Source organism: Pteropus medius, unplaced genomic scaffold, assembly GCF_902729225.1.
Source record: "Pteropus medius unplaced genomic scaffold, Ma_sr-lr_union100, whole genome shotgun sequence".
NCBI lineage: Eukaryota > Metazoa > Chordata > Mammalia > Chiroptera > Pteropodidae > Pteropus > Pteropus medius.
In genome coordinates, this window is record NW_024344378.1 from 37,847,219 (window position 1) to 37,919,307 (window position 72,089).

Consider the following 72,089-nt stretch of genomic DNA (forward strand, 5'->3'; position numbering starts at 1 on the left):
CTCCTGGGAAAATCAGCTTGACTATGTAATTCAATGTGAAATTCTATGGTTTGTTTTGGTGGCTCCATAAGTGTTAGAGAGAGCAAAAGTGTTTGGCTGGCCATTTCAAAGTATTTCCATAGCACTCATCCATACCAAATGAGTCGTTTTGGTCTATTTGATTTTTCTGTGGTCTTATAGATCTATTCATTATTTAATTTCCCTAGGTTTGATGGTTCATAAGGCAAGCACTATTTGACATGGTTTAAACCTTTGATTTATCTAAAGCATCTAAAGATCATCTTTAATTATAATGGCAACGTCTTTGTCTTTGTTGAAAGAGATTGATGTATGTGTGTGTTTTTTTCTTTATTTGGAAAATATCACAGCATCTGTACATGATAATAGGCTCTATAAGTTGGTAGGGTTTCTTTTTATTAGTAATTGTTTTTAAAATAATAAAAGGAATGCATACTTAAAATTTTAAACTTTCAAACTATAGAAAGCAGAAAATTTTTTTGAAAGAAGGAAAGGGTGGGAATGTCCATCATCACTGGAGACTTGGGCATCATTTCACACATTTACTAGCCATCCATAAAGGCATGAATAGCATTTGTAGAAAGAGTGATATGCTAACCTCATGGTTTGCTCTATTACTTTTACCTAACAAAATATCTAAGTGATTTTTCCTAACTGGCACTTACAGATCTACTTATTCTTTTTAACAGCTACATGGTAATGTGTATAGATGTCCCGTCATTTAATAATCACCCTATTGGTGCTACTATAGAAACTACTGTTGGTGGATACTATACTGCTCTGAACAGCCTTATACACACATTTTGCATACACTTATCTGTAGGATACATTCTTAGAAGTTGAATTGCTAGGTCAGATGATAAATGAATTTTTATCTGACTGATATTGCCAAATTGTTTTCAAAAAAAATATATAATAATTTATCTCCTAGCGACTAGCAATGATTAAGAATGTCTGCTTCCCTTGATCCCCTGTAATACAGCATTCTAATTTTTTTTTGAATCTTTGCCAACCTATTATTTCAAAAATGGTATCTTGTAGTTTCGTTTGCATTTGAAAAATGGTATTTCATTGTGGTTTGATTTGCATTTCTTTAACTATTCCTTTTGCAGTGAATCACATACTTATATCTTGTGCTCATTATTTCAAAGAGTGATTTTTGTTTTTGTTTTTCTAGTTTGGAAGAGCTGTTTGCTCAATAAGAAAACTAATGTTCTATTATATTTGTTGCAAAAATATTTACCAGTTTGTTCAACTTTTGAATTCATTTATGACATTTTTATGTTGTTAAAATTTTAATTTTACATGAAATTTATGAATCATGTATGGTTTCTAGTTTTATATTTTGTTTAGAAAACATTCTCCCCATTGCGATTATAAAAGCAAAGGTCTCTATTTTTTATTTTTAATATTTAATTCTTTGATCCATCTGAAAATATTTTAGACATAAGGGTTAAGGAAGGGGTCCAATTTGATATTTTAAAAATCTTAAACCACTCATAACTCTATTACTCTCCTTCATGATGTTCATATATCAAAATCCGTATGTAATTCAATCTATTGCTTGACCTTATTCTGTTCCATTTTTCTGCCTGACAGAATTGAATTCTCTTGGTTATTGTAGCTCTATGATATATTTAAATATGCTGAAAGTACTCTTGTTCTTTTCTTCCTTTTAATATTTTCCAGGTATTCTTTCATATTTATTTTATCATGAAATCTTCAGAATCAGCTTGAGTAGTAATTAAAGATAAAAATCTTATTGATCTCATTATGGAGATTGTGTTAAATTTATAGATAAATTTAGGAGAAATTGATACATTTAAAATATTGTCTTCTTACCATTCCCCAACAGAATGTATCTTTCTATTTGTTAAATTAGTCACTGATGTTCCTCAAAATCATTTGTTTTCTGAACATACCTGATCTCGGAAGCTAAGTAGGGTCGGATCTCGTTAGTACCTGGACGGGAGACCACCTTAGGTGGAGTACCAGGTGCTGTAGGAATAAAAAAGTCATTTGTTTTCTTCACATGGATCTTGTACATTTATTGTTTATTTCTACGTATTTTTTCGTTCTAGTTCATGTTGTATGAACACCTCTTCTTCAAATATATAGCTTGTATGATGTTTGCTCATATACAGAAAAGCCATTGATTTTTGCATAATTTTAGATTATTTTTAATAGTTTCTTAGGTTTTTATATGCTTTTCTTGGATGTTCAAGACTCATCTTCTATAAAGAAAAAATAAATTTGGCTCCTCCTTTCTAATATCTTTACCTCTCATTTCTCTTGCATGAATGCACTGACATCTTTAGAAAAAAAAAAAATTGGTGATATATTCATGATACTTTTGACCAGTCAGAAATTTTAAACCTTTACATAGGAAAAGCTCTCAATCTTTTCTTTCATAGCTTCTGAATTTCACGTCTTGATTTGAAAGATCTTTCCTGTTCCCCAAATGCTGAAGACACAGTCCATATTTTCTTCTAATATTTTAGAGTTTTCAGTTTTACATTTAGATCTATAATCCATCTGGAATTTATTTCTATATATTGCGTGAGATAAAAATCTAACATTATTTTTTCCAGATGGTTCACAAAATTTCCCAACATCATTTATAAAGTTGGTCAGTCTTTCCTCACTAGTTTGAAATGCCACTTTAGTCATACTCTAAATAAATCAGTTTTATTTTAAGCCAGAGCTTAAAAACTAAAGGAAATGAATTATAGTAGAGAACAAAGCCAAAAAAGTCAAGCAAAACACGGACATTGAGGTAAAGTTATAAACAAGCTATTTAATGAATATATAATAAAATACAAAGGTCATTCATAGGAAAATAGTATAAGTATGAGTAATTCAGAGAAAATATTCTTATAAAATATTCTATAAGAAAGATTCAGAGGATGAACATCTATAAAATATAAGGCCTTAGCAGTTGATTATTCAAACATTGTTTATAGTTACTCCCATTATATGGAAAGTTATCTGAAGCCTCAGAGCTATAAACTCCTTCAGCTGCCTAGTTTAACTCCAAAGTCTCTTTTTACGATTCAAGATTGTTTTTGTTGTTGTTGTTGTTTTCACTTAAATCTCTATGGCTCTGCAATATTTAAGCATCTCACTTTCCTGGCACTAGAGTAGAGTGAAAGTGGACAGAGACTTGGCCTCTTGCATTTCTTTCTCCCTTTGAACAAAGGAGTTGATTAAGAGTCATTGAGATTAAATGTGAAAGATAATAAGAGTCAATGTTGAACTCTGAAAACTGGGTGGAAATCCTAAAGCATGTGCACCTACAATGCATGCGTTCCCAGGGCTCTGAAAAGTTTCTATTAAATAACAAGTTAATAATGTTATAATAGTAAATTCTGATATTTCTTAGCCATACCTTTATGGTCTTTTAAGCCCTGAGGTGCTGATACATGTGAGCAGAACTATAACAGAGCCGATTGATAAATTTGTAAAACAATCTTCATTTTGGAAAATTAGAAAGGATGTTATTGCCAATGCAAAATTTTATTTTCATGTTATCTCTTCTAGCTTAAATAAAAATTAACGAAATAATCAAAGACAAAGACAGCTTACTAATCTTGCAATGTCAAGCCATGGCCTCTGAGACTCATCTAGTAAGGGTAAAGGAAATGCACAAGAGAGTTATGAGATGTGTTTTTACACAGCATCGTCAAAAGATGTATACTGTGTTTTGTCACAAGTGAAATGATATGTTTTTAGGAAGGACATTTGATCGAGCTTTAATCAAGCAGTTAAAAAAACAACAACAATAACAAATGAATCACTTTCTTCAGTGGTTGGGATTGGTATGTGTCTGTAGAGGATGGTACGGAGGTATGGCCTGCATCACATTATGCATATGATCTGAGTCAGTTATCTTATTACAAATAAAATGGAAGCAAGTCCCAGGATGCCAACATATGGGAGGTAACTACTGTTTTAGCCCCTTTATAGCAAACACTTGGATATTTTCAAACATTACAATGTTCAGCAATTTACAATAAAAACATATAATAACAGAATATATTTTTAACTTTTCATCAGGGGTCCTTGGGATACAACTTGGACTTAGGTTTTATTTTGAAATGAACTAAATGAATATAGATTTTCTTTCTACAATAAAAACAGTAAGTCCAAAAGAGTGGGAGTACTGGCAGTTAGATTAACAAATGCTGCCCTTAGTGGATTTTCCTGGAAAACATTGCAGAGTATGTATGTCTATTTTTGCCACCAGTAATTGCTGAGATGGTCCTGGGCACTCTTCGCCTTCCTGGCACTCTAAGTGAAGCTAGATTCTGGACTTTCTATTTCCCAGACCTTACAAGGAGTGCTAATTACGGAATACTTTAGTTAAACACTCGAAACTCATTCACAAAGCCAAGCCAAGTCTCAGATTTTAAAGCATTTAAAAATATCCTTGCAACAGCCGTACTACTTTATACTTATCTATTTTTAGAGGCCCAATGTTTGTTTTGCTAGAAGAAAAAATTAAAACATGAAAAGTATGCCATGAGCAAATCTGCAATAATAAGTAGCACATACATGTTGTGGAGGAAAACATTCACCATAAAACAGTCAACATAAAAACAGATTTTGCTGAGGCATTTTTTATAAATAGCAGTGATTATTTTGATTTCAATTGCTAAGCATTTTAAATAACAATGTGCTTAAAAGTTGTCAAGTTTTTTACTTTATATAAATACAATTTCCTGATCTTTCATAAAATTATTATGGAAAATTATAAATGTATTCCATTAGTTCCATGTATAATTTTACAATAATCATATTATTAAAATTAGAAACACAAGGAAAAAAGAGATAGAAATACATGCTGTCAAGAACTGAAGAAGCCATTAATTTGAAATTATTAATTTCTCTGTATAAAAACAGAATTCGCTTATGAAATTTTTTATCAAATATTTTGAACAGATATCATGTCACACAGATTTATAGATAAAATTATCTCAATTAGTTGTCAATAAGTCACACTCAATTTAAGGTCATACCCTGCCTTATCTTTAATGTCTCTTTGAATTCCTGAGCATAATAACAAGGAGTAACTGCTTTGAGCCCTAAAAGAACAGTTTTGGACTGTTTGCTTCATATAATTACTGTGATATAGCCAGGTAAATTTTCATACTATGTTTTTAAAAGCAAAAATCATTTTATAAGGTTCTGAGTCGTCTCCATCTGGAAAATATAGAGGTATATAAAGGGAAAGTATGACTATTTCAATACTGGGGAAATGAATCCTTAATGCAGGGAAGAAAAGCAAATTTCCTGATTTCCATGATACTGTGCCACAGCCTAACCCCCGTCACTAATCCAGGGCTGCTGGCTGTGTGTAGGGCTGATGCAAGTCTCTGGAGCCAACATCTTCCTTGAGACCAAAGGCCGTCTCCAGCAGTGGCAGTTCAGAGAAGCTACCACGACTGCTGACATACACTGTTATTCACTACTTCCATGCTTCCTTGCATCGACCCACATAATTCAACTTGGCGATATAGAAAACGGTGAAGTGGAGTTAAGAAAAATACTGACAAATACTGCAAATCACGCTCAGAGTGGAAATTGTGACTTTGCTAGTGTTACCAGTATTTCCTGCCTTGCAACCAGTAGATCTGTAACTGAAATGGCTTGCTGTGAATTTGGCAGGGCCCAAGCCAAAAGCAATAAAATTTCTATAAGAGCATATGCGCCGTGACGGAATACCACATCAGCCCAGAAAAATGATTTTTCTGGCAAGGCCTGTGTGGCAAGGGATAGGGCTCTCAATGCTATGGAAGCTAGGCAGAGATTCTCACTGCTTCTAGCCCACAGTGAGGCCATTTTAAAGGTGTGTTTCCCTTTATTTGTCCTGCATTCACTGAATGTACATTATTTTATGTAAGAGAGACATTGCAGAAAAGATCAGATGAGATAGTCTGACAATGGAGCCAAAGTTCAAAGCTTCTCTGTTTTCAGGTATCAGCCATGACAGTTCGTCTGCACTAAGTCTCTTAAGGGCATGTCATTGTAACCCTGTCCATAGCTTTCAAACAGTTCAAGACAAACAAATCACTTAGTGGTTGAACAACTATGACATTTGATACCATCACACAGAAGTTGTAGCAATAGCCACTAATCAAAGTCTTTTCCATTCAGTTAAAAAAAAAAAGAAAATTCCTCAGCTTTGGTTTGACAACCTAAAAATAAAGACTTTTTAAAGCAAGAAACAACATGCATTTATTTGAGATCAATTAGAATAGTTATTCAGAATTCACTGACTCCGGTGAAAGCCCCAATAGTGCTCTGATTAGGAGAAAAAAACAAAGGGTATTCATGACAAAGGGAAGGAGAACAATTACATCAATAGAAAGAAGGCATTTCTATTGGCACAGATGACATAACATAGTGATGTTAATTCTAGACAAGGTTTTTAATTTTTGGTTCAGTAGCCACCAGTCTGGTAGTCATAATGTCTGTTGTCTTGTTATCCTTCCAAACAGTTCTTTGGGATACAAGGTTGCTTTAGGCCCTGTCCAAAGGTTTTTTTTGCCCTGTCTGAACTTTCCAAATTTTGAAGCATGAGACGTGCAAGGCAGTTCCTCTGGCATGGTAGCTCCAGCTCCATTTTAGAGTGGTTCCATTGATATATTTTGACAGGTTTAAGATCACTTTTTATGTTGTTCCTTTAAAAATTATCATATGCCAATGTTAACAAAAAAGAGAGAGAGAAAGATTCTGTTTGTAAGAAGAACCGGAAAGTCAAATGTTCCAGTTGCATGCTGTTGTCAATAAATAACTATGGAGTGGGGTAAGAGTCGTTGGAAGCGACTGGTGAGGCCCTCAAAGGCATAGCTAGGCCCTCCTTAGAACCACTCTCCCTGTCCTCAGGTGAGACCCCACTCTCAGCTGGTTCAGCTGGGCAGCTGTGCTCTCTTTTCAGGCCTTCTGGCTGACTTCTCAAGGAGGCACGGACATCCAATGCCAACACAACCAAGCGATAAAGGTGCAACATCACCACGAGGAAATTCTTCACAGCAAAGAACACCAGCATCTGGTTGATCACTTTAAAATAGGTTATCAGTATAAGACGCACGACAAGGAAGGGACCATCTTGTATGAAGACACTGATTCCAATGTTCCACAGATCAGCACTGTATTGGCAAAAGAATAGGCTGAGGAACCCCCTTGCTGTCACAGACAAGGGGCACACGACATGCTGTACTGAAATCACAAAACAGACCAATTAACATATATCTCTGAAATGTTAAAAAGTAAGACAGAATGAAATGGGAACAATTTATCAACAACGGGTGCTGTGCTAGTTCACAACTGGGAGTGATTCTGTAATTTCATTCTGGCTCAACAGGTGAAACCATCCTGCCATTGATCATTTTATATTCAACATTGATAATCTGTTATATTCAACATTGATAATCTGTTATATTACCAATAAAACATACCCAAGAAAGCTAGCCCTCTAGTTTCTATCCATGTAGAAAATGCAGATCACCTTCTAGCCCTCGCACCCAGACAGCACGGTTAACTAGGTTGGAGAGAACAGAGAAGAAACCACCATGGGTTTGCAGTGCAGGGAGGCAGTGCAGCAGGCCACTCAGGGCCTCAAGTCAGGATCCCGGCTGCCTCTCCCGGCTTCCTAATTATCTAGCAAGGAGATGCTGGCCAAGTTACTTAACCTGCCTGGGCCTCAGTTTCCTTCTTGGAAAACTGGGATAACGATGATATCTTTGAGGAGAGGAGCTCCTCTTCACTGACTCTTTTTGTTTCTGTTAGAATAACAGCCCTGGCTCCTCTCCTTTCTCACTCTAGCTTTCCCTCGGGGTAATGAAAGACTTACCAGACTGCTAAGTTTGCAGTTGGAAAAGAGTATACATAATCCATATCTTTCTCTATCCTCTCTTTGAGATTTACCTATTTATTGGTTGACTCACTTGATCCTATGTGTAAATTGTGTTGTGAAAATTTAAGCACTTATGTTCAAATTCAAATTTAAGTCACATTAAACATTTTTCTAATGGTGGTGAAAAAAGCCCAAATAAATGTCATTTTATCTTGTCTAATTCCTTATGGATTTGTTTCACAGTTTACAAGAAAAACTGGATATAATTACTAATTTTCCAGTTGAACAAAAGGAGGTCCAATCAACAAATGAACCTTTTTGTTTTAATTTCTAAAATGTAAATTTAATTCAGGGTCAAGGGCAGAAAATAATCCCTTTATAATAATGAAGCCTTCCATTTGGAGTTTTCAAACAAAGAATACCTTGTCTACTGAAGCCTGCAAATATTATGAAGCTGCTTTGATATGGGTGAACATAATGTACTGTTTGTTGGAAAATACAATAGTGATTTAGTCAAAAGTAACATTTGGTCTTTGTTTTTCAAACAGCTGCATAACATTATCACCCCTGAAAGTTTACAAAATTTCTTTCTTAAATAAAAACTTTCTTAGCAAGTCTATAAACCACAAGATATGGGAGGGTGAGGATCAGTAGAATGAATGACAAAAAAATAAGATTAATAATAGCCTTTCCTAGGAAGTTAGGATCAGAAAAAGCGGACCTCCTAAGAGTGTTATTCCACATCTAAAGTAATGGTGCCTAATATTCTATCAGAAGGACACCAGCTGATCAATGTGTACAGAGAACCTTCTAGGACACTATGACAAAACCTTCGCGCGCGCGTGTGTGTGTGCGTGCGCGCGCACGCCTGGGGAGAGAGGAGGATGGGTGTTATTGGCATACATTTGTTTGTAATTATTAACTAGTAATTAGATTTTTTGGTATTTCCAAAAAGCCACACACACACTTTCCATCTATTCTGGTGATAATTTTGTCTCAGAAAGTAGATGCTAAGGTCTAACATGGCTTCTGAAACCTCTAGGCCTATCGAAATGCGCCAAAAAAGATGCAGAAAAAATGAAATATCCCCTGCCCTAAGATTAATTCTAATCTTGAGACCATCGAGTGTGCCATAAAAAAGAAGTCAGGCACAAGGAAAACATAATTATTAAACCCTAGAATTTCTTCAGAGTAAAATGGCATCCAGGAGAACTCCCAAATCAAAATTCCAGGGTTCCTAGAAATTAGGGGATAACTCCAGATCAATGCTGCCCAATAGAATCTTCTGTGGTTGTAAAAATGTTCTATATTTGTGCTGTCTAATACAGTAGCCATGTGTGGCAATTGATCACTTGAAATGTGGCTAGTGTTATTAAGGAATTGTACTTTTAATTTTATTTAATGTTAGTTCATTTTTAATTTAAATGTAAATAGCCTCATGTGACTAGTAGGTACCATATTAGACAATGCAGCTCCGCATCATCACTAATAATGAAATACCTGTAACACAATTTATTTCTTGCAAAGTCTTAAGGGTTTATGTCTTTATTAAAAGAAAACCGATGGGATTCCAAGGGCCAGTACTGAGGAAAATTTTAATTTTCCATGTGGCCTTGAAACTGCTTTTATTCCCTGTGATGTTCCAATATATGGGTCTGACAAAGGCATGAAAATGATTTCCTAAAAATATCAAGAGATAACATTTATATGCCAGCAACTGTGCTAAGCACTTTACAAGTTGTATCTTATTTAGTCATCACTGTAATTATCATCCCCATTTCATGGATGAAGAACTGAAGCATAGATGTGTTGACTAACTTGCAGGAGGTTTTACAAATCTTAAATGATGGAACCGCTGTGTGAAGTGAATATAAAGCTGTACTCTTATCTACTCAACTATGTCAGGCTCACCATGTACTAAAGATGATCTGCTCACGGCTTTCCTAAGTTTTAATCTACTTTTCATCTAAGCTGAACTAGCACTAACACTGAGATATCGAAATGATTAAAATGATAATCCTCTCAAATGCCTCCTTAGCTTTATTACAGTTTATAATCAAGAGTTGTCATTTTCTGTTTCTTTGACCAAACATCAAGACACTTACCTGCCAGATCAAGTGGAAACTGCAACATGCTCCAAGTCCATATACTAAGGATGGCATAGACTAGAGCAGGGCTATTCCTAAAATGCAGACAAAATTTTAAATTCATAATAATAATGTGATAAAAAGTAGAAAAGAGAATCTTTTCTCTTCTCATATTTGAGTATACCCTAATAAAACTCTTGAGAGTTGTCAAAATATCTTGGTGATAAAGAAATCCATGAAAAGTACATGCATAATTATAATGGAATAATGAAAAATAAGTTAAAATAAAACCCCAAAACAAAAAATCTGAGACTTAAAACTTAACTTCCACATGCACCAACATCTGTGCACATTATGGCAAAGCCTCTTGACCCCGTATTGCTGTCTTTAGTTTTGCAAAATCATGGGAACATAATGGAAGAGAAATGCTAGGAAAAATATTAGACATCGACCTAGAAATTCAGCAGACTGATTTCAAGAAATTTCAAAGAGAAAAAGTGAAAACTGCTTTATGATCCTGAGACTCTAACTTAAAAATACATTTCAGAAGAACTAGATGATGCTTAACAATTAAAAATTCAGCATGTAAAAGAATGCTATCCTCAGTTGGAAAAAAGGCGGGGAGATAAATCCAATAATCAAAGATTCACACTCGATACTGGATGTAAATCAAGGAATATGACTCTTGTATTCACCTCTGTATCCCTTGTGCCTAAACAGTCCCCGGGCAATAGTAGACACTCAAGAAATGCCTGTAGAAGGAATTGCTGAGTGTACAAAAGAAGGACCCATACTTGGAAAATATATAAAAGTCATAGGCATTTTATAGACCTTTTAAGACCATAGGAAAATGGTCTTAAAGACTAAAGTCATGAAGAAAAGTGGTTACAAAATACAAAAGATATTTTAAAAGTATCAAAGTCACTTTTTTTTTTTAGCAAAATACAGAGGAAGTTATCAATTTCAGGTTCGTGGTGTAATGACAGATTTTGATGCAAATTTCTCTGTCAGGAGGGATTTTCAGATTGCAGAGGAATAGAAAAGCATCAGGGAAGGCTGACTGAAGCAAAGTAAATGAGGGATTTAAGGAATACCTTTAAGTGCTTCCAGTATTGAGGGCCCAAACAATTAGACCTCAAAACTCTGAGAGAATTTGTAAATGAGGTTTCTAAGCCATCATGATCTGTCTTGGCAGTTAATGGTGAAGACAAGTTTGGTGACAAAAAAAAAAAAAAAAATGAAGTCTTAACTTTCACAATGAAACAGAAGTATGTATTAAACTACAAAAGATATGTGATTTTCCAAAATCAAATGCAATCATAGGTTGCTTCACAAGAAGTATAAAGTCTAGAATTTTAAGTGGAAATGCCTAGGGAACACAGCCTATAACTTTTCCCTCAATGCAACGTCAATGTCTTTATATATAGGAGACCTACAATAAGTGCCTGGATTTTTAAATAATTTTACCTACACTGTCTGAACTATATGCAGGACTTTTTCTATTTAGCTCTATGATCACACTTAATCCTCATATCAACTCTACAGAGTACATATGCTTATTATCCTTATTTGACCAGTGAGGAAACTGATGCATAAAGGGTTGAAGAAACTCCTTAAAAGTCATGTGGTTATAAGTGTTGGAAGCAGAAATCAAAACTAGATAGCTAATTTCAGCATCGCCCCTTTTAACCATTACACTATACTATTTTCATGAAAGAAATGGGAAGTTTTAACCTTGTTCTATGCTACAATGTTCAGAACATATCTGAAATATTACGTGTTGTGCTTCATGTTTTAGGAAGAACATTTATAATATTTTTGGTCCAAAAGAGAGAGACTAAAGTGGTGAGAGAACTCAGAGACATGTTATATAGAGACATGTGTTTTTTGTGAGACAGTTAAACTGAAAAACGAAGATTCCTTAAAAACTTGATTTCATACACTTAAAGGGCTATCATGTGAAGAGGAATTAAACATTTCTTGTGACTTCAGGGGGCCAACGGAGGTTCCAAGAATTTTAGTTTTACCTGTAAAAATCCAAATTTCATCACAATAGAGGAAAGTACTTTCTAATAATATTAACTCAGAATGAGTTGCCCCTGGGGTTTGTATATTCTCTATTAGTGAAAATTTTCAAAGAAAGTCTGGACAAAACTTGTTGAGAAATTTTGGAGAGGATTTTGCAATAGATGTAAAATAGATTTTTCAATAGGTGGTCACTTTTGAAGTTTCTTTTAATCCTAAACTTCAATAATTCTTCCAAAAACTCACATACAATTTGTCTTCAAGGGAGCAGAAAGTGGTAGTAAAGCATGAGCTCTGATGTTAGGTTGCTGGAGTTCAAATACTAGCTCCAACCCTCACCAGGGATATGCAGATCTCCAACCTAAAGTTGATTATTAACTAGCTACACGAATATGAACAAGTAATTTAACATCTATATGCCTTAGTTTACCCATGTTCAATACAAGATGACAGTAATAATAGCTATTGGATTTTATATAATTTTACTGAATGTTGTTTAAATATGTTAAACATAGAAAGCTCTTAGAACGGCACTTGATATAGACTAAATATGGTAGATCACTACAAGTTAGTTAGTTTTATTACCATGTAACATTGAGACTTTCTCGACTTCTCTTGCTTGTCACTGTTCAGTTTATAAAATGATGATAATGATAGGATCAACCTCATAGTGTTATTGTAAAGACTATATAACTTCTCACAACTAAAACTCTTAGAACAGTACTTAGAACATAGCAGGTGATAAATAAATATTACCTAATCATAGTTGATGTATTTCTATTATTATGGGAGCATACTTCTTGAACTCTTTGTTTTAATTTCACCATTTTACAAAATAGGGATAATAAACTAACCCTAGCCCTAAGTAAGCAAAATTCAAATTCTAACCCTTAATAATGAATGTATGTCTTCTGTATATGCAAATATCATCTGAGCACATACAAAATATGGGAGAGGGAGGAGGAGAAACATGGCAGAGTGAGAGACGTCCCCAGATTGCTCCCCTTCAACAACAATAAGCTGAACATCTAAAACTCAACAAAAAACACCCAACTGCACACTAAACTATGGGAGAAAGTGTGTGTTGAAAAACATATTAAAGTTATTAAAAATAACTTTGGAAAAGATAGCCAGAAAATTTTTGAAGCAAACAAATGTGTATTATTAAGTCAGACAGTAAAAGTTACTCAGGAAAATTAAAGGTTGGAATGTAAATAAATCACTGAGCTTAAATGGCAAATGCTCAAAATTTGTGAAGGAATTTTGGAGTTAATTTGTCCAACATTGTCTGCATTGTGTAACTGTCTCCCCCAATTGTCTTTCCCCATTTTCTCATGTGTAATCTGTCTCCATAAATGTCAACTGAGAAGCATGTAAGCAGATAATGGACTCAGTTCATAATGAGGCAAAAGAGCTGGAGAAGTATAATTATAGATGTGAGTGTCACTTCTCTACTTGGAAAATTGAGAGGATAAAAGACTAGAATTTGGTAGGTCAAAACACTAGTTTGCTTAACATTTCTTTTTGAAAGTATAAATATTCTTATAGATAAGAGATAATTAGTGAATAGAATTTATTTAGCTTTTTCAAAAGCATCTAACAAACTTCTTCAGAGAAGGGGAAAAAATAAAGGAGAGAGAGAATAAGAAAAACAATGAAGTATTAACCTAGCCTGGAAGAAATGTTTCACCGAGCAAAAAGAGCTAAATAAAAAGAAAACACGCTATGAACGTAGGAAAATTCTTCTTTGTATGGTCAAACACAGCGAAGTAACAATAATGCTATGGGAACATATATCTTTTTAATAAATGATCTGTGCTCAAAAAAAGACTGCACAGAGTAATCTTCAAAGTGCAGATAACCACTTAACTGTTCATAGCAATGGCATTGAAATTCAGACTTGTTAAAATGTTGGAGGGTGGCTGTAGCAGAATAAAAAGTCAGCAAATGCTCTCCCCGACAAACATATATAACACTGGACAAATTTTCAAAAACAACCACTTCAGATCTCTGGAAATCAACTAGAGGCAAATAAATCGAGTAACATTTATTATTGAAAAACTAATAGAACTTCAGTTAAGGACAGTGGGCGTCTGAGGCACTCTTGCTCATTGGATATTCTCATATCTCTCCAGCTTGGCTATGCACCAGCCAGAGTCAAGGGAGGCTTTTTTCAAGACTATTGCAATAGGGGAGAGAGTTTGAATTCATGCCTACTGAAACAAAAGGCAGGAGAGATTTTAAGCACTGGGCAAGCTAGTGGAAAAATACTAAAGGACATTAGAGACAGAAAAGCAGCATAAGATCTATACATTAAAAATTACAAAGCATTGCTGAGAGAAATTAAGGAACATCTGAATAAATGATGAGATAGTCCATGTTCATGGATTGGAAAACAACATTAATAAGAGGTCATTTCTTCTCAAATTGAGGCTTAGATTTAATACAATTCTTACCATAACTCCAGCAGGATTTTTTAAAATAGAATTTGACAAGCCGATTATAAAACTTTTAAGGAAATGCAAAAGAGCTAGAATAGCCGGAACAATTTTTAAAAAGAACAATGTTAGAAGACTTATAGTATCCAGTTTCAAAACTTATCATAAAACTCTAGTAATCACTATAGTGTGTCACTGGCATAAAAAATAGACATTTAGAGCAGTGGAACCTAATAGAATGTCCATAAACAAACAAATAACCTTACATATGTGATCCATTGATTTTTCACAAAGAAGCCAAGGCAATTTAATAGGGAAAGGATAGTCCTTTTGACAAATGGTGCCAAGACAATTGATCCCAGCTGGAACCAAAGAAAAAAGAAGCACTGGAACGATGCCAAAAACAAAACAAGACAAATATGAAATTAGACCCTTACCTCACGCTTCACTAACATTTGTGTAGTGTTAAATATTACAGAGGAAAATATTTCTAAGTTTGAGTGAGGAAAATATTTCTTAGATATGACACTCGAAGCATTACATAAAAAAATAATACATGGGACTATATCGAATTTTTAAAAAATGTTCTTCAAATGGAAACATTTTAAAAAACCATGTCAGGAGAAAACATTTACATTTATGTATCTAATAAAGCATTTGTATCCAGAATTTACAAAGAACTCTTATAACTCAATAATAGAAAATCAATCCAATGAAAAATGACCAAAAATTTTAACAAACAGTTCACCAAAGAAAACATATGAATAACTAATCAGTATACAGAAAGATGTTCAAGATCATTAGTCATTAGGAAAATGCAAACTAAAACCAAAATATGATCCCACTATGAACCCACTAGAATGGTTATTATCACAAATGACTGGGGAAAAAAGTGTTGGTGAGAGTATGGAGAAACTAGAACACTCATGCATTGTTGGTAGAATAAAAAGTGTAGCCACTTTGGAAAACAGTTTGGCAATTTCTTAAAAAGTTAATCATGTACTTAACATAAAACCCAGCCATTGTACTTCTAGGTATCTACTTCATAGAAATGAAAACAGATTCATCCAAAAAGGCTTTTAAGTGAATGTTCATAGCAATATCATTCTCAACAGTGAGAAAATAGCAATACACATGTATATCGATTACTGAATGGATAAGTTAAAAGTGTTAAGTGCACGGAATACTATTCAGTAATTTAAAAGGAGCTAACTACTGATAGATGCAACAATGAGAATGAATCCCAAAACATTATGCTGTGAGAAAACCAGACACAACACTCTACATATTTTATGATTCCATTTGCATGTAATTTCTAGAAAAATACAGTAAGCATATCAGTGGTTGCCTAAGGTTGTTAATGAGAATCAACTACAAACAGCCACAAGGATTCCGCCTTCTGATGATGATGACACAAATATATAAATTTACTGAATATTATTGAACAATAGGATTATAATAGTTGAATTTTATGGTGTATAAAGGCAAGCTGTTAAGAAAAATTTGCAGTATGTAAATTCATAAGAATAAATCAGATTAACTTCATGTGAACATAATAGAGGAAATTAATTTAGGTTAAAAAAAAATGGATTTGAGGTTTTAGCCAGGATGCAGAAAAGATGTAGATATTATTGTACATATCATTGCAGGCTTTTCTCTAAATCAGCCCAAATTATGGAATAAAATAAGATAGAAAATAAAATGTTGTAATAATAAGTAATAGTGAGTAGGTTGTAATGATGCAACTTCCTTTGCTGTTATGTGTAAACATCTTTTACATGTATATGGAATTTATTCTTCATGGTTGTATTTTTGAGGCCAAAGGGAAAAGTTATGCCACAGTGGGAGGGATTTAAATATTTCCTTTGAAGAGAAGGTCATTTGTAGTGTCAATTCTTACAGTATAAACGGAACCAGAGACGAAAGCAGAACCTGGGAGGTGAATTTTTGGAAGGAGGAAAAAAAAATCTATGTTTTTTCTGGGCCTTGGTTTTGGAGTCTTTGAGTAGTGATGGAGACATGCAGGAATGGAGTAGAGACTACAGAAGGTCACAGACGCAATGCAGTTATGTTAAAAATAAAATGACTTCAATCTGAGATCATGAAACCCAAAAAGAAATTTAAAAACAAAAACTGTGGCATAGTTGATTAGATCCTATGTCTCATTCTCAGAACAAGATTCAAGTTTAAAATGAGGGAAAGAAAGATTTATGAAACATTCAGATTAATTTGTAGGTGGCAGAAGAAATTGCTAAATTGAAATTGCCTGGGTTGGGACAGGATTGTGTCCTTTCGCTCTCCACTTGCTTTCACCTACTCCCCAATCTCTGACCAAAACATCGCCTGGCACATACCAGATAATCGGTCAATAGCTCGTTACATTCATATCTCTCCTGAATACCCCATTTCCTACCCTCTATCCTTCCCATATCCCTAGATATGTAGCATGTATGTGTTTATTTCTATGTAAGTGTAGTTGTCTTTATAGTCTCATGTCCTTGTGATTGTGCTTGTGGTTATTTATTGTTTTTATGTGCTTGGTCATGGTTTCTTCATGTTTTTCTTGTAACTCCATTGTATTGTAAGTGTCCTAAAGGATCTGAAAATTTGTTATGCAATGTAAATCGCTGACCAAATGTAAGATATTAAAGCTACAAAACTAAAATCCACATTTTGAGGACAATGGATCAATTTAGATTGGATTCTTTTTAAAATTCTATGTGTGCTTAATAAGGTATAAAAAATAAGTATAAATGAGTGAGACAAGAAATGATCTTGTAAAGGTAACCTATGATTATAGATATACTTTGTGCTATGACTGGGATATTAAGTTTACTCAGTAAGTTAGTGTATTTTGCTCAGCTTTATGTTTTGTTGTTTGAGAAACACAGTATAAAGTAAACATTAAAAACCAGCTTCATTGCAATTTATTTTTATAGCATAGTGCAAAGCAACCCAAGCTGAAAGTACATTCAGGCACCGAGACTTAAATCCCTAATGGTAAGAAAGTAGTTCCATAAACAGATGTGATCATGGATTCTGAGTTTATTTGCTTGTGGCAAAAATAAAAGTACCAACTCAATAAGTTTTAATTTATAGGGATCTACTCCAGAAAGCCTTTGGGCACTTTGAACAAAGCTGACTAAAAATAAAATTTAGTAAAATAAAACCTAATCTGCCCATTCTCCATTCACACCAGGGAATATATTTCCCAACAGGGTAGGGGAGAGATTTCACTTTCTCCTTTAGGTGCTTTCTTGAAATTGTAGTTGTGTGGTGCTCTAGAACAGAATCTTATGATTGACTGCATTCCTGGATACTTGAGAATGTGAAAGAGGAGCTAGGAATGGTCATCCATTTCCAGAAGGTTTTCAGATAAACGTGGCCCCACTTAACCTGTGGTCCTGCAGACATACAGAGATTTTCTGTTCTCAGCCTTAGAAAATGTTATTTGCCCCTTTTCTCTAGGAGAAACCTCCTTTGTGTGTGTGTGTGTGTGTGTGTGTGTGTGTGTATCTGTGTCTATCCCTATATCTATATATCGTATATACACTGGGCTGGTACTTAATATGTATCTGAACAGCAACAAATTCTTTGACTCTACCATTGGGCATATGATATACTGAAAATCCTTTTTCATGCAGAATATAAATAATGGAACAAAGAGACAGGTGTATGGGCTCTGACCTTAAAAAGAAGGTCGTTTAATTGCAGGTTCTGCTTACCTCACATTTTGTTCTTCCAAGGTCTCACTTGTGAATTCCAGTATGTCAGCAGCTGTTCCCACAAACATAAGGAGAAGTTCAGAGAGTTGGTCCCGAGTAATCCCACCTCCAATAGGTAGAAGCCATCTTCCAATTATTAGCATTAATAAGAATGTTTGATGGAGTCCCAGAGTCCAAATTTTCTCACATACTGTAGATAAGTTATTTACAAAATCTTTGGCCTGTTTAACAGAAATGTCATACAGACAAAAGGATTGTGAGTTACCACCTTGGAGAGATGTACTTCCTTTGCCATAGCTTTCAATCAAGAATTAGCTTTTGTGGAAGGTCATTTTCAAAAGACGATTCTTTGCTTACTAAAGAAATTAAAACTCCTTTCAACTGAATGCTCTGAAAACAATTAAAAAGCTAATGTCCTTAAAATGGGCAACTTTATAACTAGAGGTAATTTAAATCTTACACTTGCTAGTGGAATTCTTCTGTATATTTAAAAAGCTAATTTTATGATGTTTTAAATATCATTTTTCATTCGATTATACTCTGTAACAAAGTATAACACATAGCAAAATTTTTTAAATCCCGTGTTAAAATCACAAACAAATTCTATATTTTTCTTTCAGAGATTTCAATTCTGAATTTACTAATCTGGGAATATCTTAGCATGGTACAAATCTTCTCTTTTGTTTTTCATTGCTTTAAAACAGTACTATATCAAATATATAATACTGTTTGTTTATTATTCATTACCTAAATGTAAATAGAGAGGATACCTATAGTTATTTTTATTTAATTCATTATTCAAGAATCTATAAGCTAGCAACCAAATTTTATTCTGCCCTTATTCTTGGATTCTGAGAAAACTTTACATCTCCTTCATTAATTCTGGGTGATATCTCTTATCCACTTACCTTCTAAATAAATTTTAAAGTATATTATCGACCATCTTATGATCTTTTAGGTTACGATCTTTTAAAGACTACAGAGATGTAGGTCTCAAGTGGATTGGACAGTGATTCCAACTGATTTATGCAAGTGACTTAACTATGTTTGTGCAAAATCTATTTATCCCTTTAGATCATTCGCTTATGTCAAGTGCAAAAGTAGAGGAAGAAAAAACGACAAGGCAGGTTGCTAACCTGGTTGAAGCCATGAATGAAGATCAATAATCTTTTATTTGCATACTTTTATTCTATGACACTTCCCATACATCTTATTTAATTCTTACATGTAGCATACCAGCAGGGGATATATTAATATTTCCAATTATCAGATGAAAAACTGAGATATAGAGAGACTAAGTGATCTGTTCAAAGTGATATTTGTAAATTGTGATTGGAGTTTGAATTAGAACCCAAGGCTAATTCTACTAAACCTCATAGAATCAACAGCCTGTCTTATTGTTGAAAACATGGTTCAGTCGTACAGGCCTTGGCCTTGAATCTCTTCTATATATCATTTTCTAATAGGCCACGGTTAGTTTGACAAATACCAGGCATGTGAACAATAAAGAAGTGATTGATTCCATTTTGGCTGGAAACCTTCCCTATTTTATTAACATAAACACCTTAAAAATATATAGGGCCGATCCCAATCTTATATTATTACTTCACAAATACATGTATCTCTCTTAGTGTGTGTGTATGTATGTATATATATGTCTATTGTGCATGTTAACTGTGTTTAATAAATATAAAAATATAAATATAAAAATACAATTATTTTGTGAATCCCTGCGTCAAACAATTGACAAATTTCCTTAGGAAAGAATGAGCTGAAAGGTTAGAGCATGTTATCCTCATCAAGTGAAAAGATTTGCTAGATCATTTAACATATTGTGGGACAAGTTCTCACCGTCTTAATGAGATCATCCCCTCCACTGGTTTGTTCACCTGACATCAGAGTTTGATTGAAGTCTTCTTTGCTGCTGATATTCTGTAACATTCCTCCAGATTGGGTGCAATACTAAGAATTTTATAAAAAAGGCAATATGTTGAAAAATGCTACAATAGGTAGAATTTAAAATGACTTCAGTATGTCTAAGAGATTATGAGCAGATATGTAGAGTTTAAACAGTATGCAAAACATTTCCAAAAATTAGATTATAGGCTTAAGATAGAAAACCACTTTTCTATTATTATGAGGGGAGAGAGTCTTATTTTCCCACCAGTCTATGACGATATAGATGTTCTGAGTTCATTGTGGAGAGCTATAGAATTTATGGATTGATAATAGATGTTCCTTTCTTGAACCCTGGAACAATTGTAAAACAAACCAACAACTAATGACAGCATTAAAATATGCATGATCCTGGTCAAAGCATTCAATCTAAGAGTTTGTTTCTTGTCCAGAAACCTCTTTAGCTAAAATATCATTTGCTTATGTAGGTATCCAATTACTTTTAATCTTGCCCATTAAGCACTGTAACAAGCAAGAATATTAACATGTTTGCCCACCAAAATATTTATTTTGGTGTCAGTTTAGAAGTCAATTTAGGTTTATAGAAAATTTTATAATAGACCTAAAATAAATGGTATTTTTTTCCTTCTTGTTCCTTTTTTTGCATGTAAATTTCTGCAAGTGAACTACACATTATTTTTATCTAGCCTGATGTTGGGAATCTGAGAATTAGAGACAGAAAAATTATATGAGAGGAAAGAAGTGACACTTGAAAATGTCTGTAGCCAATGATTATTTCACAAATGGTTAAAAAATAATAATAATAAGGTTGAAGATTTCTTTAAACATTTGCAGTGCTAACTTACTTTTGAAACACACACACACACGCCACCACCATCATCACAAATCCATGATCCCACATTTGGATTTAGAGAAAAAATATTTTTTAAAAAATGCTAAAGCTGTAAGAAGTGTATTTTTAAAAATTATTCTGGATCATTCTATGAGCTATTTTAAAAAGTAAGAAAGAGAATCTGTCAAGAAGCTATTTTTTTTCCACCTTCCATCAAAACGACTAGTATTATGGGTGAAATGACAAGAATAATTAAGAAAAATGGCCATATGCCATACCTCTAAGAGCAAAATACAGCTGTTTGCACACTTTTTTTTTTTTTTTTGTACAGCTAAGGCTCCAAGAAAAGATAATAAAGATGCAAAATTAAACCTTCGAACCAAGTAACGAATCCTCATTGCAGAGTAGTTTTGTGGCTCTAAGAACCAAATGGTCAATGGGAAACAAACTCTGACACTTTGTTTGCAGGCATGAAAGCAAATTGTGTATTAAAAATGGTGACCTTGCTATGTTTTTTAAATCCTTATCACTAAAAATCCATACACATCTTGTTATTTTTAAAAAGTCCTCGCACTGCAGTATAACTTGATAGCAAATAGTTTTATGATCCATATTATGATATTAGAACCTATCTGAGTCCCTCTCTACTCTTGTAATTCTATTTGTTATACATTTTTGAAAATTTCCTTTAAGTGCACTTGCATTAGGACTGCAAAGAGTAACTTATTTGACTCCTAAAACTTAATCTGAATTGTATTGTTTTTATGGTAGTATTGTTTACATTCAGCATTGTTTATGTGAGTTTATGTAGGTGATCTGGGTGCAAGTAATCCACTTTTTCTGGGCTATGTCTTAAAAACTCTTATTAGCTTCAAAAATGTTCATTTTGGTCAAACCAGACTGACACCATCGAGAACAGAAAGTTTCCATTGCTTTAACTGTGCCATTTGATAAATAAACCTGAGTTAAGGTCAAAATTGTTGTCGTAACCATTTTGTTTCCATACATGTAGAACGAGCCAGGTTCAGGAATGAAGGTACAGAATTGATCATCTAGGAGAAATGTCTTCACGGGATGGGTCAGGGTGTTTTCCTAATGCTAGGTCAGAGATTAGAACATTTAGGATTTAGAGTAAATGGAAAAAGTGAAAGGAAATTTTCCTTCATGAAAAATCCAGATGATTTTGATGCTAACTCCTCTAAAACATAGAACACGTAACTGAGAAAGGCAGTGTGGTTAACAGAGAGTAGGAGTCAAGACCCAGGTGTTAAGCCCCAGAAAACTGTTGATTAGCTGTGCGGCCTTGAGAAAATCACTTAATCTTTTTGAGTCTTGAGGTCCTCTTATATAAAACAGAAATATAAATACTATGCCTAACTTATGGAGTTTGGGGTTCATAAATGAGAAAACATATCTGAAAATACTTTGTAATAAAGGAGAAAAGTGATTATTATCACAACCAAAATTTCCTAAATGAATGGACAAAGAGATTTGCTGTACTTCCCTTTATTCTGCCATTTCTTATATCTTTAAATGCAGTTCCAATACCTTTTCGTCTCTTTATCTCTCTCTCTTTTTTTTTTTTTTCTATTTCAATCTTTGCCCACCCTGCCCAATTCAATTTTGGGGCATTCATTTTAATTCTTAGTGTCAAAACGAGTCAAATCCATTACTACGAAAGGTCCAATATCTTTTGTAGTATAAAAATTAGAGAGGTACTGCCTGGGGCTCAAAAATCTTTTTTTATTAAAAAGAGAGCTTTTGGTTGCAGGCTATTTGTTGTAATGGGATTTGACCTGTATATCAATTAACTGTGCCACACATTTATATTATAAAAGCATTTGAGAAATGAATTGTTATTGTGGATGATAGCCATGCCACAGAATTGGATTTGAAGGGGGAAAAAAAAAAATGATTCAAATCACCAGAGCTTATTTCCATAACCTTGAAAGTAGTAAGCAGTAAGGAAATTGAAACAGTTCCCTTAACTCCCTATGGTACAACTTTTAAATGTCATGATAACTTGAACCAACCCATCTACTGTTACAAAAATAATTTTGCTACAGACGTAGAGATAGCCTATGACTTTAATATTTTTTTTAAACAGGAGATTTAAGGCAGACAAATGTTTTCTTCATGCCCGCGTTATTGTAATGTGCTTGTGGAATTCTTCAAAAATAGACTGCAGAGCTAAATTGTCCTCTGTGTGCCTGAAATTTGGAGCAAGCATTTTCTAGATAAGGTTTGAATATCTGAAACACATAGATAAGGCTTAACTTTTCTATAAAATGACCAACTGTAGCAAACAAATCTGTATAGGGGCAAATTTTCACAGATCTTACCTAAAGCACTTTATCAGTGAAAGTAATAAAATATTATATTGTAATTGTGGTTCATCTGTAAAACTTAGTCCTGTAAACTAAACCTTGAAGATGAGAAGCCCAGGCTGGAGTCTGATGGACTTTACAAACGGCCTCCCCGCTGTCATATAGGAGCATTAATAACAAGAAACGGCTGAATCCAGCCTAGAGTCTGCTACCTAGGGTTGCCCAAGTAAAGCAGCTCACTTAAAATTTAATGCCTTTATATAGATTAGGATTTCTTATTGGAAGTCATTGTTTATTGTCAATATGGTTCTAATATGTATAACTCACCTTTCCCAATGAAGGATCCCTGACTTCTCTCCTTCACCCTTATTTTGGGGCTCTAGAGTAGAATTTCTATTCACTAGAACCACTAGCTCATGGGACCCTAAAAAGTGAATCTCCTGTTATCTGCAAAGCCTGTATATTAAAAGAGACTACTTCAAATAGTGCCCCTATGTTTGACTGTATTTATATAGCAGAGTATAGATGCAGATGATGGGATTTGTTTTTGTTTTTGTTGTTTCTAAAAATGTCATTTTATAGGGTGTTAGATTATCAAGCCCTGACCATTCTTAGCAATATAGAAACTCACTGAAGCTTTAAGGGTAAAAAAAATATATATATATATGTACACCTCTATGTAAACTCTAGCTTGTGGAGGAGAGTCTTAAGAATAAGATCTCTAACACAAATTGTTTATATACTCTTTTAAGTCTTAAATGAATGTAATATTTTTATTGGTTTTGACAGATCATGAATCTTTTGTTGATGAACTCTTTATTCAGTTCTTGATAACTCTGGTGCCTTAGAAAAGTACATTTCTGGCAAAAATTGAATTATAATATGAAAGTAGTTTATTGCTGAATTTTTCACTTTCCTGCTTTCCAAAAGGATGTACCTGGGTCCCATGGTGCACCTCAAGAAGCCATAATGATGGAACGATGCTAATCAGATACAAAAATATGGCTGGTGAAAACCTGTGAAAGAAGGGGGTGAAAAGATAGTTAAGCTTTTACAAAAACATTTTTTTGAAAGAAAGAAGGAAAAATGAATGCACATACCCCGAGCACAGTGAGTCAAACCTTTTTTATCTCAAGTGTTTATTTAAATGGGGAAAAAAGCACGATGTGATTTCTGCCATATGGATTATACAGAAACAAAGTAACTGTAAAAGGCACCAGCAGCTGTCATTCGCACTGAATTTCTAATCCAATTAATAGATGTAATTTTAATATGGTTTAATGGGACACTGCCAATTAGTTTCAGGCACAAAACTGGATATTTTATATTTAATATGTTTTACGAAAAAGCAAACAGAGTAATAGTAAATCTTAGATTTTTCAACATTGCAATTTCAGGAAGATTGGCTACATTTTCAACATTAACCTGGGCTTCTGAGAGCTCAAGTAACATCCTGTTAAAACACAAAAATCAAATGATAATGAATAAGAATGAGCAATCAACTAGCTTTGTCTATATCTGCTAAACCCACTAAAAATAAAAATATAAACAACAACAGAAGAAGGGTTGGGAATTTTTAACATATTACTTTTATTATTTTCTGGCTAAACTTATTATTTTTATTATTTTTTATTTATTATTTTCTGGCTAAAATTCAGAGGGTAATCCAAAGAGTGGGCTTTGTAGTTAGGCACACTCAGGTCCAAAAGCTAGTGTTTGCCACTGACCTCTCACTGTGCATCCTAATGCAAATATGGGGACAGTCACTGTATTAGTCGGCTCAAGCTGACATAACACAGTACCATAGACTGGGTGGCTTGAACAACAGAAATTTATTTTCTCACAGTTTTTGAGGTTGGAAGTTCAAGATCAGGGTTCCAGTAAGATTGAATTTTGTGAGGACTCTCTTCCTACTTGTAGATAGCCACCAAACTGCATTTTATTTTAGATTGGACTCACTTTATAGACCATCTCAAAGTCAAAATTGTGAGTAAATACAATTTTATTAAAAGGCTTTTAGTACAGACAGGTGATGGCTTAAAATGATCTGAAAAAAATAGAAATGTTAACTGTTCAACAAATATAATTATGTGAGATTAAATGCTACTAAAACCTTAACATTATAATCCAAGAGAGAAATGTGAGCAAATTTAAATAGAAGAGAATGGTTAGAATGGACTTTTTAAAGGCTTTCAACCTTTTCACTAATATCTCCTTTCAACTTCTGGGGAGAAGAGGAGAGAAAGGGCAAGAGAAAAAGAGATTTTTTAAAAAATCAATATTTAATATAGATACCCCCCACCTTTAATTTCTTGCAAAAACCAATTTTGAAATAAAAGTTTATAGGTCATAGTATTATTAAAATCTAACTAGGAAGATGGCTGGCCTGCAGAGAGATATCAAAAGTCCCCATGTTAAACATGCTCTTAAAAAGAAAAGAAACAATTAATTTTTTGACTTTACATATCAAGGGAAACATCAGGAGAGAATATTTCCTTTGTAAGATTGGGAAAGGAAATGAATTCTAGTTGGAGGGACAGTTGGAATATGTAAATGTTTGTTTGGGTATGTCAAATATTGGCTGGACTGCAATTCTGTTGACTCTCTTAAGATTAATTTTGGGTTTAACTCCCCCAACAATATTGTTACAACAATAATCTAGGGAAACCATGACTGAATATATAATAGCTCTTGAAAGAGGATAAAAATAAAACAAACAATAACCTGCAACATCTCTATGCATAAGATTTATTTTTATAATTGGAAAGAAAATACTGTCCTGTTTCAACTTATTTCCTCTAACTAGTAATCTAATTATGTCAAAAAAACAAACAAAACAAAAACAAAAACAAACAAACAAAATTCTAGGTCCAAGGTTTTCTGTTTTGCCTACTACAGAAAATCTAAATTCTATAATCTGATATTCTAAGCCTCCATTATCTAGTCTTTTCTCCACTTCTACTTCCTCTTCCCTTACCACATCCTATCAAGCTGAGCTACTTAAAACCTGCTGTGTACTTCCAACTTGCTGTGTATTTAAAAGAAAACAAAACAAAATGTTTTGGAAAGTTCCCCTCCCTTCAGTCCTTCTTCATTAGACTTACTTGACATAAGTGAAAAGGGGTTAGAAAAAAGGATCACATTGAGGGCCCAAGAGAGTCTGCCTATAGCCTTTCTCACCATATCTCCCACCCTCTTAACCCTACACCTTAGAAGATTTGCTGGAATTTCAAAAAGCCTTCCAGGTAGTTACCAATGAAACACACAATACCACATAGTGATCAATAGCATATCAGAATCAAGAGCTTCCTTCACTCTTTCCTCTCTAAGTCCCCAGTAGCGGGCTTCAGCAATTGCACAACTGAAATTAAACAAACAAACAAACAAATAAAAACAACTTATGGAGAAAATAAAAGTCTCTATTATCTAGAAAAGTACTAAAAATGTTTTATTTGGGCTATGAAAAATAAATTTCAGCCATCTATGTTTGTTTGGCCATGGATTCCTGATAAGAACGAAGTGCTCTATGCTCCTTCAAGTTGGTTAATCTGAGAAGAGAGGTTCTGAAAAGGCTTTAGAGAAAATATCCCTCCACATTATAATTGCCTGTTTTGGAATGCCCTCCTCTGACCCATCAATAGCATACCTGTATTTCAAAGGCATACCAGGAATTAATTTTAACTTGTATTTCTCTTGTGGCCCAACACATTTCTCCACTGCTCTGTAGTTATGTGAATATGAGTCTTAGCTTTCCTAACAATATGAGTTCCTTGCAGGCAGATCCTGAGCTTTGTATGTCTTTATGTCCCTTCCCGCTTTCCTTTCCTTCATCTTTTCCACTCCTCAGTGGTATCAGGTGTCTTACTAAGTCTTTATTTAATGCTTATTAAGCAAATGCTTAAATGCTCGAATGCCTGAATTTATGAACAAAGGAAGAACTGAGCAAATGAAGTGAATGGAGGCTACTGGTATCTACAAGGACCTTTTATTCTCATTTCAAGAGGTCTCATATAATATCCACCTCATGGGGTGGTTGTGAAGGTGGAGACACTGTGTGTTATAGGCCTGATATTGTATGTGCTCAATACATGTGAGTTGTTGCCTTATCTAGGCTCAGCTCCGCAAATACACTGATGGCTGAAAGAGGATCCAGAGCATACCCATTTAGAAGACTGTATCTTCATATAACTTACAATCGATCCTGTTTTCAAACTGTGATTCTCAACAGTAAAAACTATTTAAGACTCTTTGAATCGAAGGAAGTTGTTTGTACTGCTGAGGGCATCATTATGCCTAAGTTTACATTCACTATTAAAGCAATTACTGATATACCGTTGCGGTTTGCATGAGCCATTTGCCCATCGCGACCCATAAAATGCTGCACAGTCAGGGCCCTGCCTACCTCTTGGGCTCTGTTGCTGGCCATTCTTCCTCACCATGATCCCGTAGCAGTGCTATCTTTTCAGTTCTGGAAAAAAAACTAAGTGCCTTTCTAATTCAGTCCTTCACTCATGCATTCCTCTCCCTTGAAATACCTCTTTCCTTTTCATCTGATTATTTCTTTCTTATAGTTTATCTTAGTTTTGTGGGACTCCACACAAAAACTTTCCTTTTCCCTTCAGTCTAAATTCCATCTCCTTGTTATTTGTCCTATAGCACTCTTCACTTTTACTCCATATATTTTCAAAGTTTATAATTATATATGCACATATGTATATGTTTGTGTGTGCATACACACAGGGGTGTGTGTGTGTTGTCATCGCTTAATTGTCTCCCAGTAATTCTAACTAACACAAGCACAAGAGCTGTGTCTGTCTGCCCATCATCAAATCCTCATCTCCTTCCACAGTTCCTGGCAGTTGGTGGGCTCCCCACAAATACATAGTTATCTGATAAGACTATGGTTGATTTACAGTTTCTACTTTCTTGTCATTCTGATGCTGGTTTGACTAGAAATTTCTTCTTGAAATATCATCATTTATCAGAAGTTTCACTGAAGGAAACTATTCTTTTCTTGTATGAATTTAATGTTGTTTTGCTACTATGAAAGATTTACTATTTCAAGGTGACATTTTAGCTGTTACTATTTTGAAAGTTTGCCATATTCTTGATTGTGCATTGTCAGTGCAATTCATTTTTGGAACCAAGGAGAATATGAGTTCTAAAAATTAAAAAGTAGGCCTTTTCCTGTGTAATTAATCAAATGGCATGCTCTTTCTCAGGAGTTACCAAATCATTTCACTCGTCTTCATGTCTTAATGGCATCAGGAGTAAATATATGCCATGAATTCTGTATGAAGACTAACACCATAGATGGGTCTAGACAACTCAGAAGTAACTTAAACCAGGTTTCTGGATACTAGTTTATAAAAATAAGACATACCATAACAAAAATTGATAAATATATGATTAAATGAATAAGATATGTCTGAGTGGAAAATTTTTACAAAATTTATAATATCCTATTACTAATAAGCTATTTGCCCTTAGAAACTTAGATTTATTATAATACCAATTACCACTATCTTATGAGAATACAGAAGGTGCCCTACGCTAATACTTTATTGCCACATTATTTTGCCTTTGCTCAGCTGTCTTTTCTAAATTAAAACCTTCCTGAAGATATTTTTTCTCTCCACAAAAATTTTTGTTTGTTTGTTTGTTTGTTTTCATTTTACAGCCCTTAGCATACCAATCCTCTCTAAAGTACTCAGCAGGAACATCATCTTAAAGGATTTTTTCTTTGTTTATGTACTTATTTACTAATCAAATATGTTTATAGGTCTTGCTACATGGTAAATACTGCTCTGAGCTCTTAAAGAGCTATACTCACTGTATTTCTTTTCAGTTCATTTCATCCAAAAGTAAAATATTATTTATCATACAAAGTTGTCATTTCAACACATTATAATGTTTTTCACAAAATGATTGTCATGACATTTAGCAATTTAGCCCTGCAATGGATTATATTTACTTCAACTCACCATTAGTCTAGAATTAGGATTCCATTTTCATCTTTCTAAAAATGACAGTTATTATTGTTTTCTTATTGAAAAAGTGACATTTGTTCATTTTAGAAACATAGAACAATATAAACAAACGGAAGAAAAATTAACCATAATATCACCCACTAGCCTGTTTAGCTTTGCTCTCTGTAAACAATAAGGATTCTAATCCTCTAATCATATATGCATAAATATAAAAATAAGATTTAAGTGAAGCAAAAATAATGTTCCAAAATTATTTTGATGTGAATTGCAATTTTATTTGTATTTAATTTCTCAGTTTTTTTCTACTCTATGAAGGAGAGTAGAGTTGTAAGACTACTAGACCTAAACTGCCTTGAGTGTCCTCAATAAAATTTCTGGAGCACTTTATAATAATAGGTCTACTTTCATGGAAATCAAGGAAGTAGGTCAAGATACCCTTTCATGAGCTTCTAAATCCTGTCTGTCTTCGTCACGTGCACTGTAGACTGTTTTCTCTAAGTGGGCCTTAACATCCACGATTTCTACCTGGGCTGCTCAGCAAGGGCTCTCTTATTTAGTAAGGGGGAAAGAGTGGCCAAAACAACAGGCTCAATATATCATCTACTGCTCTGCAGCCCCTCAAAACTCACCCCATGTTCTTGCAGAATACATAACACCTGAAAGCCTGAAAAACCACAAATCTGACTCCAACCACCACTCAGTGCGATGGAATCATTCTTTACCTTCCCAAGCCCTTGAAGAATGCCCACTTAGGTTTTGTAAAGAGGAAACTAGTTCTGAAGATGAATATTAGGATGTTTAATAATAACTTTTCATTGTTTGTTGTTGCTCACTTTACAAATAAAGCCATAATCCCAAATTATGACATAAATCATTAACTGTAGTATACAATACTTCACTTAATTTAAAACTTTCCAAGAGGACATCTAAAACAAGCACAAACTTTATTAAAATTGAAATTTCCCACATACAAATCTCAGCACTATGCTTCAGTATGACTAAACTAGTCATAGGAACAAAATCTGCATCAATTTTAGGATCTACATACTATTTTTCTCATAAAATTTCTGAGGCGCAGAAAATCATGACATCTTCTAAATGAATTGGTTCCAACTGAAACCCTGAGCACTGCCATCATGATATTTCCTCAGTCAGAAAAGCCCTTCTCTTTTCTCTCCACCGTTGTAAAACTACCAGTTACTTCAAAGGCCAGTAAGTAAATCACTTCCAAGAAATTTTCCTTGTCTAACAAGACTACCATACTGATTGTATCTTTATTCTGCAGCCTTTCTGCACTTTTTAACTTAATTTGTGGAAAATTATTTGGTTCTCAGAGTGTTGTTTTATCCTGTTCTCATATAACTGCATATATTTTATATTCCTTCAAGAACACCATTGTAGCACCTACTACGATAAATGATTGTTTAATGAATAAGTGACTTAAGCACTAATGACTACAGAATTTTTAATAGTCTCAGAAGATAAAAACGCATTATAGATGTTATTTATGTAAAGTTTTAATTTATTTCATTCTATTAAAGACGATGGTATTCATTTTGTTCTGTAGACAAGATTAGTTTTTCACTTCAGGACCAAAAATAAAGATAATTTAGAATTTTCCTCCTCTTCTGTTTTCTTTTAATCCCGTTTTGGTTTAAAAGGATGTCTACTTATGCAAGAGTATCTTTGAGTCATATCCCTGTGTAGTCTGACCTTTTCTACATTTTGTTTTAAGTTAAATTATCCCGGTGCTCATCAGTAGGTCACCCGAGATTTAACTACCCAATTTTGAAAAAGAAAAAATATTTCGACCCTTTCTACATTGTAGGGAATCCTTGACCCTAAAAATTTATGTAGTTGTACTGTCCTCAGGCAAAACCCAATTTGTTACTGAATGCAGAGCATAATAAATATGCTGATGGAGTTCAACCCTGGGATGGGGAAGCCTTCTCTCGGCTTTGGCTTTTTCATTTTCCAGTAGGAGCAAGGATAGTAGTACCACCTGGGCTATTGTGGGGTGTGAATGAGATCATGCATGCAGCACCAAAGCCCACCTTGATCAATGTGAGCTCTCACCAGATGCTAGGAATTGTTTTTGTGATTTATTAGTATAGTTGTGACCTTAGATTGGTAACCTAGCCTTCCCATGTAGCAAGTCCTCATGATAAAATGGTATAAAGATGTAAACTAACTCATAGGGTCATTGTGAGGATTGCTTAAGAAAATGCATGTGAAGTAGGCTGAGAGCATTGTCAGTACCCAATAATTGATACCTGTCACTGCCTCCATTATTATCATCACCATCACCTTCATTATCATCCTCATTCCTATTATTAACAGGCTGTCAGAAAAGGGCACAGCTATTGCAGGTGGATTAAAACAAGTGCCCGGGACAGGGGGCTCAATCAGGGAAATAAAGAAGCAAAGGAATACTGCAGGAGGTGCCAAGGCTGCCAGGAGCACTGATGGCAGAGAGGACTTCTTTTTTCCCAAAGGATTACTAACTTTTATTTTAACATTAAGTCAGTTGTGCACTAGCTACCACTGTGGTCAGACAAACCAAAGATAAAATATAACCTCCCTTCCTAAACTATCTGTAGTAGGCTTATATTCAGAGAAAAGCGACAAAATTAATCTCCTCCCTGGCATTGTATATTAATAATCTGTATGTCCTTAATATTATTTCAATGTCACTTTCAGAGAAAGTTTATTTTTTGATAACTAGATAAAAAAAAACTTTTATTTATTTTTTTAAATCTGGTTTAAAAAAAAAATTTTTAACAAAATGATTTATACACCCCCGGTTTATCTCTCCTGATATTAGGACTGCAGAGGAACTTTGAGAGTAGTGAGGGACATGCACAGGAGGAAAATAATCCTTGCTGTAAAGGTGAATTTTCCATTGTTGGAAAAGAAGTTAAACTATTCAGATTTGTCCTGATGCTGTATGAATAATCAGGCTACCACCATGAGATACAGAAATGCATGAAAATTAGAAGTAGAGATAGATTTATACTGGCTCATAGGAGCTTCCCACACTAATTTTCACTTTGTTTTTCTACCAGTCAAATACAAGAAGTTACAAAATACTATAACCTTAATTTTCTGTTCTAAATGTCTCCGTGGAACACTCATGAAGAAAGCATGGATATTATTCAAAGCTTCTATTTCCTTGGGGTCCCATTCTAAATCCAGACATAATTATTGCTTTAATCCCAAGTCTATTGTTAAATTATATATATACACACACACACACACACACACACACACACACACACATATATAATTTGTTAAATTATATATATAATATATATAATTATATATATATCACACACACTCATATATACACACATATATACCAATGTAATATATATATATTATATATACATATATATGTGTAGATATCACATATATATGTATATATATGAGTGTGTGTGATATATATATAAAAGTAATATATATATATTACTTTTCTTGGGTGTGAAACATAGTACTAAATCAAGGTAGCATAAGACTCTTCTTCCTAAACCATGACTAAGATAACTAAAAACAAAGTCATTTGCTGGTAACATTCCATGTGTGCTTCCCAAAAGGATGCAAATTAAAGTCACCCTTTTGCATTAAGCTCAAGGCTCAGGAGATAAAATGCACACACGCAAGCACATGTAAAGATAATGAATATTATAAAACTCTGGACACGCTGCAGGCAGCATTGATAAATCCAATGCACAGTGGAAAGTGTTACTGGAATAACTAAAAAGCTAAGGAGAGTTTTCAGAAAATATGTCCAGCAAGTGTGAACAAGGAGAGAAGTAGTCTATCTGCTGGGAGAATTTCCAGTGCCCAAGTCAGCCATGTGGAAATCACGGGTCTTCTTCCAAATCCCTCCATTTCATCCTCTTCGTTATCTAAAAAGATCAGCAGGAGAAGAGTGCTTTTATGTCCCAACTGTCTTTGGCATTTTTATAAACAATTTTGTTGGAGGAAGATATATATAATCAAATACTACAAAATCACATCAAAAAAGTTCTCTTACACTATTCAAAACTTGTTCAAGATCAGACCATATAGTTTCTGTCAAGTCTAGGTTTTTCATTTCTGCTGTTGAACCTTCTAAATACAACTGAGTAATCAAAACAGATTTCATTGAGGTTTTTTTTTTTTTTCCAAAATTGGCTTGAACTCGAAATCAATTTAAGATAGAATCTCTTCTGATTCCTGATTTATCTTTTTTGTTTGTTTGTTTTCATTTGGGAGATACCCAGACACTTTCTAACACATGATGTTTCAAATGGGATATAGTAAAGGTATAAAACTTAGAAGGAGAAAGAATTTTTCTTGGAGGCAAGTGGCATGGAGAGGAGAAGAGACAAGGAAGAGTAGAAACGAAAATTGGTGTTTATCTGTCTTCTGGGAGTATGTCAGAAATGTCCCAAGGCACACTTAATTCTTCCCTCCTGATTTTTTGTCTCTTTGGCTCTTCTCATGTCTAGCTCCTTCTCTAACAGACTCAGTTCAAATGTCTTTTCCTTAGCGAGGCCTCTCTGACTACCCAATAGAAACTTCCCCCTGGTACTCCATCTTTCTTCACAGTTCTGATAATTCATTTATTTACTTACTCATTGTTACTTATTCACTCTCTTGTTTATTATCTACTTTATTTTCTGAGTCCCCCTGACTAAAATGTGAATTCTTTCAGGGCAGGATTTTACCTGTTTTATTCACCTCCATATTCTTTGCACTCAAACAATATCTAACACATGTTAGATGTTCCAGATATTTTTGTTGAATGAAGAATGATAAGGCTCTGTTCTTCCTCCAGAGAAATCTGCTCAGGTTTCTCTATGCTCTTGATCCTCAGGATATTCTTTAGCTACACGGCTTTTGCACTCCTGTTTCTTATCCATTTTTCCTGCTACAGCTCAAATGCTATGGATTCCCCTCCTCTCTTACTCTCTCCTCCTCCGCATACTACTTCTCATCACATTCTTTCTCCTCTAAATTGTTAGAGTCTTAATATCCCTCCTCTCCTAATCGCCAACCAAGTGATCCTAAGTAAAATGATCTAAGAGCTTTGTTTTTCAGTTTGCTTATCTAAAAATGGGTAAAAACAGAGAAATAGAATAATGGTAGCTTCTATGAGAATCAAATGTGATAATGTATATAAAACACTTGAACAAGTCTGAACATTAGTACCTTTTAATTTTAAATCTCGAGTGTGTTTGTTTTCTGTTTTCTCAGCCTGCTCATGCAGTGTCTAGCATAGTATCATGTTTACTAATTAGGCAATTCAACAAATAGTTGTCTGATTGAACTTAATAAAGGAAGAGGGAAAGAGAGATAATGAAGAAAGGTGACCAAATAGGTGAAGTATTTTATTAAGTCAATTATACTTACCTTATATTCTTGAAACTCCAATGAAGAAAGCTCAGTGCTTAAAATTCTGTACTTTTGCCAATAAATACAACTTAGATTTCTACTTTTTCTAACATACAGTCTATTTCCAAGTGAATAGGCTTCAAACGTGTCATAATCTTCATCATTTTTTCTATCCCCTGAGGAATATTTTATCAGTATTGGCTAGAAAGCAACTGAAATACTGTCTTCTGTTTGACTTTACCTAAATGATAATTCACAGATCCATTGGATTGTTGCCCAGACAATAGAAAATAAAATCAAAAATAAAGCAAAAATAAAATCAAAAAATAAAGCAAAATGGTACTACTTTCTATCTTAGAGGGATGTAAGTGAATTTGCAGGTAAAATTAATAAACATTAGATGAAATGGAACAAATTCCACCAGCACACATTTATTGCATTTAACAAGGGGTGTGTTTTTGGCTTTCCCCCTCTATCCTATGGAATTCCAGCAAGTTAAACTTCTCCAACTGGCAAATTATCAGTGTTGATGTAATGTTGCCTGTCCCCAGACAGCTGAGGTCAGCAGCTCTAGTTCCATTTTTCTTTCCAAAGGATAGCTAAAGAAACATTCTTTGAACAAGTGTAATATGTTTGTTACGTTTCAAGAAATTTTGTTCACATTTTCCTCTATAAGTTCTGTTTAGTGTTCCATGATTTCTGTAGATTTGATTTTTTTGGAGACCAGCAACTAATTATAGTAAAAAAAGAACAAATGTTCAAACTAGCCCAGAATAGACTAAAAAGGGTCCATGGATCTGATGTTCCAGAAAAGAAAATCTCACCTCATGTGTGTACAGAGTTTAATCCACCTTTCAGGCATTATTTAATTAACCAATTGATATTCACTCTTGGAGAGTTTCTCCTTCTTCATCTTCTTGACTTGTAAACAGGTAATTTATTCAACTGATATGTGGGATAATTCTTTGACAAGTCTTTTAAAAAAAATTGAGACCTTATATGCATAACTTTGTAACCTTATTCTCCTGACAATATATCATGGACATCCCTCTAAATCAATAGCAAAAGTCTAGCTCGTTATTTTTAATACCAGCAAAATATTCTATGGTATGGATATACTATAATTTTCAACCAGTCTATTGATGAATAATTGGGTTGCTTTCAGGTTTATTTTCCTCTAATAAGAAGAAAATTAATATTTTGTACATATGTCTTTACACATGGGTACTTTTGGTTCTATAGGATAGATTTCAAAATGTAAGACCAATGGATGAAAAGATATATATCTTTATTAACATATTTCTCGATATAGATATATATATAGTAATATTTTCCTATATGGAAGTATGAATACTGCCATATTTACTTTATATGTTTTTTTAATTTTTGATTTTCTCATGAAAGCATTCTTTAGCACTCAGAAACAACAAAAAATTATGCCTTTGCCTTACCTAGAAAATTTCAACCCAGAAATGAAATATGTCCAAAATAAAACTCTTTTTAATTCTTACCATGTTATATTAGGGATAATTTTCTATACTTTTTTAGCATTCCATCTTCTAATTTCTTCTTCATATTTGTGACAGAATAGCATGAGATCATTGTCCACCACAAAAATTACAATATTTGCAGATTCAGTTGCAACATCAATAGAACAAAACATTACTAATCATATTTGTATTTAGATCATTTACAAAGAATCATTTGTCCCTGAAATTTTATAGTAAGCCAAATCTATCAATTTTTTCTTTGCTTATTTTCAAATGTTAATCTAGTTATTGAGCCAGCAAGATTTTTGTGAATTACTGCTATAATATACAATATTCATCATGGGCCTGTTCTGAAATAAAGGTGAGAATTTTTTTTAATACTTTTTGTCTCTGAGCCAATGGTTTACTGGCCAGTCCCTCAAATAAAGTTGCTTGACTTATACAGACAGAAAATGTGTCCAGTTGACACAGAATATTTTTAATAACAAGAAAAAAGAGAAACCCTAGAATCTAGAAAAGACCATTTCTTTTTTATTCATTGATCATCAACATATGTTATTTCATTTAATTCATAACAACATATGAGATAAGTATTTATTAGCTTCAGTATTTCTATACAACTGGAGTGGAATTTTGACTTAATATGAACCAAGGACTTTGGTCTACTTTTGGAGAGGGAGGGGGGACATTTCAGGGCCTGCTGACCTAGTCCTTCTTATGAGGTTGACATTTCTCTCAGAAGGTCTGATGGTTCTAGGCAGAACTACCTTCCATGGAACAGTTTTCAGCCTCAGACTTCATCCTCTTATTACAGAAGATATTTTCTAACCTAGTATATTAAAGCCATTCAATAAAATCTAAATCAATTTCACATTACCTGCTAGGTGCATACTTTTCTCTCCTTTAGTTTCTTTAAATCTAAGGCTTATTTGGGAAGCTAATACCATTTTTCTTTGAGATTTCCAAAAGGCACACAGAAAAACACCTTAATTCTCTCCTGCTTCATAAATTAATTGTTCATAGGGGAAGGGGATTGGGGAGGGGCAGTAACATTCCAGTCCTTACTATATTAAATTAAGATTCCACTTGAATATATTTTTCACTAGTAATTCTAGAAATTTTTCAACAGTGGAAAATTTAAGCAAGATTCACATTATTTTAAGAGACAACACATTCACTCTCTTGCACTGTCATGAAATACACCGACTTTTGTAGTTTAATATGCAAAACTGTAGGTAGAGAGGATTTTTTTTTTTCTTAATATGGTGGCTTACTCTAATTTCATCCTATGCGTAATTCTTGAATTGCCTAATATTTTCTTTCTCATAGCATTAGGTAGTTTTTAAAGTATTGACATCTGTGAAAACACAGCCTCACTCTTTCTAAAAATTAATACAGGAGAGGCCTAACTTAGAGAAGTTTGGGCTACACATCTACTGGGAGTTGAAGAATGGAGGTGGAGGCTCTTTGGAAATGTCAAGAGAATCCTTTTCTCATTTCTTCTATTGCCATTCAAGTCTTTGGGGGAGGAAATAAAGCATCATGCAGAGCGTGTAGTTTTTGCAGGTTGAGATTAAGTCTGAACCACTACCTGCTGGTCCTTACACCAGCGTCGCGCCGCAACCCGTCTTTGACGAGATGGGCTGACCATTAACTAAGCTCTGAAGCAACCAACCCTAAACACTTGAAGCTGGTGTCATGCCAGGGCGCCAGGGGCTGGAAGGAAGTTAAACGGCTAAAACCACCGCTGTGCTGCGAGGGGCTCCTAGCCCTTCATCGCTGCCGGATGCACTCAGGCTCTTGCCAAAGTCGCTGATGCCCAGCGAGGGACGTTCCCATACCTGCATGCACGTAGAGTAACCGTGCACACCCACACGCCCCAAATTCAGAAAGCAGCGCACGTGACACCCTCTTGCCCCACGATTCCCTCATTTGGGGCACTTTCTGCAGAGCAGGCAAGCGCTTCCCTTCTTTTTTCTCATTTTCCAAGTTACCAAAGCTGGGACCGGGTGACGCGTGGCTGTGACTCGAGCCTTCCTAGTGTTGCCCGAGGACTCTGAGACATTCCGGCGTGCCCAAGAGACGCGCAAGCATCTCGCGCTCCTTCGAAGCTATCGGAGAGGACAAAGAGGGTCCGAATCCGAGTAAAGAGTCAGCGGGCTGCGAGGAGAAGGGTTCTCGGGCTGCCTGTGAGTGCCATAGAGGACAGTACCGGGGAACTCCGCGCCCTCCCTTTCCCCGGGTGCGCTCACCATTTGTAGCCTCTGCCACGCTTGAACTTGAGGGTGAGAGCAGTCTCCAAAAGGAGCAAGAGGTTGAGCAGCGCGAGCAGCCAGTACCTTGGCTCCTTCTTCACCTCGGTCACTCGCCAGACTCCAACCAGCGAGTGCAGCACGAACAACAGCCGCGTGGCCAGGGCGTTGAACAGGATCAGTCCCTCCATGCCGGCCGGCACCTTCTGCCCTCCGCCCCTCACGCGCGCGGGGCAGACCCCGCCAGGAGCACCCCAGCCCGCCGGTGGGCGGGAACGTGACAGCTCCAAGACCTGCGGCTGCTGTCGTCTCTCCTCACCCTCCCGCGCATTTAGACCAGGAGAGAGCGTCTCGCCCCTCCCCCAAACTTCCTGAGAACTCGTCAAAGAGGAGAAAGAATCTAAATCCAGCTTTTCTAGACTGCTGGGCTTTCCCGGGAGTCTCGGGCTCGACGCCCGTGCTCCTGGGCGTTATTCTCCAGCGCTGCCCATCCCCCTCCCAATCCCAGGAGCCAGCCTCCCTCCCTAGGCCTCCATGGAGTCCCTCCAAGAACTTCCTCACCCCAAGAGAATGGAAAGAGGAGGGAGATGGAGTGAAGGCCAAGGTGTTGCATAGATAGATGCTACTTATCTGTGGCATCTCCTCCTTGATTTTCCACTGAAGTACTTTAATTCACACTTTTTTCCCCCCCAGGAACTGGGCTCTCATGGTGACTAAGCTGGGAAGGAGGAGGGCCAAGGAATTCGCTGTCCAAGCAGTTTTAGAAATGCGGTTCCTGCACACTTTTCAAGAATTAAAACTTCTCAGAACTAGAGGAAATCACACACGCTGGGCTTTCATAGAGCTCCCTGCATTCATTTAGTGAAAGAGTTGCCCAGGTCACTTCTATGCTTTGGGCACAATGTTATTAAAGCAAAAGATATTCTTTATTATGTCACCCCCCCACCCTCATTCCACCACCTCTTCCAGTTTTTGTTTTTGTTTTTGTTTTCTGTTTTTTTTTTTCCGAAGCATATAGGGTAGCAGGACAAGACTGGCAGAGGGACAATTGAGGGAGGAGATAAAAGACAGAGTTAGGAGTTTGATTAGGAGAAATTCATGGAGCAGGAACTGCACCTTGAGGTCAATGACTAATAAATTAAACTCCGGTCTTTCCAGCATCCAAAGCAGAGAGGAAACTGAAGTCAGGCTTTCCCAAAATATCTTCATGATTTTTGTTTTCATGTTTGGTCTCCTACCACCTGTACCACTATTTATTTAACATTATAATAGGCTACAGATGGAAGGTAATTACAAAAATAAACAAAATGGATCTAAGTTTCGAAAATCTTGCTAGATATTAATTACTGCTTTCCAAGGCTTTGTGCCGCAGTATCCCTCTTTCTGGGAAGATAAATGCTGCTCATATTACTACCGAGCAGGAATGCTCTCTTGACCACGTTAGTAAAATTGAAGGAAAAATGAAAAAAAGGATATCTTTCTTGGTTAGGTTTATTCAACTTAAAATCATACCATACCTTTCTTAAAATTAGGTTGAAAACTGAATTATGTGGCTAATGTCTTCTTAGGTGAAAAAAAAAAAATCCAGCTGCTTAGGAGAAGCTCTGCTATTTCTGGTACTGTGAATAAGGAGAAATTTTTCTTTTGTCTGTGGGTCTTCATTCTTTCTTATCTTACAGGAAACCCAGTAGTGATTTTCTGGGGCTGCTTATTACAGTACCCTTCAATGTAGGCTAATGATGCAGTGACCAGTGACCACACACTATTCAGTGACACACAAGAGCACGGTAGACTAGTTGGTTCAACATGAGGTCGTGTGGTGTGGACATCAGAGCCCTAGCATCCAGCCAACTGGCTGCCTCGAACTCCTGGCTCAGCTACTTAGTAGTGTTGTAACATCAGTTTGTACCTCAGTTTCCTCATCTGTAAATGGGGGACTAAGCCCATGGATTCATAGGGCCATTGTTGGGGATCAAATGAGTTAATCCATATAAAGCACCTGGTAGGTAAGGAGTGCTTGGTAAATGGTAATTATTACCTGGACCAAGAACGTTAGTCCAGAAGAGCCACTCTTTGATTATCCAAGACAAGTAATAACAGGAGTGGAGCAGATAAATATGGCATTCCTAAGGCTTGTCAAACCCTCCAGCTGAGCACCACCAGGAATATATCTGTCACTGAATAACTGAGGTTATTACTCTCTTAGAGAGAACACACGCCATGGAGAACCTCGGGGCATCTTAGGAAGAAGGTGTTAGAAAGGTTAGAAAGGACTAATTTGAAAGTATTTGGACTTGTGTTAGGTGATTTTAGGAGGGCTTAAGAAAATAGGGCTTTGCTCTAATTGGATGTGATCAGGAAGTGGGGTCAATTTTATGATTAGGTGTCTTAAGAAAGCTTTAGATAGAGGAATGTTTGTACATTTTTGTGTTTTGCACAACATTTATGTTTTTGTCTGTGTTCAGACGTGATTGCAGAGTGGTCCTCTTTTTGTCTTAATCCATTGCACCACAGAGTGGCCTTCCTTGATGTTGATGCTTTGTGAAATTTTTGTGTTCAACAGAGGAATATGAAGGCCTGGTTGATTGTACCACACCAGTTGCCTGCTATCAGAGGTTGCTTTTCTCTTTCTCAGACTCCTGTGAGGGCTCTCCAGGAGAAGCAGGTTAAACAGAAAAGGAAGGAGGTCAGTCTGACATCTTCCACACATCTTCAGTGTTTTCCTGTATTGAAGGTGTAGATTGAGTATAGGTTCTGTTGTCTCTGGATCTGAAAAACAAAACTGTCATTAAAGAGAACTTTAAGGTTATTTCTTTTTAGTTTTCTCTTAAGCCCATTTTAGAAGACTGTAGACTTTGAGAAATATTGGGACCTTCAGTCGAATAGCCCAATAACTTTTCTTTTAAAAAAAGGGGGGGATAAAAGTAAGCGACTAAAAAAAAATCTAATCTTTAAAGGAAAAAAAGTAATTTTTTTTACTTTTTTTTTTTTAAAAAAAAGCAATGCCATCCTCATGCATCAAATTCTTGTGGTACAGGCTGGAGTTGCACTAAGCAGAGCCAGCTCATCCCATTGTCCCAGGCAATAGCAATCACCAGGACTCTCTTCCCTACTGAATACGAGGTAAACAGTTTTCAGGCTTCTCATTCACTTAGAGTGATTTCGGTTGCACAAAAACGTCTTGCTCAGACCAGCTCAAGTAAAAGGATTAGTTATTGGAAAGATATACATGGTTCAACAAGGGAGATGGAATCCTTTGGAAATCAATAAAAGGAGGTATAATGGGACAGGGCTTTGGCTAACTGGAGCTGAGAGACAGCTGGTATAGTTTCTTAATTTTATCTTCCAGATGTCTAACTTAACCTTCAGATGATTTCATTTTATTGTTCAACTCTATTAATGAACCTAGTTTTGTTTTGTTTGGTTTGGTTTGGTTTGGTTTGGTTTGGTTTGATTTGGTTTCACAGCATCTTATTCTTGGTTGATGGATGCAATATCTTTTTTTAATTTCTTTAAAATTTTTACTTATAACTTTTTAATGGTTTTGTCTTTCCTGAATTATTTCTGTTTTGACTTGCTGGTTGCTCAGTTTATTCAATTCCTTCCTTCACTTTTAAGATTGTATAATCTGGTGATCCTCAAGTGATCTAATGAGCCTTTGTTGTTCACTCATATTTTCAAATAAAGAACTGGGCTGGCTAAAAAGACATATTTGGTATATGCGTCCTATTGAATGGGAGAACTGGCTATGTATGGTCCAATACTTGGGCAGGATATACTTGTCAGGTCAGCTTCCCTGCGGGGTGCAATGGGGAGAGGCCGGCAGTGTTGTCAACATAAGAAGGGTTCCTCTGAGAGCTGATGTTTAGTGCATCTTATTCAGTCATTGGTAGAGCTGCCTTGCTTTTTCTCCCCTACTCCAGATTCAAAGATCCCCTCAGATCCAAATCCACCCCGCCCAAGGGTGCTCTAATTCTCTTTACACCTTTACTAAGCGTTTCAGCCCCTCCCTACTCCCGTATTTCTTTAAACAACAGCTGTTCTTTAAAGATTTTTGCTTAAAATCATTGATGACTCTAAGGAAGCAGAGATGATTTCCAACTCTTTCTACTGTTCTGAATATAATTATTGAATAAATACTTTGAGCAGGACTGCACTTGGCGCTTTTTGGTATGACTTCAGCTTTTTGGGGACTTTCACAGAAAGAACTATGCTCACTTCTGCTTTCTTAGGCTGTTTTCTTCTGCTTGGTTTCTCCACTGGTCCAATCTTACCTGTATTCACTCTTTCTGAAATTCTTAAAAATTCCTGTTCTACTCTTTAATGCGATCTAGCATTGTTTTTTTGTTTTGTTTTGTTTTGGATTTTTCCTTTTTGTGCATACTTTTTAGTTTTAAAAATCATTTCTATCATTTGTAGGCGAAGTTTTGACTTCTAGTTCACAAATCTGAATCAGAAAACTGACAGATTTCTTTACTATTATGATATATGTGGATTAAATAGGAACTGAAACTACAACAATTTTATACATAATAGTGAAGAAAAAATAACTTTATTACATTAGCAATAATGGTAATAATTACTCTTCCTGAAAAAAAAAAAGAGTAAATGTCAATAGTAATTATCAATCTTCAGACACATCAGCCAGTAAGGAAGAGAAATCCAAAGTGCGGGTGAAGGATCTGGAGTGAGGCTGCCTTCTTCAAACTGCCTTCTTCAAGCCTTGACTCTACCTCTTAAGTGGTGTGACAGTTGGCAAATTACATATTCTCTTTGAACCATGATTTCTCATCTACAAAATAAGAATAATGATAGTATCTCTGTGTCTATCATAAAGATGAAATTGATTGATATTTCAAAAGTGCTTAGAAAAATTCATGGAATATAGCAAAACTCAGTAAACATTTGTTGAATAAATAAATAAAGATGTGAGTGGGGGTTGAATAAATAACACCCCCAAATGGAAATGTGTTATTCTTCAGTTGGTATTGTAGCTGAATTATGTTTCCCCAAATCCATATGTTAAAGTCCTAACCTCTTAGTACCTCAGAATACAATGGGATTTCAAGATAAGGTTTTTAAAGAGGTGATCAAATTTAAATGCAGCCATTAAGATGGGCCCTTAGCCAATTTGACAGCTGTCCTTATAAAAATAGGAAATTTGGGCACATAGAGAGACAGACACCAGGGATGCATGTGCACAGAGGAAAGGCCATGTGAGGACATAGCAAAAAGGTGGCCATCTGCAAGCCAAGGAGAGAGGCCTCAGGAAAAACCAAACACTCTAACATCTTGACCTTGGATTTTCTGTGATCTAGGACAGTGAGAAAATAAATGTCTATTGTTTACACCACCAAGTCTGTGGTATTTTGTTATGGCCGCCCTAGCAAACTAAATGCTTTAAGCATATGATCTATGTCAACTTGAGTGAGTTTCTTTAACTCTCTGAGCCTCAATTTCCTCATTCACAAAATGAGGATATTAATAGGACATAACTCATAGATTTTGAGGATGAAATCAGATTATCATTATCACAGAGACTGCCTCATAGAAAGAGCTAAATGTGTTAGCTATTATTATTTCTGTAATTTTAATAATGATCATTATTATTATTAGTGTCTCCAGAGTGACAGTTATCATCAGGCTCACTCCCTACCTGAGAAAAAAGGGAACAACATCGTTATATACCCACATGTTGTATCCCTTTGTAATCTCAAGCCTGTTTCACAAAGAAACCTTTTAAATGATTTTTGGGGTCTGATAAGAAGGCTTGAATATTTAAAAAATGAAGTATGACTATAAAATGCCAAATAATTACATAGCTTAAAAAACTTATTACAAACGTGAATTTAAATCGTGATGTTTAGTTCATGTAGTTTATTGGTTGATCCTTGATCACTTACTTGGACATTTTGATCCATTTTGAATTTGTTCAAAGAAGCCTAGAGTTGTAGCTATAGATGAAGATACCATTTATCATCTAATCATGACCATTCTTAACCACAGGAGCAAAAAAACAAATTACACTGGAAAACATTGTGAGATGTTTCTCCTTATAAATGCTTCTTTCAGGTATGATTTAGAGCAGGTATAATGCTATGAAGAGATGGATGGGTTGGCAGTTATAATGCCTTAGTCCAGCCCCCACCTCAGGGTTTACCCTCATAAAATAGAGCAGAGGATGCCAGTCTTGTATACTTCATAGTCCTTAAAAGAATTACATGAGGTAATCAGTATGAAAATGCTCTGTAAAAATACATTGAGTTCAAGGTTAACATTTCAGTGATAAATCATGTTGATAGTATGTACCTTTGATAAATGTGATAAGAATGGCACCTTATCTCTGTGGTCTTCTTCTCCAAACCCCATAACCATGAAAAATATGAAACAAACCCAAATTGAGGAACATTTTGCATTATACACTATCAATACTTCTCAAAATTGTCAAAGTCATGAAAAACAAGCAAAGACTGAGAAACTCTCACAGACCAGGGAAAATTAAAGAGACATGATGACTACTAAATGTAATGTGGTGTCTTGGATGGGATCCTGGAACATAGAAAGGACATAAGTGGAAAAACTAGTGAAATCTAAATAAGGGCTAGAGTTTGGTTGAGAGTAATATACCAATATTTGTTCTGTGATTGTGACAAATGTAACATGGCAATATAAGATGTTAACAAGAGGGACAGAGGAGTGTACAAGAACTCTGCATCATCTTTGTAAATTTTACATAAATCTAAAACTATTGTAAAAATTTTAAAGTTTATTTAAAAAATAAAATTGATGTTTGAATATAACATTTTATTTGATTATTTCATTTTATTTGAAAGTGGCTCATAAATTCAAAACCTCGCCTTAGAAATGTCAGATAAAGGAATTATTATGTAATATTTTGAGAATACTTTTATAATAGTAGCGTCAATTATTTTTATTATCATTACTTTATTATCATTGTCATCAACAAAATCATCTCAATGCTGAAGGGTCCTCAGAGTTTACCCAGTCGAATCTCCTCACTTTGCATACTGAGGTCCAGGACAGTCAGGTGACTTGTCTAAAGTCACAATTTATTTAGTTTTTGGTATTGTTAAAAGTGTGAAACAAAAGATATTTTTTATTTCACATAAAGTTCTAGAAAAAATATGAATATATACGTGTGTGCTTATGTATAAATATGTACATATATACATAACATATTATATATTGCATTATATATATACAGTCTTTCTTTTTAATAGATATGTAAAAGCATAGGACAACCTCTTCAGTTCATCTGTTGGTGGAATTTTATCTAGAATGTTAAGGAAACACATCTAGCTCAATTAAGATAGGCAGTTGGTTTTGGGGTTTGTTTGTTTTGGGGTTTGGGTGTACGTGTGGTTGGTGTGTGTGTGTGTGTGTGTGTGTACGCGCGCACACGTGCCTATGGTATCTCAGGCTCCTGTGGCCTGATTTTCCAGGAAGCAGTGACTTCTCCTTCCACACAATCACTGCTTCTCTCTGCCAAATGCCCAACCCAACTGGCCCACAGAGTGAGGAACCATCTTTGATCTGCCCGCAGCTCTTCCTCCTGCCCTGAACTGTCCGTGCTCCCCAGCACTCACTCATCCTCCCTCCCTACTCCAGTTCTTCTATTCCTGTTAGTGGCATCAAATCTCTTGTTTCACCTATAGCTGAAGTAAGACTTGCGATCATCCTAGAAAAACTAATACTTTGCCACTCCTTCAAGCCTACAGTCTTTATTAAAAATTTTTTTAACTTTTTACTTTTTTAAAATTTCTATCATTCCACCCTCTTCCCCTTCGGCAGCCATCAGCTTGTTCTCTGTATCTATGTGTTCATTTCTATTTTGTTTTATTTATTCATTTTTTTAAGATTCCTCATATAAGTGAAATCGTACGGTGTTTGTCTTTCTCTGACTTATATCACTTAGCATAATACCCTCCAGGTCCAACAGAATGGCAAGTTTTCATTTTTTTATTATCAAATAATATTCCATTGTATGCATGTTTGATACATGTGTGAGTGTGTGTATACTTACACATACACGCACACAAACACATATCTTCTTTACCCATTCATCTATTGATGGACATCTAGGTTGCTTCCATATCTTGGCTGTTATTAGTAATGCTGCAATAAACATAGGGGTGCATATATCTTTTTGAATTAGTGTTTTTGTTTTCTTCAGATAAATACCCAGAAATGGAATTGTTGTACTGTATGGCAGCTCTATTTTTAAATATTTTTAGGAACTCCATACTGTTTTCTATAGTGGCTATACTAACTCACAATCCACCAACAATGTACAAGGGTTCCCTTCCTCCATATTCTCTCCAGCATTTGTTATTTGTTCATTTATTGATGATAGCCATTGTGACAGGTGTGAGGTGCTATCTCATTGTGGTTTTAATTTGCATTTCCCAGATGATTAGTAATATTGAGCATATTTTTATATGTCTGTTGGCCATCCGTATGCCCTCTTTGGAGAAATGTCTCTTCATTTTTTCTGCCCATTTTTAAATTGGATCGTTTGGGGTTTTTTGGTGTTATGTTGTATTGGTTTCTTATATATTTTGAGTGTTAAGTCATATGAGTTCCTTATCAGATGTATTGTTTGCAAATATCTTCTCTCATTTAGCAAGTTGTCTTTTCCTTTTGTTGATGATTGCCTTCACAGTGCAAAACTTTTTTTAGTTTAATGTAGTTCTATTTGTTTACTTATTTGTTGTTGCCACCCTTGCCCAAGGAGACATATACAAAAAGATATTGCTAAGAGTGATATGAAAAAGTTTACTGCCTATGTTTTCTTCTGGGAGTTTTATGACTTCAGGTATTACATTTAAGTTGTTAATCCATTTTGAGATTTTGTGTGTGTGTATGGTGTAAGAAAGTGGTCCAATTTCATTTTTGCATGTACCTGTCCAGTTTTCCTAACACAAAATGAAGAGACTATCTTTGTCTCCTTTGTCACAGATTAATTGATGATATAAACAAGGATTTATTTCTGTGCTCATTATTTTATTCCATTGATCCATCAGTCTGGTTTTATTCTAGTACCATCCTGTTTTGATTATTGTAGCTTTGTAATATAGATTAATATCAAGGAACGTGATACCTCCCACTATGTTCTTTCTTAAAATTTCTTTGGCTATTTGGGATCTTTTGTGGTTCCATATAAATTTTAGAATTAGTTGTTCTATTTCTTAGAAGAATTCAATTGGTATTTTTAATAGAGACTGCACTGAGTCCGAATATTCCTTTAGGTAGTAAGGACATTTTAACAATATTAATCCATCCAATCTATGAGCAAGATATATCCTTTCATTTATTTGTATATTCCTAAATTTCTTTCTTCAATGCCTTATAGTTTTCAGAGTATATGTCTTTCACCTCTTTGGTTAAATTTATTCCTAGATATTTTATACTTTTTGATGCAATTGTAAATGAGATTATTTTCTTAATTTTTCCTTCTAATAGTTCATTATTGATGTACGAACATGTGACAGATTTCTGTATATTGATTGTGTATTCTGCAACTTTACTGGGTTTATTTATTAGTTCTAGTAGGTACTTTGATGGGGCCTTTATAGTTTTCTATATTTAACATCACGTCATCTGCAGATAATGAGAGTTTTACTTCTTTTTTTCCAATTTGGATGCCTTTTAGTTCTGTTTCTTGTCTGATTGTTGTGCCTAGGATTTCCAATACTATGTTAAATGGAAGTGGTGATAATGGGCATCCTTGCATTGTTTCTGATTTTAGAGGAAAGGCTTCTACTGTTCCACACTGAATATGATATTACCTATGAGTTAATCATATATAGCCTTTATTGTATTGAGACATTCCTTTTATACTCACTTTGTTGAGATTTTTTTTTTATCATAAAAGGATGTTGAATTTTAGCAAATGCTTTTTCTGCATCAATTGAGATGATAAAATGGTTTTTATTCTTTATTTTGTCAATGTGATCTATCACATTGATTTATGAATGTTGAACCATTTTTGCATCTGTGGGATGAATCCCACTTGATCATGGTGTGTAATTCTTTTAATGTATCTTGAATCCTCTTTGTTAACATTTTGTTGAAAATATTTCTATCTATGTTTATCAAGGATATTGGCATAATTTTTTTTTTTTTGGTAACGTCTTTGTCTGGTTTTGGTATCAGAGTAATACTGGCTTCATTGAATGAGTTTGGAAGCATCCTTCCTCTTCAATTTTTAATTCTTCTTTGACTATTTGGTAGAATTCACCTGTGAAGCCATCTGGACCTGGACATTTATTTGTTGGAAGTTTTTTGATTACTGCTTCAATTTCATTGCTAGTAATTAATCTGTTTAAATTTTGTACTTTTTTCTGGTTGTCTTGGAAGGTTATATACCTCTAGAAATTTGTCTATTTCTTCTAGATTTTCAAATTTGATAGCATATAATTAAATGTTCATAGTGTTCTTTCATGGTTCTTTGTATGTCTATGGTGTCAGTTGTAACTTTTCTTTCATTATGATTTTATTTGGGCTCTCTCTCTTTTTTTCTTGATGAGTTTGATTAAAGGTTTGTCTATCGTATTTATCTTTTCAAAGAACCAGCTCTTCGTTTTATTGATCTTTTCTATTTTTTTAAAATTTCTATTTCTCTTATTTCTGCTATATCTTAACTATTTCCTTCTTTCTGTTTATTTTGTGTTCTTCTTTTCCTAGTTCTTTAGGTATCGAGTTAGATTGGTTATTTGGAATTTTTCTTGTTTCTTGAGATAGGCCTGGATTACAATAAACTTCTCTTGTAGAACTACTTTTGCTGCATTTTGAAAAGTTGTGTTTTCATTTTCATTTCTTTCAAGATAGTTTTTGATTTCTTGTTTGATTTTTTTCTCTGATCCATTGGTTGTTTAGTAGCATATCATTTAGTTTCCACACATTTCTGTTTGTTTTCTCATTTTTCTTCCTGTAGTTGACTTTTAGTTTCATGCCATTGTAGTAGAAAAAGATGCTTTTTATGATTTCAATCTTCTTGAATTTATTGAGGCTTGTATAGTGGCCTAATATTTGATCTGTCCTGGGAATGTTCCATTTGCACTTGGAAAAAAATACACATTCTGCAGTTTGGGGATGAAATGTTCTATAAATGTCTATTAAATCAATCTTCTGTAATATGACATTTAAGACTGTTATTTTCTAATTTCCTATCTGAGTAATCTTTCCATTGATGTTAGTGGAGTATTAAAATTCCTTACTATTTTTGTAGTACTGTGGATTTCTCCCTTTATATCCATTATAATGCTATATATATTTAGGTGCTCCTATGTTGGGTGTGTAGATATTTATGATTGTTATATCCTCTTCTTGGATTGAGCTCTTTGTAATTATGTAATCTCCTTTTTTATCTTTTTTTTTCATCTTTTGTTTTAAAATCCGTTTTGTCTGATAATAGTATTTCTATCCCAGCTTTCTTTTCATTTTTATTTTCATGAACTATCTTTTTCCATCTCTTAATTTTCAGTCTGTATGTGTCTTTTGATTTGAAACGAGTCAGTCATAAGCAGCATATAGATAGGTCATGTTTTTTAATTCATTCAGCTACCCTATCTTTTTATTAGAGTATTTAATTCATTTACATTTAATGTAATTATTGGTAAGTATATACTTACTATCATTTTGTTAATTGCCTTTGATTGTTTTATAGTTCTCCTCTGTTCCTTTCTTCTCTTGATCTCTTCCTTTGTGGTTTGCTGGTTTTCTTTAGTATTTTGTTAAGGTTCCTTTCTCATTGTTCTTTATGTATCTTTTGTAGGTTTTGGTTTGAGGTTACCATGAAGTTTATGTGTATCTTTCTATATCTATAGCAGTCAATTTTAATCTGATAGAATATATAAAAATATATATTTTTACTCCTTCCCCTATGTTTTATGTTATTAATGTCATATCTTAGATCTTTTTGTGTTATGTATGTCCTATCTACTTATTGTAGTTTGAGTTGAGTTTGATATTTTTTTCCTAACCTTCATAGTAACTTTTTAAATGTCTGATTCACTGTATTTACTAAACATTTGGCTTTACCTGTGAGATTTTTCCTTTTCTCCATCTCTCCCTCTCTCTCTCTCTCTCTCTCTCTCTCTCATATATGTGTGTGTGTGTGTGTATATATATATCTATATCTATATATAGATATATATACACACACACATACATATATACATATATATGAAATTCTATTTATTTACTTATTTGCTTATTTCTGGTTATGTCTTTTCCTCCTTAAAGGAGACCCTTTAATATTTATCATAAAGCTGGTTTAATAGTGATAAACTTCTTTAGTTTTTGCTTGTGTGAGAAGTTCTTTATCTCTCCTTCAATCTTGAATGTTAACCTTCCTGGGTAAATTATTCTAAGTTGTAGATTCTCTTTCAGCACTTTAAAGATGTCTTGCCACTCCTTTCTGGTCTGTAAAGTTGCTGCTGAGAAATAAGCTGATAGCCTTATGGGGTTTCTCTTGTGTATAACTATTGTTTTCTTGCTTCCTTCAAGATTGTCTTTTTATCTTTAACTTTTGCCATTTTGATTGCGATATGCCTTGTGGTGGGTCTCTTTAGGATTATCTTGTTTGGAACTCTCTGTGCTTCCTGAACCCGGATGTCTGCTGCCTTTCCCAGGGCCCTGGCCTTTGAGGCTGGCCTGGCTTGGGCAGGGAGGCCAGGTGCTTGTGGCAAAATCCTGTTGTTCCTGCTGTCTACCTTTGCTCTGAGGCAAAAGGCTCAGGCAGTGCACTTGGGAACATGCTATAGTGATCTTGCAGGTAGGCCAAAGCACCATAATAAAGCTCCCACCCACCCTGTCAAAGTGGAGAGGAATGTAAACAATGGCGCTCACTGACTCCTCTGGCCTGGGGAGTTCCTACAGCTCCCGAGGGCTCCCATGGCTTCCCAGGCTTCTCTATTTGGGCTCTTTCTCTGTTTGTTGTTCAGAACCTATTATTAAGCCCTCAGTTGTTTTATGGAGTAATTGTTATCTATATACCTGTATATTTGAGTTTGCTTATGGGAGGGGGCAGGTTCAGTATTGTTTTATAGTGTCACCATCTTGGACCTCTCTCAAGGTAAGAAGTTTGATAAAAAAAAAACAAATAAGTAAAATTGTGTCCCTTTTATGTGGCAGGCCTTCACTAGGCATTGAGGATTTAAATGCGAATAGGATCTGATTCCTGACCTTAAGGACCTCACAGCATGGTCTAAGAAGCAAAAACCTAAGCAGCTTTACAATAAAATGCTGTGAGCACATGCGTGGTAGAAAGCTCTGAGAACCACATGACCCAACTGTGAGGCTGGCTTTAAAGGGCCCTTCTTGGAATAGTCACTCATCTCAGATGCCTTAAGATGAGTGAGAAGTTAGCCAAATGGAGAAGAAAGGGAAAAGGGATTCCAAGCAGGAGAAAGGGCTTCTTGTCCTCTGAGATTGCAAGCAAGGAAGGAATCGTGTGGGTATAGATAAGACAAGGGCAGAAGGGAGACAGGAAGTCAACAGAGATCAAGCCTGAGGACTTCAGTTGTCACAGAGATGTAGAATATGAGGCCATGTGCTGACAGCGAGGGGTGGGTGTTGGGTAGAGAAAATGAGGAGGGTGGCAAAGATTTGCGCCTGTGTCTGAGGGAAAAAGGAATAGAATCTAAGCAAAGGTAAATAAAGAGTTGATGAATAATTCTTAGCATCGACATGTAGGAGTATGCAATTTCTTCTGGGAGCCTTCAGCTGTCCAAGTGTAGTGAAAGTATAGAGAAAATAGATTGTAGCATTCATCTTGGGTTCAGTTATCCCTGGCAGGATTGGCAGAGTGTGGAGATCTAAGGGAACCAAAGATGGCTGTTAACTGTTCAGATATCAGTTGTAAAATCCAGGATGGGTAGGGCAAAAAGAGAAATGAAGGAAGACAACAGACTGCAAGAAAATAAAGGCAGTATGGAATTTATGTCTCGATCAGGATTATGGACAGTAAAAAGTCTGAAAACTAAATTTGATAGAAAAATAGACTGATCAATGTGTCACGCTTCTGAGTAAATAAAAGGAGATACTTGGAGAGTTAAGAGAAGAAAAGGACATCAAACTCAGATGACATTGACTTTAATAGAGGATGGCACAAGATTGTAGAAGCTCAATGGGGTGCCAGAAGAATGTGTCCTGGAGTTTTTGGGTTGTCAGGGTGCAGAACTGCAAAGCAGTAAGGGATGAAAACACACCAAGGAAAGGGGATGGGTGGAAATGCCTTTTGCTTGGTGACCAAGGATAACAGAAATGGGAGGAGTGGTTAGAATAGATTGCTTCTGGTAAGGCTGAAACAGAAGCAGCTCACTGTGAGGGCATGGACTTTGGTATCAGACCAACCTATCTATGTAACTATAGGCAAGTACATTAATCTCTCTAAGCTTGTCTTTTTCATTTGTAAGAATATTGCTCTAAGAGGCTGTTGTGGTACTAAAGAAGGCAATGTGCCTGTACTATAGTAAGTGACACCAGTAAATGAGAGCCAGTGTTTTTTTTCCCCCTCAACTTTGACTGGCTGAGAGTCTTAGGTGGTCTGGCCTATCTATGCAAGGCCTGAACACAGTGGACAGAAAGGTGGTGCCGCCCTGGTGCCAGGCACACAAGAGTAGCAGCAGGGGTCTGACATGACAAAGGGCTTCAGTTTGAAAACCAGTAGCAAGAATTTAACATTGATAACCTACTCTGAGATACAAAAATGGTGGAAGTCAACATCCCAAATCACTTCTGCAGATCCATGTCCTAAAAAAAAATTCCCTTTTTGATCCTGATTACTCCCCAAAGGGCTAATCTATTGTCCATAAGTATAGAGGAGACATATACATAAAAGAAAAGGAGAGGGGAAGGAAGTTGAGTAAGGGATGAGAAAAAAGAGATGAAGAGAATCAATACAGAGGCAAACATTGTCAAGGGAACTCAATCGAATTTGACAGCTCTGGGCTTAGGTTGTGTTTATGAGGAAAGGGCCATTCATGAGATCCATGGGGTCTTTAATTCTCATTATATCTAACATGCTGGTTATATTTATAAAATTGAATCATAACTACATCTGGAACTTTTACGCAAAAATTAAGGTTGACGTATGTGCCAGATTGATTTATATTCCCTGATAAGATGGTAAAGTAAAGATTTATTTTACTTTGCACTCTTACAGCTTGGATTATTATTCATACTTTATTTTGCAAATTGGTGGTAACCCAAATGCAGCCAAATCAAGAGTTCACATGCCAAGTTTTGGTTTGAAAAAGTTTTGCATCCAAGATATACTTGGCCACAAAAACAAGGAGATCGAATAATAGAAGAGAAAATAAAGTGTTTTATGTATTCTGGAGGTCAAAAACAGATGTGAGTAGTGTTCTCATGAAGTGTGGCTAGCTAACATCTGGAAATCCCTAATGTATTTCACTGTCCATTTGTAAGTTTCCCCCAATGTTTAATATCAACAGCTATTCAGGAACAGAGTGACTTGTACAAAGAACAAAATTTATAGATATCAAAGACAAAGTTAGAAAATCACTCTGTTCTTGGCATCCATCCTTCCTGGGCAAGAACTTCATATTTTTTCTCTGTCATTGCTATGCTTCATAAACCTATGTGATTGGTTAGATTTTGATTGAGCTGAACGTGTTTTGTTTCTTTTCTATGACTCAGTGACAAAAGAAATGTAAAACCTTCTGCTTACTTTAATCAGAGAATTATGGTTTCTCTTGTGTAATCTGAAGAACTGAGAAAATATCCCCAGAATGACTTGTGCCTATAGTGGGGAGAGAAAGGTGGGAATGTGGAATGGTCAGGAAGGTGGATAATTTAGCCTATTTTCTTCTCTTGGCACACAATCTGTCTGATTTCTTGTTCCCTTTCAACAAAATCCTTTCTGCAAAGACAACCTCACGAATTGCAAAATTTGTAAGGAAATTTGCAGAGGGGAACAGATATGTCTGTATTTCTTACCACAAAGGTTTAAAATATCGAGGGACATGCTGTAAAGCTGATGAAAAGTTTATGAACATTGCTAAATGCAGCAATTAACATTAGACATATGTTTGCCTCATTCACAGATCCATGTTGCATTATATCAATTAACAGTAATCTAGGCATTCTCTTACAGAACAGGCTGGCCCACATAATTGATCAATTAGTCACTAATTCAGAGATGACAACAAGGTATCAACTTGTGTGGCTTCTCAGGTCCATTGGTAGTGGCTGCTAAGAATACAAGGCATTAGCATCTAAAGCTCTTCACAAGCTCAGTGGGAATGTGCCTTCTTGCTAGATTTTGCATTTCTGCCAGGGTTGTGAGTATAGACAGTAGTAGCTATTGTACTTGAGCTACTAGTTGCCATTCCTGATTTAACCAAAGATGTTTCCTGATAAAATCTGTGTCCTAAGGTTTGGGAATCTTTAATTCAAGATAAACCCATAGTAACAAATGCATATGTATATTACACAGTAATAGTAATAAACCTCACCATATGACAACACTCTATCTTTAGAACTTTTACATGTGTCATCTCATGAGATTCTAAAGTGATCTCACGAGATAGAAAGGGATTGTATATTTATTCCCATTTCCAAATGAGGAACTGGATTTCAGAGTAGATAAGTGATTCATCCTAAGTCGTGCAGCTAGTAACTTAGAGAATTTAGAAAATATATTTTGTAGTCTTTTGAATATTTTGTAATCATTCAGATTTATGACTCAATTTAGGAGTCAGAATCTATAGGAACTATAACTGGGATTTTCTGATTCCTAAATTTTGCAATAATAAAATAATATGAGCATGACTACACAAAAAACATTTATAATAAATATGTGTACACATGATTAAGTGACAAGTGGGAAATACCTGGCCTTTGAAATGCATGAGTGACTGTATTACTCAGTTCTCCAGAAAAACAGAATGTATATAGATTTATTATAAAGAGTTAGTTCATGTGATTATGGTGGCTGGCAAGTCTAGTATCTGCAGAGTCCATGTCCCAGTTGGAATCTGAAGAATGGCAGGTTGTTGTAGACAAGGAAAAGCAGATGTCCCAGTCTGAAGTTCTTCAGGCAGGAGGATTCTCTTTTACTCAGGGAAGGGTCAGCCTTTTGTTCTACTCAGGACTTCAATTTATTAGATAGGGCTAACCCCCTTTATGGAGGGCAATCTGCTTTCTGAGTCTACCAATTTAGATATCAATCTCATACAAAAACACTCTCACAGAAAAACTCACAATAATGTTCAGCCAAATACCTAGGCATGACCCAATCAAGATGGCACACAAGTCCACGCCTGGTCAACTTGTCACCCATACACTTCTCCTTAAGCCATACTTAATCTCTACATAAGGCAAATAATAAGGTTTTCCTTTTTCCCAGTATGAAACAAATATCCTACATATAACAGAAAACATACCAACCCTTTTCCCAGAAGACACAAAGTCCCTGAGCAATATTACTCTTCTCCTTGATATCTCATAACTTAAGTATGGTGAGGGTGGAATGTTTTGGACAGAATTGCGTCCCCTCAAAATATACATATCTCTGTCTTAACCCCCAGTGTGACTGTGCTTGGAGATAAGGCTTTTAAAAGGAAGTACGTAGGGTTAAACAAGGTCCTAAGGGTAAGGCTCTAATCCCATAGGACTAGAGTCCTTATAAGAAGAGAAAGAGATACCAGAGATTTCTCTCTCAATCTGAATGTGCACAGAGGAAAGGCCATTGAGGTCACAGCAAGAAGGTGGCCATCCAGAAACCAGGAAGAGAGGTCTCGCCCAAAACCAATCCTGGGGGCACCTTAATTTTGGACTTCTAATCTCAAGAACTGTGAGAACATAAATGTCTGTTGTTTAAGCCATCCAATGTGTGGTATCTTGTCATGGCAGTCCAAGCTAACTAATACAATGACCAAAGCCTTACCTGAGGTTCTAGCAGAAATCTTAGCTGTGTATATGGGCTTAACTGGAGGTTACCTGTCCCTGACTTTGGAAAGTATTCCCTTTTTCACTTATCTTTGGCTATCATCAGGGGTAGCAGATGCCTTGACCTGGTTATCTTGATATCTTGAAGTTGTGCTACCAGCTAGTTTGTAGAAGACTTGATTTAGGTCTGAGGATTTTACAATTAAAGCATGCCTAGAAGAAAAACTAGACTAATAAAGATAGTGTCTGGTTGTGTGTGTGTGTCTTTTAAATTATTCCACACAACTAACTTTTAGAAAGCTAATTTGTTGCAAGATCCTTATGTTTGTAAGGATATGGTTTTCAATCTTTGGGTAAGACTTTTTTTTGGCCAAAGTTAAAGTGAGCTCTTGAGATAGTTTCAGAGCTCTATGCTGTAAGTCCTAAAGAAAAGCTAAGGGTGGTTTGTAACAATACTAGGTGCTTCAAATTTTTCACTGTACTGCATTCATGGATTTTGGAGATGACCCATGAAGCTGTAAATAAGAGTAATACATTTTTTTTTTTCATGAAACAATTTTTAAATTTCCCAATAGGTACAATGTTTGGCTCATTTAATAGATTGGTACAGACTTTCCTTGGGGAAACTAAAAGATTTGGGTTTTTTTTTCCCTCTTTCTGAATCAAAAGTTGATAATGTAGAAATATTGCACAAATATCATGACCATAGCATCTTTCTTTTTTATTGAACAGCAGTTGTGGTTTGAAGAGCAACTTTCTTCAGAAAATTGTGGAGGCTTCATAGCAATGGCTGGAGCTGTTTGGACTCTACAAATTACCTAATGAAAGAGGTAAGCTTTATGCTTTAAAATTATATATATATATGTATATATATATATATATATATGTATGTATGTATGTATATATATGTATGTGTGTATACATACATATATACGTGTGTGTGTGTGTGTGTGTGTGTATCTATATATATATATACACACACACATATATAGTGAGCCATATTTTTTTTTCTTTGAAGTCTCTAGTACAGAAATTTTCAGCTCAATATTTGTATTCAGCACGAAATTGACTGCAATTCTTATTGCTTCATCTTTTCAAATATGCCAATGTGGGAAAAAATTGAAATTTTTTAAACAGGCCCAAGATCTAACAATTATACCAATACTGTTTTTGTTTCCCATAGCACCTTAAGAAAAATCATGCAGCAACACAGCTTATACTAAGTTACTGACTTCTATCAAGGTGATGTCTTTCTAACAACTACAACAAACTCCCAATGTTGTGGTGGTAAAATGAGCGATGAATGATGAATGGAAACAGTAGGGAGTAGGTTAATAGACAGTGGTACTTTTTACAAGAAATTTTAAAAACATAAAAATAGTCTCTTATGATTCAGTTCAATCCAGTTTTGAGTCAAGGGCATTCAAGACAATTTTTACCATTTTCTAAAACTACTAAGAGTTGAAAATTTAGTCACAGATGAAAATACCCTAAATGGAATTAGCTAAAAATTGATTAAAATAAATGGAAGTCTTGGTGGGGATGACCACACAAACCTATCAAAGAATATTAAAGTCAATATTGAGGCTTGGTAGGTAGGTGACAGTTCCCTTCCCCTGCACTTCCAACAACCTCCTTACCCCTCTGCCTCCCACACGCATACTTCCAATTCCACCCCATATGGAGCTACTAAAACTTGCTTTCCTACCTTTATAGAGAAAGAGGATGTTTATTCTTCCCCTACTACCCCTATTCCCTATTTTTCACATTCCAAACTAGACCTAGCCATGCTCCATGCTTATGTGGGGACTGATAAGTCTCAAAGAACTTGAATTCCAACCACAGTAGAGATGTAGACCGATGTAGGTTGAGTGCAAAATGAGAGACAAATTGTAGTAGGGCTGCTGTGAGGAGGGCCCCTGGTAGAAATCCTTTGCCAAAATTAATAAAGAATTCTGGCTCTGTGAGTCAAATTCAGTTGATCAGCCTAAGTAAGTAAGAAAAAGTGGTCCTATGTTCCCTGTGAGGCTGTTCTGTAACTCCTTCAGCCCTGAGTCACCTACACGTTTTGGATCCATATTACAACCAGCTGTCACTAGAGAACCAGGCCACTCCGTCATGGGACATATCCTTTAAACATAGAATGTGAGAAAGAAAAGGTGTTTTCCTGCAGTCTTACAGAAGAGAACCAAAGAGTCAAAGGCAAGTGGTGATGGATCACTAAGTGCAGTAAGGACCTAACGATGCTCTAGAAGGGTGTGTCAACGGCGGATCAACACCACCAAGTACATAACCAGAGCAGGAGTCCCGAAACTGCAGTTCTGTCCCTGATCAACAGAGCACTGACACTCAAACAGGGCAGAGGAGCTATCGATTATATGCAGGACAAACATCTGCCCTCAGAGACGTGAGAAAAGGGTCTTTTTGTGACTTTATCTACAAACTGGAGACACCTAGGAACATTTTAGTTACTTATGTCTTAAACCACATCAGATTAAGACTTGTTTATGATTACAGAGCAAATCAAGCATTAAGCACGTAATTTAGACCCTTTATTGCTAGCTTGATGGATCACCTGCTTCTTTTATCTTTTTTGTTTGTTTTGTTTGGGTTGTTTCACTTTTAATCAAGAAAGGGCAAAAGAGAATCTATTTTATTTTTAATTCTATATCTTTTCATATCAAAAGAGAGACCTCTTTTTAAGTTCTGCACTCCAAATCAAATACTGTCCATGTGAATTATGATTTGTGCCTTGAGGTCAGAATCCACAGTAGCATAAAGACAAGAGTTGAATTCTGGGAATAGACTGTAAGGAGAAAGAGTAGAGGGTTGAGAACTCGGCCTTTGGGGATGTTCAGTGAGGCAGTAGAGGAACCCTAGGAGAAGCAACAGTTCAAAGCTAGTTGCCTTATGCAAATATCAACCATCCCAAAGGTCTATAGTAAGTAGTAAAAATATTGATTTTTATGTTTACTTTCAAAATAGAATAAAATTGACTTTTACATACATATATACATGCATATATATATATACAAATGAGGGATTTCTATATAGAGAGATGTATAGATATGTGTAAATCATAGATATGTATTTGTGAGATAACAGCAAGAGAAAGAAGAGAAAAGTAGAATTTATTCCTTCCGATCTCTTTCTGTCTCATTCCAAATACAGTGACTGCATTTTGGGATTATTGCTTCAGTCAGATGAACCCTATTTCATAGCCCAAAGCTTTCTCTGGGCTCCTTGACCTTGTTCCTACATGTAGGCTAAAAGAAAGTAATAACTTCCCAATGTTACTAATCCCTGGGTGCTTCAGCACCCTGTACTGGCTCTTTTCATTCTACCTGCATCTTTGTCAACTGTTGCTCATTGAACTTGTCTCAGTTAACATTTTGAGGATGCCAGCTGTCCATGATGAGGCCCTAAGTGTGATAAGAGCCTACTCCACATTGATCTCCATATCAGACATATAAATGACGATATAGAAAGACAATCAAATTGAGTCTAGAGAAATCCTAAGGCTGGAAATATCTGGGATGCACAAAATAACATTTAAGAGTCTTCAGCATATAGATGTAGAAGGGAATAGTTATGACGTTTTGCTTTCCAAGAAAGTATCCACTCCTCTTTTAGACCTGCTTACCACCTTGAACTACCATTGTGGGTCCCAGGTCTGGCTGTGATCCAGGCTCAAGGCTAGGGATAGAACTCCAGATTTAAAATGTTGTATTAATATAGTAGGGCGCCTGAGCCTACCTTATACAAGTATGACTCAGTTTATTGTTTATTACGCATGTGTGGCAGAATGCCACTATTTTTCTCTGACGTATATAAAGCCCATGTGGTCCCCTAGTGCAGAAGCTCGCGCTACCCCTCAATAAAGCTGGTGCCTGCCGTTTCATTCTCATGTGAGCTCCTCGTATGTTCTTTCAACTGGGCGTCTCTCCCTCAAAACCTTCCATTATTGATCAGCTCAGTGCTGACAACCATCTTGTTGGATTCAAGACAGTCCTGGACTGTCCCATCTGCACATTCAAGAAGTCTGACATAAGGATTAAAACCTGAGCTGATTACCCTTCTTCTAAGTGTCTATCAAGACCGATACCCTCATGCCTCACATCACTGTTCGCCTTGGTTACAGACTGAAGCCCAAACTTCCCAGGCATCCATTTTGCCAGGGCTCTCATCCCCTTACTGCTGTGTACATCCCCATTGTATGAAGTAATTCTTCCCTCCCTTTCAATCTCTCTTACTTTAAGCAATTTTATATTCTTAATCATATATTATTTAACCTATACCCACAATGTACTATTCAAAAAATAGCTAACATTTGTCCAAGAAAGCACAAAATAAATTCGTTTAAGCCATTTGTTCGTAATTATAATAAACACAATGCACTTCACTACTGAACGAACTTCACAATAAATATTTGGCCATGGGGACAATGGGCCAAATTATACTGATCTTTTTTTTACTATTTTGTGTTTGCACTGACATACATGGCCATAGACAGTTAATTAGGTCTATAATATTCCCAGTTAAGTTTAATTAGTTCTCTGTGCAGCATCTCTGGTTATGATAACTCTGGCAAGAATTTTGGATAATTTTTTTAAATTTCATAGGAAGTTTGTTTTAAAAAATTGACCTAGAATATGCTCTCAGAGAAAAAATAAAAGAGAGGAAAAAATAAAAAGAAATTGGATAAAGGAGTGAGAAATAAGAGCATGAAAAGATTAGTTACTCTGTAAAAAGCCAATATGATTGTAGAAGTATTAAAATCCCTGTAGGAGATTTACAGAGAAGTCTGCCCTGGATTAGAATTTGATATCAAATAACTTAACTGAAGTCATACAATTTCTGTGCCATTTGTAGTTGAGTTAATAGCATATGTTCCTGGAGGATTACAGCCAATGATTAAGGAAATTAGGTTTTGTTTGAATTTAATTTAGTTATATAAAGCTGCTACTATAATTTACGGCTTTGATATTTAATATTTAATAACCCAGATCTGAGAAGAATACTAGATATAGCTGTGTCATTATACCTTGAAATATTATTCCCATAAGTCATTTATATTTGCTAGCTGATAAGGATGTTCATCAACTAGATGGACTCAACATGAGTCCACTGATAAAGCCAATGCAGTTTTACAGTTTGCTGAGTCCCTTGTACATTTCCACTTCATTTCCCACACCCGTAACACTGAATCATAATTTATCAGGCCAGTCAATTGTCATAATAAAGAAACGTTGCAGCCTTTACTTCAGCAGCCAGCTGTAGGAATGACTCGACTCTGCCTGTCTTTCATATTTTATGTATTTATGGCTTTTAGTCACTAAAAATCATGAGAATTTCTCTGTAAATATTGCCCCCTTGATATTTTTTTCTTGTTTTTCTTTTGTTTCTTTGTCACATCTTATTCCCAATCCATCTCCTTGATTTATTTTTCTTTCATTTTTTGAGGCCCTATCGTAATGATTCTAATTTCTTTTCTGCATATATCTTTATTTCTTTGTAGAAGTTTAATTTTAATTTTTCTGATTTACAAAAATTAATTCTAAATTTCTGATCCTATAGACTAGCTTTTATTCGCAAACATTTCTAATTTTTTCACCCTATGTAAGATGATTTATACTAAACTGCTTTTCTTTTTCTTTTAGTATTTGTAATTTGAATCTTTTATGTCTTTTATTCACATGTCCTTACAGCTTCTGATAATACTTCCCATCACTATTTTGGTTAGTTTTATTCCTCTCACTTGCTTTATTTCCTAGTTTGGGCTTCCTTCAAAGACAGGTTAAATCAGCCCTTCAGAAAGTTCACAAGGCATAATCTCTAACCTCAAAGATTTTAGCGGTCTGAACTAAATAGTTACTCAAGAATACCTAGTTTAACAATTTATATTATACATTTTTTTAAGTAGGTAGCAAAGAGTAGAAATTAATAAAACAAATATTTAAAGTTGGTCAACACTTAAACATGGAAGTTGAAACACCAGGAGTTTGGAGAGAAAAAAGAAATACATTAATACATTCTAAGAAATGAGTTTCTTTGGTGCTTTCTTGCCACCTCTCTAAAATTCTAACTTTGTGAACACATTTAATAATAATAATAACAACAACAACAACAATAATAATAATAAAGCATAGTTATTAAGCATAGATTCTAGAACTAGATTGGCTGGCTAGCAAATGTGGCTTCACTGCTTCATAGCTGTGTGACTTTGGATAACCTACTTAACCTCTCTATGCCTCAGTTTTCAAGTCTGTACAATGAGGATAACAATAGTACTTTTGTTGAGAGTACTGTTACAAAGTTGTTATGTTAATACCTGTAAAATGCTTAGAATCATGCCTTGGACATAGTAAACTCTCAATAACTCTTAGATATTGTTGTTTACTATTATTTTTGTTATTGCTTCTGTAAAACAAAGTACCAATTACAGTTGACCCTTGAACAATTCATGGGCACCAACCCACCACACAGTTAAAAATTTGCATATAACTTTTGACTCTCCAAAAACTTAACTACTAACAGCCTACTATTGACTGGAAGTTTTACCTATGACATAAACAGTCGATTAACACATATTGTGTATGTTATATACCATATTCTTATAACAAAATAAGCTAGAGGAAATAAAATGTTATCAAGAAAATCATAAGAAAAACATATTTACAGCATTTATTGAAAATAATCCATATATATGTGGACCCACACAGTTCACACCCGTGTGTTTAAAGGTCAACTATAGTAGGGAAATAACAGAGCAAACTGAACATTAAGAAACCAACAAACATGACTGCAGTAATTATAAAGTCATTGCCTAATTTATATCTTTTGACATGTTTTTTGCTATATTTCTGGAGTTAAAAATTCTTAGGTATTCTCTGGAATAACCTCCAAATAACATATATTGAAGTCACCAGTACATTATCAATAATCGTTCTTCCTAGATCAAAAGTAACTCATATGAGTAGTTGAAGGAAAACCCTGAATTAAGCATATTTGAAATGCAAAGTCCTTTATTTTTATTTTTATTTATTTAGTTTTTTGTACCTGAAGATAGTGAGCTGCTTCAAATCCTGCAAAGCTTGAAGCTCTGGTAGTTGTTAAACATTCCAACTCAAGAATCAGAGAAATAGTATGTTCGCACTACGTAGAAAACAGAACCATAAAGCAACATACAGAACTAGATCAAAAGATCTCACAATTCAGATTAGAATTTCATAATTGATTTGAAGAGAATTCATTGAGTGCTGACTGTATAGAAGGCACTGACTTCTACCCAGTAAGGAAATTAAGAACAGAAGAGAGAATAACTAGAATAAAAATTCTAATCCTTAATATCTAATGTGTTTGTGGTTTATTATATTCTGATGAATCGTGAAATAAATAAGAACACTCCATGAAAGAAAGAAACTTCAGATTGATCAAGGGGAGAAACAAGATTGACTTTCTCTAGCTATGTTTTCATTTATTCACAAACTGAACCCTTTAGAATACTGGAAAAGGGTGAAAATCTACATAATTAATACCAAATAAAGAATCTCCAACTAAGGGAGATATAGACAGAATCTACAAGGCATAGAAATATAGCAGCAGGGCCATTAAGAAATGTAGTTTTAAGTTATCAAGGGGAGAGAGAAATAGAGTGGCTTGTGATGGGAATTCCTGGGAACAGGATTGCCAGTAAATAATGCACTTCTTCTCTTCCTCAAAGTTCAATGCTGAAGTGGGTACAAGGAGTTTAAATTCCTTCCCCCTAAGGCTTGAACAAAAGGGAATGGCATTTAATGAAGCTCAGTGTTAAGCCTCCCCACACTCTGGTGGGACATCTATGAAACGCTTTCTAAACGCTTTCTCAGAGGACTTCAGCGGAGTCCCAGTTGCTGACAATACATCTTTTTATGTCTTACTTTTCTCCTTCAAATTTGCTTTCTTTGACCTTGGGATCACCTTCTAAGTAAATTACATGTGCCCAAGACCTTGTCTCAGAGTCTGTTTTTGAGAAACCCAAATTAAGAAATAAATCCAGTTCTAGTACAAAAGTATTTTTGATTACATATACATTTTAAATAAACTAATAATTATAAAATTTTAGAAATTGCCAATGTTTTTGAATTAAACAATTTGAATGTGAGTCACATTTAAGCCATTTATTAGCTCCATTATCTTGAGCAATTATTAAGCTTGCTGACTTCATTCTTTCCATAATGAAAATAGAAGCAATAGTATCTATACAATACCATCTTATAAGGTTTTAAAAATAGTGACATGAAATTATACTTTGAAACATAAAGCACTATTGGAATGTAGATTATTAATATCATTCAGCTTTTTCTTGATTTTTCAATATTACTACATTCTTATATTATTTATGAACAATAGCTCTAATTGTTAAAGAGAAATGTCTACTCAATATATGAAAAAAATATATAACTTCTACACTGGTCCTAGCTATATCCCTTAGTGCATCAGAATTAATTTTAATCTACTATCCAATGGTATTTCTTCAAATATTTAATGATAGTTATCATGATACCTTTAAAGTTTTCTATTCTGTATATTAGAGAGAAAAATTCCAGGATTGGTTAATTTAATTATTTAATGACATTAGAGCTCTGGATTGTACCTGGTACTATTATCTACTTGAAATATGATTCTGTTTCCAGGTTTTGGAAATCATATCATTTTTTTCTAGATTCACTCGCATTTGTTAATATCCATCTTAAAAGTTGCTGCCTATACCTGTGGCAGATTCTTACTTGCCTAGCTTGTACACATTCCCACTCCAGTTGCCCCTTCTCTTTGTCAGCAGAGGCCTATTTTGTTCAAATATTGAAGGGTTGTGCACTCAGGAAAGGCAACCCCGACTCCCACATCACCCTTCAAAACAAAGAATGAATATTGATTAATTCATGCCAATCATGGAAATTTTTTTACCCTGCCACCTTCATGGGTATGTGGTGTAGTCCTAGCCACTGAGATACTAAAGGAAATCTTCAAGGAGGCATTTAGAAAAGTTCTCCTCACTCTTCAGAAACCATCCGAGGCCAGGGTTCTCCCCTTCCTGCCTGTGGGATGCTTACTTCTGAAGTTTGGATGTGTTTCAGACAATTAGAGATAATGCTAGTAAGAAGTCAACATTAATGCAGAACCCCCAACCTGGGGCCCCTTCATCATAGAGCCACTGAATTAAGAAATAAATTTTGTTTCTTTTCCAGACATTTTTATACAAGGCAATCACTTTTAGTTACTGCTTAAGCCCCATTTAGATGTTGATCTGTTGATGCCCCAATCCACCCCTTTTGCCCACATAAGATGATCTGCTGCTGTAATAGCTAGTTGCCAGCACACTGATAGTTTTCCGCCTCAAGAACCTGCACTTCTTCTCTTCCTTAAAGTGCAATGCTGAGGTGGGGTACTAGGAGTTTAAATTCCTTATCCCAAAGGCTCGATAAAAACGGAATAATATTTAATGAAGGTGGGGGTTAAGCCTCCCCTGGTGGGACATCTATGAAACGCTTTCTACATGCTTTCTCAAAGGACTCTAAGTGAGTCCTGGTTGTTAATACATCCTTTCTTGTCTTACTTTTTCCCCCTCAAATTTGCTTTCCTTGACCTTGGGATCACCTTCTAAGTAAATTACATGTGCCTAAGACCTTGTCTCAGTATCTGTTTTTGAGAAACACAAATTAAGACAAGTTGGTGTTCTGTCATCTGTAGCTGAAAGTGTTCTGATGCAACACAACTTTCTCTGGTGGTAGGAATGTTGCTAGTGGCTACCATATTGGACGGTGCAGCTCTCCATGCAGTCCAATGAGGACTGAGTGAAAGAGTCACATCTCTATTTTTTTTAAACATCAGAATTATATTTCATAAGCATATATTTTGAATAATAAAGAATTGTACTAGGCTGGACTTTGTGAAAAATACAAAGATAAATAAAATAAACAGCTTCTGCCTCCCAAAACTCAATCTAGCCAGGGAAGCACACATACATATAAATATATAAAAGCAGAACACATAATGCAAGAATGGTGTAAACAAAGCAAGATGAGAAAGAAAAGGAAGCACGATTACTTTCTGATGTGGGAATCCAAGAATACTGCACCGAGGTAGCATTTGAGCTGAGTCTTGAAAATGAATATAGCCAAAGGGAGAATTACATTTATAGATGGATCGAGAAAAGAGACACAGGGAAGCAGTGCAAATAAGAGGAATCAGAATGCAAGCAGTACAATAAAGGTGAGCTATAGAACAAAATTCTAGGTGAAGTCAAAAGTACACAGAGCTTTGAAATCCATATTAACACACTTAGATTTTATTACTCTGTGAATGATATAAAGTCATCAAAGTGAGCTTGGGTGGTAATGATGGTGTTGTCAGTGACATAATTGGTTATAGATAGGAATAACTGGAGACATAGAAATCAGTTAGAATTAACAAATGATATTGATGTAAACTTTGTCCATAGCGTTGAGAACAAAAATAAGAGACAGGTTCAACCATACCTCATAGGTATACATGGTAGGTCCTGACCACAAAGTAACAGTGGTCTAAAGGGTGAAGAGTTGGAAATGGCCCCAAGAGAATAAAGAAGAGTCAGGTTTGAGGGAAAGAGATTTCCAGCAGACATTTGGATATGCAAATGCTGACTATTGGTGGTCTGGTATGTCAAATGAAGCAGACTTTGAGCAGGAAGAAGAAAGAGAGGCTCTTGAAGTTCACTCGTAGATCAAGGAGGATGAAAAGAGTTTGGAAAAACTAAAGTGAAGCAAAGGAAAGGATTTGGGTCTTTTTAAACATCATATTATGCTTTTAGCTAATATTGAGTAAAAGATTGTCATTTACTGTCATTTATTGTCATTATTCCAGTTACTGAGTTTATTTTTTGATTGCCAGTTATGACACAGAAAAGTTACTCAGCTTTTCCAATTGTCTTCTTTTGTATTTCTAGCCTGCATTATTCAAGATATAAAATAATTGAATAAAGGGAAAGGCTAATAATATTCCTGGAAAAGGAAGCAACATTGTAAAAATTGTGTAGTGGATGTCATGTGCATATTCCCATTCAGGATCAAGGATCTCATTTTTAGACTTTGAGAGTGCTGGCCACTGACAGTTCATAGCTGAGTCCCCTGGGAACTGTCCTTGGCCTTGCCTATTATGTCTCCAAGGAGGAGCTTGTATCCATTGACTGGTTGATGTAGCCCCTTTGTGTCAATTCTGGTCTATTTGGAAGAATTGTCCTACCTCTGTAAATCCCTGTGGGATCAGCTGAAGCCTCTGTTGCAACTTCATCTCAGTTCAACTTTTTCTTTGCATTTCTTACTCTCTCAGAGCTGTTATCCCCACAAGCTGCTTCTAAATAAATTACCTGCATGCAAATCTCCATCTCAATGCCTGTTTCTCTTGAGGAACCAAGCTTAGATTAATTGCAAATCAAAATCTCAGTTGGTATTTTTTGACTTGACAAACCATTTTAGAAATCATTTATAGTATCAGGATTCTTTTTACATTTGAAAAAGATTAATGGAGATCGCTGTTCTAAAGTTATGTTAATTTCATCAGCATGGCACTGGTGCAACAATAAAGAGACAAATTAATAGATGAGAATAGATATTTCAGAAACAAATCCTACTACATACAAGAATTTATTATATTATCATGGCCATCGACATCACAAAAATATGATAAAGATTAATGGCATAACAAATCAAAGAGGAAGGGAAGGATTATTCAATAAATGGTACTAGAACAACAGGATGGGAAAATAAATTTAATTCTTATATCACGTATTGAAATAAGTTTCAGGTGAATTAAAAATGTTAGTTCAACTTCACCAATAATCAAGGAAACAAATTTAAATGTCAAGGAGATACTATCTTTTGCTTCTCTTTGGTGGAAAGAGTGTATTGATAAGGGCTTGAGGATAAAAGAGTACTCTCACATAGTGTTGGTAGAAACATAAATTTTTACAGCTTTTGAAGGACACTGTGACATTTACTATAAAAAATTTAAAATGTATATCTTTGATTTATTTTATTAAACTTTTAAATCGAAGAATAATATAAAATATTAAGAATAACATGTATTAATGATAAACTTCACATGTCTTAAGGGTTTTTGCAAATTTATACAGTCGCACACATGTAAAAATAAATATATACAAACATGTAACCACCATCCATATGACGATGTAAAATAACTTTAGCACTTTAAAGTTTTCCTGGTCTTCTATTTCGGGAATAGTCCCCTCCCAATAAGTGCATAAGATAGACCACCTCCTCTCATGAAACTTATGGCGTACTAGGGGAGACAAATATTAAGTAAATAATTACACAAATGATTATTTATTAATAACTGCTATTAATATTAGATGGAAAATTAAAAGTGTGAAAAGAGAAATAATATTTAGATTGGGAAAACTGAGGGAAGACAAATCAGAAGTAATATTTAACATGAAGAATGAGCAGGAGTTAGCCAGGCAGAGTGGGGAGGGAGGAGCATACCAAGGAGAGGAAATAGTGTATGGCTTGAGTTGTGAAAGAAGTTCAAGGACCTGAAAAATAAAAATAGTGTTGGTAAGCAGAAAAGAGGCAATTCAGGAGGCTGGAGAAACAATCAGGAGCCAATCTCTGCAAGGTTAAGGATGTATATTTTGACATAATTGTAAAACCACTGAATGGTTTTAAAAGAAAGTACGTTTTTAAATGATCATTGTGGGCCACTGTGAAGATAATGGATTGTCGAGAAGATAGTGTGGAATTTGGGAGATCACTTATTAGTCTGTTGCAAGAGATGATGATGACTTTTAAAAGTGGCTTGGAAACAAAAAGAAATAGAGAATTCAAAATGTGTTTTGAAAGTTGCATCTACTGAACTTAATGACTGATAGGATGAGAAGGGTGAGGACAAAGGAGATTGTAAATTCATTTTTAAAAAAGCCTCGAAGGATGAAACTGCTGGCTGTTATTTCTGATTTAGGTTTGGATGAGGGAAGAGGATAGAAATTTTGACTTTTTATTCTGTATACTCTAAACTAAAAATGGTGTGGTAGTGGTAGTAGTGACGGTAGTACTAATAGCTTAGAGTTATTTAAATAACTTACAAAATTGCCTGTAATTAATTGCATTGTTTAATGGAAATAAAAGAAATAATAAAGAAAATGGTCATTAATTTGATTTTATAACATGATTTTATTGTATAAATGAATGATAACATAATCTAAATTAAAAGGCAAAAAATAAAATTGGAAGCAATATTACAAGTATGACAATGGGTTAAGATAATTCTATATGAAAAGGTCACGTAAATTATTAAGGTTTATATGTGGTTTTCTATACTAATCAGCATTCACAAAAGAACTAGAAATATTTTTTCTAGCTTTATTGAGATATAATTGACATATAAGACTGTAAATATAAGGTATATAACCTGTGGATCTGATACACAAATATTGTAAAATGATTACCATCATAGAGTTCGCCAACACCTGCACCACGTCACATAACTACTATTTCTTCTTTGCGAACATTTAAGATCTACTCTCTTAGCAATTTTTAAGTGTGTAATACAGTATCATTAACTATAATCACTATGCTGTATATTAGGTCTTCAGCGCTTATTTATCTTGTAGCTGCAAATTTGTACCCTCTGACACATATTTCCCCATTTCCCTCATCTCCCAGCTCCTGGTAACTGCCATTCTAGTCTCTGTTTCTATGAGTAAGGGCTAATTATATGTATATCACATATAAGTGATGTACAATATTTGTCTTTTCCTATCTGACTTATTTCACTTAGCATAGTGCCCCCAAGTTCCATCTTATTCCATGTTGTGGTGAGTGGCAAGGTGTCCTTTTTTCTCATGGCCGAATAATATTCCAGTGTGTGTGTGCATATGTGTGTATCACAACTTCTTGATCCATTTGTTTATTGATGGACACTTAGGGTGTTTCCATATCTCAGCTATTGTGAATAATGCCGCATTGAACATGGGAGTGCAGATGTCATCTTGATATTCTGTTTTCTTTTGGATATATACCCAAAACTTGGATTGCTGGATCATATGGCAGTTCTTTTTTTTAATTTTTGAGGACCCTTCATACTGTTTTTCACAGTGGTTGTACTTAGTTATCTTCCCATCAACAGTACAAAAAAGTTTCCTTTTCTCCACATGCTAGTCAACAGTTGTTATCTCTTGTATTTTTGATAATAGCCATTCTAATAGGTGTGAGGTCATATCTCATAGTGGTTTTAATTTGCATTGCCCTGATGATTAGTGATGTTGAGCACCCTTTTGTGTATCTGCTGTTTGTATGACTTCTTTGAAAAAATGTCTATTCAGTTTCTTTGCCCATTTTTTAATTACATTGTTTAGGGTTTTATTTTTGTTTTTATTTATTTATTTATTTTTGATATTGATTCATGTGAGTTATTTACATATTTTAGATATTAACCATAGTGGGTATGAGGGGCCAGGTGGGAGGTAGAGGAAGCAGTGAAATGGGCCATCTCAAGCAAAGGTGCTACAAGTTAAATTGTTGTGAGTCTGGCAGCTAGGCAATATTGTATATATGTCATTATAATTTACATATTCTTTGACTTGAACGTTTACCTCAGGGACTATATTCTAATGAAATAAACACAAATATGAAGAGATCTTTTTGCATTCCATGTAGCCATTATTCATAATACAATATTAGAAACAATATAATGCACAATGATAAATTGTGTATCCATGACTATCATATAGTCATTTAAATTTACATGAGGAAATGCTTGAGTTATCATTTTAAGTGAAAACATGTTTTTATGTCTGCTTGATGCATTACCCTTCTATGATCCCTGCCTGTGCAGCCCATACATAGTGTTAGTCCTGCCAATATCAGTGACCAGATTTTACCTCAACGTAGCCACTCCATTTCAACCTTGGAAATCTCTGGCAGGCCCATTTTTATCCCTGTCTACCTGATGTTTTTTCTCAAATCCAGCCCCTCCACTTAAGATTCTCTGCCTTCAGGAAACCTGCAGTAAGATTCATGTACATTTAATTGCTGCAATCAAATTGACTTTATATCTGTAATAAGAAACACATTCCAGAAAAAAATAAATCATAAAGTTGAAACTGTGAGATAATCTGAAAATTCATTAAAAATAAAAAGAAGGATGCTATAATGGTCATTGCAGAAAGAAGAGAACAGCCTGCTTTGTTTAGCAAAAAGGAGAGCTGAGGATTCAGAGTGTTATGATATCCAGTACTCTGCCTTGTGACTAACGGGCACTCAACTCTATCTGTTAATAACAGTGTTTTAAGTTAGTTTTTTTTTCCCCCACTAAAAAGCAAAGTATTTGAAGGCCTTTACATGCTAAACTACTTGTGTAGAAACTTGCATGGTATTGAACAGTTTACATTCAAAATATATTCATTCTATTCCTAAAACGGCTAGCCTCCAAAGTAGTAGACTGAAAAAAACGCAGACAGTAATCTGTGAGATATGGGACTGAGAAGATAATAGAAGATAGTTATTCTTTCATTTATTCAAATATTTCAATTTTTAATTTGTAATTTTGTATTATCTTTTGAAATTTTATAAATTATAGATATTATTAAAAGTAAATATATAAAAGCATATTACTGTGTTTTACATAATCTTTAACTGTTTTTAATTACATATTGTATGTGTATATAGATATGTGTATATATATGTGTGTGTGTGTGTCTGCATATATATATATATATAGTTTATCTCTATATTAATCATGTTCAAACCCAGGATGAGAAATGTTTACTTGAATCAAA

General features: G+C 35.0%; 1 protein-coding gene across 1 annotated transcript; it reads right to left on the reverse strand.

Annotated features, from left to right (window-relative positions):
* Positions 1–6,229: 6,229 nt before the first annotated feature.
* TMEM26 (transmembrane protein 26) lies at positions 6,230–39,006 on the reverse strand. The gene is given in 7 exon segments (XM_039871899.1): positions 6,230–7,239; positions 9,982–10,058; positions 18,152–18,372; positions 20,003–20,113; positions 24,165–24,243; positions 38,339–38,734; positions 38,736–39,006. Coding segments are annotated over 7 exon segments (1,551 nt in total). The 5' UTR covers positions 38,978–39,006; the 3' UTR covers positions 6,230–6,814.
* Between the last annotated feature and the right edge of the window lie 33,083 nt (positions 39,007–72,089).